The sequence below is a fragment of the Protopterus annectens genome, chromosome 3.part1 (assembly GCF_019279795.1).
Source record: "Protopterus annectens isolate FY-2018-M chromosome 3.part1, PAN1.0, whole genome shotgun sequence".
Taxonomy (NCBI): Eukaryota; Metazoa; Chordata; order Ceratodontiformes; family Protopteridae; genus Protopterus; species Protopterus annectens.
The window spans coordinates 291,386,317-291,458,405 of NC_056732.1; positions in this window are offsets into that span (position 1 = coordinate 291,386,317).

Here is a 72,089-nt window from a genome sequence, read left to right on the forward strand (position 1 = left end):
GTTGTGAAAGCAGTCTGAAAAGTATGAAGTGTGATCATTGCACCATTAGCAGATTATTAAGAACTACTCAAGGAGTACCTCAGTAAAAACTGGCTTTGTTTTTGTTCTACCCTAAACAACTCCTAAGTTTCCTACCTTTCTTTCTTCCCAATCTACACTCCATTCACTTTATGTCCAACTCACATAAAATAAATCTTCTGATGCCCATTGCTTCCCCCTTTCAAATTACCTAGCTTAAACCTACCTTTTCACTCTTCTACCTGCAAATACTACTATCATCCACTCTCTCCTCCCTCATCTTCTCAATCTACCCACCTTTTCTTTCCTTGCTCCCTATCCCTATATATACTTCTACTAAATAAACTAAATCCTACTCTCTCTTCCTAGTCCTGGAAATATTCTTTACTCTTATCCACCTGTGTCAGTTGCTATTCTGCACTTTAGATCATTCCAATGTAAACCTATTTATATGCTCTGTTCATCAATGTAAACATTACAAGATTTGCATGCTTAAGCCTGTATATTAACATACAAGATGCTTTGATTCCTCACTATGTAAAATAATCTGTTCTTTAACCATTGTGAAATCATGAGTTATAATTTATGTCCTTTCGATGAACATTTCCCAATGTAAATTCTTCTGTAATTTTACTATTGCTGTAATCTCTTGTATATTTTGTAAACTTTGTGTTGTTGTATTCTTGCATCATTGTTGTATTCTTGATTCATTGTTAGTTGTTGATTATTCTGGAGCTTTTCTCCCTGGGCCTTCTCTGAAAATGGGCTCTGGTAAACAAATGTTAAATATGTAAAATAAAATAAATAAATAATTGAGCCATTTGCATTTAGCACTTCAGTGCAAAAATATTTAAGGTATTGAGACCCTGCCTTTTGTGATAGTAAATTATAAAAGCTAATTTAAGTATACTTTTCTCTGCACTTATTTAAGATTAGAAATTTGTAGATAATTGTTATATATAATATAATACAGGGAGATAATACTCCGTGTCCCTAGCTGCAGTTAGTTGCCTGAAGTGTGAAAAAGTGTAGCCATCTGGATACAATGAAAGTTGTTAGACTGCTTTTGAAATTCTGTGCTACTTTGCCTGGGGGTGTTTTGCTTGCATTATAATCTGTGCTGGTCACATTTTTTAATCATTCTGCTAATCTTCCGAGTGGTTGGCTGCTGAGATTCACCTGCATAAATCAACTGACAAAAGCTGATTTAAGTATACTATTATCTGCACTTATTTAAGATTAGGAATTTGTAGATAATTGTTATAAATAATATAATACAGGGAGATAATACTCCCTGTCTCTAGCTGCAGTTAGTCTCCCACCCCCTCCCTGTTCTTGTTGTGGTATTAATCTTGGTGGCTATGGAATTACCCACCCCTGCTGTAAATCTGTTTTTGGACACTCCTACTGGGCCCATCTCATTTGCTCACTCACCTGAGTACAGTGAGATCATATTTTGATTTCAGACACCCCTTTCAGTCCCATCTCCTCTGCTGTGTACAGAGAGAGCACTTGGGAAGGACATCCCATATAGCACTCTAATCTGCTCTGTTCCCTCCCTCTCCACAAAAAAAAAAAGAGTTTCTTGAGCTGCTCTTACATAACTGTCTTCTACCTTAATTTGCTGTTCTGTGTGGTTTTAAGTGTTCAAGTACTCTTATTTGATTTTTCATAAACTTGTTTTTATCATTTTTAACTTATCTGCATTTATTTAAACTGTATTTGCCTTAATATTGCTACACACTTAAGTATGCAACTTGTACTGCATTTAAAGTGTTTTTGCTACTGTCATTAGCTCATTCTTTATATCTATATGTATATACACACATATATATATATATATATATATATATATATGTGTGTGTGTGTGTGTGTGTGTATATATATATATATAAAAATTCCAAGCTTGTTTTCTGCCTTTCCTGTAATTAGTCTAATCCACATACAGATTTGCTGTATCCAGGACTGTTTGTAAGCTTCTGTGCCCCAAGCCTTTCTGTGTTAGAGGGAAGCCTTCCAGCTTATCAGTGGGAGTGGTAAGCACTAGGTAACCTATCTACCACAAGAGTCGTTTCTGGCCCAGAAATTGAAGTTTATTGGCCATTTGGGCAGTTTTTCTATCTCTTTCAACTTTCTGGTTTAAAAGCCTGCATTTGCACTTGTTTCCCTCCTTCCCTGTAACTAGTTTAGTCCAGATACAGATTTTCTGTATCCAGGACTGTTTATAAGCTTCTGTGCCCTCAAGCCTTTATGTGTTGGAGGGAAGCCTTCTAGCTTATCAGTGGGAGTGGTAAGCACTAGGTAGCCTATCTACAACAAGATGCAGATACATATTCTTAGTTTTAGCACTTGAATTTGCTTATCCATGCTCAGCACTTGTTCAGAACTTGTTGGAAGCACTAAATAAACTACAAATTACTACATCACTCACCCTTCCTCATTACCCAGAGGAAAACAGCTTTGGTAATTACTTTCCTCACTTGCTTAGAGAAAAACAGCTCTTGTACTCACTTTCCTCACTTGTCTAGAGGAAAATATTTTTTTATTCAGGCATGTTTAAGGGTCAGCTCCCAGTGTTCTCTCCTGTCTATCTGATGAATCTGGACATCTTGGGGCAATGTAGCAATTGCCTCATGTACACAGACAACCCTCTCTTCCTACCACCCAACACTACAGACTGTGAGAGATGCACTTATCTAGCCAAACTGGAGGTAAAGCTCTCTCCAACCAAGACTGAACTTGATAGTCAAGAGGACAAGGTAAACACTTGCACCACACCACACTCATCACATAGTCCCACTAAACCTACACCACCAAAATTCACACATAGAAACACAACTATAGGGTTAAGATCTCAGCCGAGTGGTGAAGCCTAGACCTCCAGCACCCTCTTTGCTGTATTAAGCACCAGGCTATTTAGGAGTGGCATGTACAGTGTCACCAAATAGATATGCAAGTACTCTATTAAATACCTCTAAAAAGACCAGCCACAGTTAAAAGGATTAAATATATTTAATAATAAATAATACAAAAACAAGAAAATACTCAATAACATTAACAGAGACTCTCAATAATAATCTGCTCAAGCAACAGAGACCTCCAAAGCAGAAATACAAGCAACCTCCCACCACCAACACAACCCAAATGACACATAGCCCACAGACTCAGTGTGCCACTCAACCAAAGCCCATAAGGCAAAACAATGTACCCAATACACTAGTCATAGGTGACTCTATAGTCAGGCACACTGATGTCCTACTCACCAGGCTAAACAAGGAGAAGGTCACTGTCAGCTGCCTGTCAGGTGCCAGGATCCGCCACATAACCCACGCACTCAGGTCACTCCACAACAGTTACAAATATGACTCTGTGATTGTCCATGTTGGTGTGAATGACCTGAGATGTACCTCCCTGGACTACATGAAAAGAGACATGGAAGAACTCTCCAATCTTGTAGCCCAGGCAGGTATGACCCTAGCCCTGAGTAGCATCCTGCCATCACCCAGAATGATACCGCAGTACAAGGACAAAATGATTGACTTCAACAATTGGTTAAGCTTCTGGTGTCATTCTAAGGGGATACAGTATCTGTCTGCTTGGGACGACATGGTCGCCAGTCCACGATGCTTTGCTAGAGATGGCCTGCACCTGTCACCCCTGGGATTCCAGATACTGGCAAAGGCTTTTGCCTCCCCTATAGTGCCTTTTTTAGGCAAGGTTCAAATGACAATTTCACCACCATAACAGGAACAGGCAAGCAAAAACTGAAGGTAATGCTACTCAATGCTAGAAGCCTAAATCTCAAAATGCCACTCACTCGAGGCACTCTTTAAAATGGAGAACACTGATGTCTGTGCAGTGATTGAGAGCTGGTTCAAGGGTCCAGAGAGCACCCCTGTATTCCCAGGCTATAACTCATGCCACACTTTTCAGCCATATAACCTGAACCAGAACACCAAAGGCAGAGGTGTGTCCATATTCATTAAGGATATCCACACCTCCAGGCTAGATGCTCAGCATAATGCAGCCGAGGTTATTCAAGTGCAACTAACTCTGGGTAAAACTGCAATCCAAATTGTAGCTTGCTACAGATGCCCCACCATGCCCCAGGATTCCCACTCCTCTTTTCTTGATATACTGAAAAATATTAGGGTTCAACCAAACACCCTAATATTGGGTGATTTCAACTACTCCACCATTAACTGAGAAACCTACTCATGTACCAACTCCTTTGCTCAGCGTTTTCTGGAATTCATAAATTCCAATGCCCTGGATCAACTTATCCACACCCCCACCAGGGGCAACAATATCCTAGACCTAGTCATTTCCACACCAGAAGTCAACTCCTCGTTGGTCAGATCCGACCATAACCTAATCACCCTAGATATCCACATCTTGCCCCTACCCCCCATTAAGGAAACCACAGTAAACATTTCTCCAAAGCCAATTTCATGCTTCTTAAGACAGAAGTGGTGAACTTCATGACACCCATGCAGATGGACAATACAGTTACGATTGCTGAATCCTATCCAAATGCACTCTATAAGCACTTACATGAGTGCATGGATCGTGCTATCCCAAACAGAACCAAGATGTTATCCTCCTAAAAAAGGAAGTTAATCTGGTTGTCCCCTGCCATAAACAAACTCTACAACAGAAGGAAGAAATTATTGCAAAAGAGAGTAAAATCCCATGAGTGGAGGAGCTCCCTGGTCAGCCTCAGCAAGAAGCTGAGATCCCTTATAAGATCCTCCAAAGCTAGATATGAAAACAAGATTGCCACTGATTCTAAGGACAACCACAAAGCAGTCTATAGCTATGTCATGAATCTCAATGGCAACACCCAGATCTGCTCTGAGTTACAGCACAATGGCGCAAAGATTACAGAACCAATTGATATTGCCAACATCCTGGCAGATAGGTTCAGTGCTAACTTTACTCCTATCTCATGCCCTAAAGGGCCCATATATATACAGGAAGAATGCAGAGTCCCTGTAATCTCAACTATGCAGGTAAAAGCAGCACTCTCTAAAGCCAAAAACACAGCATCCATGGGACTGGACAACATCTCAGGCTGTGTTTTACATGAACTTCAGAACGAACTGGCTCCCCACCTAAGCACCATGTTCAATCATAGCCTCACATCAGGCTTTGTGCCCACTAAATGGCACACAGCAACAGTTATCCCACTCCACAGAGGGGGACCCACCACTGATTCTTGGAACTATCGCCCTATTAGCCTGATGAACCTGGTCTGCAAGACCATGGAATGTATCATCATGGAATTCATAAACAAAGACATTGGTAACCTCCAAACTCTGAACCCCACCCAGTTCAGGTTTGTGAAAGGCAGATCTTGCCTCCTGAACCTAGTTGACTTCTTTGAGGCAGTCACCAAAGCCGTAGATGAGGGTAAGGTGGTTCACACAGCCTATCTTGACCTCTCTAAGGCTTTTGATACCATTCCACATTCTGGAATTATAGCTAAGCTCAGTATACTAAGTATAAATCCCTATGTCACAAGATGGGTTGCCAACTGGCTCACTGACAGAACCTACACTGTAAAAGTTGCAAACTCCAAATCTGACTTCAAATCACTGACAAATGGAGTACCACAGGGTTCAGTCCTGGGACCTCTCCTGTTTAGTATCTACTTCTCTGAAGTACAGACTAACACAGAAAACCTCTGGCTAATGAAGTTCACAGATGACTGCAAACTTGGAGCTATATTCGAGTCCCCAAATGATGTGGACATCCTACAGAGAGGCCTCACTGAGACAGATGCCTGGTGTCAGAGCCATGGCCTCAAGTTCAATGCAAAAAAGTGCATTGTTATCCCCTTTGGTAAAAACTCTGTACCCATGAACTACCACATAGGCAGCAGTCTTCTTAACACAAAATGTGTGATAAGAGACCTTGGTACTCAGGTAGACAGTAGTCTCTCCTTTGATAATCACATTGCCACAGTAGTCAGGAAATCCTTCTACATAGCACACCTCATCACAAAAGGGTTCTCATCTAGGACAAAAGAGGTCATTGTTCCCCTCTACTCGACACTCATTAGACCCATTACAGAGTACAACGCCCCTTTTGGAATGTACCTCACAAGACATCTGCAGCAGCTGGAAAGGCCACAGAAGTACCTCACAAAGAGATTTACTGGCCTCAAACAGATTCTCTACACTGATCATCTGAAAAAACTCCAGCTTTACTCTGTAGCATATCACCTACTCCGAAGTGATCTCTGCCTAACATTTAAAGCTATGTCAAACCCAGAGCTGTTGGACATACTCCACTTAAAGAAATCCCAATTCCTCCGCGCTACATGCTCTAGGGACCTAATCCTTGTCACTGCAATAAACAGGACTTGCTGGAGGGATAGATTCCTGTCCCAGAGACTTCCCATACTCTAGAACAAGCTACCCATCTATGTCAAGCAAAGTTCCTCATTAACATTCTTCGAGAAAAATCTTGATGAGTTGATGGGAAATAGGAAATACACCCCGGGGATCACTTCTGTGGCTCTGCTCAACAGGCACACAGGAAATTATCTTTCTTGGGTTGGCGTAAGCCAGGGAACTTTGTTGGCTGGGCTTACATAGGCCCTTGGGCCGATAGCCTAGTACCTATCTATGAACCTATGTAACTTTCAAAGTGTATTTGTTGCATTAAGTAAAATATATCCTTAGTTATCGGTCAAGAATATACCCTATGTTTACATACCTAAATCTGTGAGAAAATATAAATGACACATTCAATAAATAGGGTATTAATGTTATTTGCCCTATTTTCATGTTCATCTCCCAATATGATAATCACTGACTTCTGTGTATCTCCTAAGTATAAATTATTTAGCAAATACATTAATTATATCAGTGGGGCAGTTTATTATTGGTTGCTAATGTTATTACGTAACAGTTAATTTAAGCAGTCATTAAATACAAATGTTTTAATAAGGAAATATGTTCAGAATAAAATAAAAAAGTACATATTTATATATCAGATGGGATGAGTCAAGTAATGGTGCATGCTTTGTGGATCTCTACTGTATTTGTACCTCTTGCAGTTTAAGAGCTGCAGCAAACAGGTTGTCCATTTATAAAAATGGCCAGACAGTTAATTGGTTCTTCCAGCCAACATAAAGCTATATGATCATGCATTGTGGCTGTATTCCCTCTGTGCAATGGGATGCTAATTGAGTCTGTGCATTTACACTGCAGCCGGTTCTTCATGTTGAACAAGACCACTGGTTCACTATTGTTAAAGTAAGGACATTTCATTGTCAGTAGCTGTAACTCTAGAAATCATATTGGCTATTATTGCAGTACTTCCTTACAGTCACAGGTACTTTTTATGCTTTTATACACAAGCAGAATTAAATCAGGATTTAAATGCAGAGCATTGGAGTGAAAGGGGAGTAGGACACTAGTAAATATAGTGATGAATGCAAGTTGTGTTGAAAGTGTCATCCAGAATGAAATGTCATATTCTATGAAATTCTTTGCTTTTACTAGTACCAGATATTCGAGTTTCTAGAATTTCACTGGGTTTTTCTGCAGAAGTGTGAAAAAGAGGGACAAATAGTATGAATTCAGGAAATAATGCACTACCTGAGTAGACAGTTTAAATTTGTTTGTAATAGCCTGATTGACTGACCATGTATTAAAGACATTTAGTCACAAGTAGTACAAAGAACTGAGGAGCATGAAACCTCCAGATAACCACTATAATGTTACGGAGGAGGGTCACACCATGGAAGAAGCAGAAAACAAATTATGTTTATTTAAGAATTGTTGTGCCACAAAATATGAACTATGAAAATACTGTATCATTATTACTAGGGAGCAGTTAGTTACTAGTTTACACTATTAAACCAAAACTGATTATTTTTGTTGTAAAAATTGGTCGAATACCAAGCAAGTGATTGAGTGTAAGCTGCAGTGTGCTACATGCATCATATAACCAGCTAATCAGTTTCAGATCAAGGGAGCAATAGAAGAAAGTACATGTAAATATGTTTATAATTAAAATGTCCAACTGGAATGTATTGTGTTTGGGCTGATGAGTGGAGTACTGGAAGAAAGACCCTCTGAATGGAGAAGGAAGAGTTTCTGGTCCATGTGAAAGGTCATCTGTATAAATCATACAAGTTCCTAAGTCCCATGTTCTAACAGTTTTTCTGTGTAGTCAGAATGCTCAAATAATTTGCAGAGACAAGGTGTAACATATTGCAAAACATACCTTTATTTCAGCACGTTTTAGTGAAGTTTTAACTTGTTATTATAGTTACTTGATACAATACTATATTTTAGTCAGATGCTTTAATCAACTTTTTACTGTAAAAGACTGGTGTGTCAGTTCAGCTCTGAAATCATGTCTAGTTTAAAGGTACAGGCAACCTTCATATACAACATTTTAAGCCAGATTTTGGAGTTTGCTAAGATGTTAAACCAGTTCAGGTTAAATTAGGAACAGTTTACAAAGCTGCAGTCATCCTGGTAGTTTTATAGAATGAAGATCCAAGGCTGGAAAGTTGTATTAAAGCATCACTAATATATCCAATGACTCTCTGAAAAGTGGAATGCTCTCAACAGGTGAGAGGAGATTAGGTACTTTGGGAGGAGGAGTTTAAGTATCTTGAGTTCTTGTTTACAAGTGAGGGAAGAGAGGATTGAAAGGCTGATTAGCAGACAGGTGCAGCAGTGGTACTACTGTAGATATTGTCTTAGATTGTGGTGGGGAAGAAAAGACCTTGTCAGAGGATGACACTCTCATTTTACCCATCAGTCATTGCACCCCTCCTCATTTATGGTCATGTGCGTCCTGTGATCGAAAGAATGAGTTCAAGGGAGAAGGACATAGAAATGAAGATGCTTCTCAGGGTAGCCAGGTCTCACTTTCTGTGACAAAGAGAGGATGTCTGCTCCACCAGGAGGACCTCATGGAACAGCCACTGCTCTTTCTTGCTGAGTTATCATTGATGTGGTTTGACTGGTGGAGGTATGTATGACAGAGAAACCAGGTTACTAATATACTTTTGGTTAGAAAAGCGGGTCATTTGGAGTCATAGAAAAGAACACGCAATATAAGCCAAGTGGTGGGAGCACTTGTGGGTACCTTAGGGCATATATAGGATATTTTGTCAGGATTATATCACTCAACTTACCTGGGTATGCCTGAAAATCACACAAGCTGAGCTCAAGACTGTCACTGGGAATATGGATGTCTGGTCTACACTACTCAGTTTGCTTTTATTATAGCAATCACAGGGTAAATGATCCAGAGAATGGTAGCAATGATGATTGTGAGGATGATGACATTATTTTAAAATAACAAATACTGGTGCAAGTCTAGAATGAAACAACACAGTGACCTCTTTTAAACTCATCCCAGTAATACTGTCTGGGTAAATGATTTTCTTAGTTTCCCACAACAGTCACAAGGAGGCTGAGGAACTCAAACCTTAGGCTACAAGACATAGATCATAGCCATAATCCATTGCAGTAACAAGAATGTAAAAGTCTATTACAGTTTCCAATGAATCTGTTTTTGCTCTGTATTCACAGAAAAAGAAGAAGGAGAGAAACCACAGTATGATGACAAGATCAGCATAGAAAATAATAGATAAATTCTTCAGTGATGGTTTGCCTTTCTTTAGTTTTTCAGTCAGCGTTACTAAATCCATCAAAGTGACTGCAGGATCTACCACTGCTAAGGGGGGTATGGGGAGAAATGGTCTCCGCCCACCACACAATGTCTGTAGAAATGGTCCCCACCCTCCACACAATGTCTGTTGTTATGTATCTGTAATGAAAAGTCTGCATTAAGTGTGAATCAATGAAACATAACAACTAATTCCTGCTTAGATTAGCTGTCTCATCACCAAGAAGTGTTGGTCAGTATCAGAATGGATGCCTGACAATCTGTCATTTCACCTGACAGAGGCAACAGTCAGGGAATTGTATTAATTTGTGAACATACCTCTCAATCTGCAAGAAGTCTGGACAAAGCATGACAAAATCGGGAGGAGAAATGCACAAAAGTCAGGACAGATTTTAAATATTGCTCTTATAAATATAGAAAGTTGATAGAGTAACAGGATTTGTGTTAACATAAATATTTTGAAGGATTTGAAGTCTGAAACTCAAATGTATGTCATTATTTAATGACTTCAATCCTGAGATAATGATTTGCCGAAACCCACAAACTTTATGAAGAACAGACCAAAAATATGAAGCAAAAATCTAGACATTTGAGAGGTTTGTTTGTGAATCATTAGAAGAGTGAAGCTGTGCATTATATTCAGTTAAGAAAATGGTGTAGCTGGCAGATATAGTAATTAAGGGATAAGTTCCGGATTCTCAGTGAAAAATTTCAGGATTTCAGCTGAGTAGACAATGTGATGTTATATCTTGTTTTTATTTTTTAAATATATATATGTGTGTGTGTATGTATGTATGTATGTATATGTATGTATATATCTATATATATATATATATCTATATATATATATATATATAGCCTAAACATATATATTTTTTGCACAAATAAACTGAGTAGTGATTATTACTTCCCCTGTTTGACAGATTTGATAGCTGTGGTTTCAGTATATGAATTTTCACAAAATAAAATAATATGCTGTTCTACAATATTTTTCTTTGTTTCCGATCTGAACGTTTGAAGAATGCTGGCTTGCTTACTGCTAATATTCTGAAGAGGAGACTGCTTGTTACTGTGGTAAAGGTGTCTGATACTGTCATTGTAGTAGGGAAATGTGAAAGTTTAGTGGGAAACAGAGTGAATTTTAGTTGTATTCACGTGTACATGGCTCTACACTAATTTACTGTTCGATGAATCTCTGTTTTATATTTCTCATTTCTACAATCACAATTTATTGAAATAGCACATCACCAAGCAAAACAAATTGCTGTTTTCAGAGGAGGACACATTCTCATTACCCACATGCAAAGGGCAAGTTCTTACTCCATCTCTACTATATTCATCACTCCAGGCTACCACATCACAGGTAAAAAATGCTGTGTCCTTGATTAGGGCAATGTGAAGAAATGCACTTTATAGCACGGTAAACTATTTATTTATACTACTTCCTTCTGTGGTACCATTTTTCAGTAATGCAACATTAGCTTTTTTTGCATCAAAGCTATGGCCAGTTTACAGCACTGACAACACTATTGCCAAAATCATGAGCCCCTTAACTGCAGTCCTCTGAAATGCAGAACTTTACATGTGAATTAAGAAGATTAAATAATAATTGCAAAACTGTGGTACTTTGGAGTATTCTCCCTTCTTTGAGATACTGTGATCTTAGAGTTTTATATATATATATATATATATATATATATATATATATATATATATATACACACACACACACACACACACACACACACACACACACACACACACACACACCAGGGGTGTGGGGATGCAGCCCCAGATCAGGGTGGGTGCATTGGGGTTTTGCTCCTTCACAAAAATGCTTTAATCATGTAACATCGACTTTTAACATTCACTATTGTTTGATGGAGCTGCAGTTTACATTTTGGAGTGATAGGACTCACAAGTTTGGGTACTGCATTTTAATTACGGAGCCACTAAGCACACCAGGTGGTTTACCATGAATGGGCATTCTATTGCATAGGACACTCATTTGCTTCTTATGCAGTTATCAAAGATAATGCACACTGCATCTGTAACATTATTTGAGGAAGCTGCTCTTTGTCTTTTACACAATGTATATTTGTTGAGAGTTGCATGGAGAAACCCACTTGCTATAAAATGTTATTTAGTTTCCGCTGTCACAGTATGGTATTGCATAATGGCGCTTCTGTCAGCTCTGCCTGATACTAGTCTGGAATGTAGAGAAGCAAACCAGCAATCCATCATTCAATGTCATTGTACATGTACAATGCAGTGATGCTAGGTTTCTAGAGGACACCCTCACAGTGCTACAGGTACACGAATGTCAAGAACCTAGCCAATACATGATCCTCATGCCATAAAAAAAATGTATTTTGTTGCCTAAGAGAACATGGGCTGAATGTAAGATTGCCAAATGGAGAATGAGTTCTCTACAGCATGGCAGGTTGGAAACCGCTCAAAAAGAGTGCACCAGGATTAAAAAAAAAAAAAAACAGTACTGTAGACTGAAAACATAAAGTATCTTGCAGTTTAGTGCAAAGAATTTATACTATGATCTGCTGACATCAAATTCTGCTCCTGGATTTTATTCTTTCAGGCTCTGTTTACCTACCTTGTGACTCTATATAATAAGTTACTGCTGTGTCGAACTTTGCAATGCAAATAGGTTTCAGACCAGCTAGACTTCCTAGTTAACAAAATACATCAATAAAAATGAATCAGTTAATGTAAAACTTCAAATTATTGATAAGGTAAAAGAAAAATAAAACAGTTATGATAGCTATTTATAGATCATCAATAATGTGATGCAGTGCTGACTATTATCTTTTCAAACTGTTCCATCTGTCAAACTGGAGACAGGTAGTGCATACATACATACTATATACAACTGATTTGTTACAATGGCCATTCCTAGGTGTGGCTGTATTATATATAGTGAAATGACCTAGCTGTAAGACTTTGCTGTCCAATTTGTGCTTGCATTTTAATGTGTAAGAACGTATTTTTATACTTATAAAATGGAATATTTTATTATTTTAAATAGCTTGCACTTTATTATTTATTTATTTTATATATACATTTTTGCTATCTTAACATGAAGTATTTCCATGGTGAAAAGATAAATATGCATTGAAATGTTTCAAAACAAAACTTTGTATGGGTTTTAACATGTTTGATATGGATTTCATGATATTGCCCTGCCCCCAAACTGACTGCATGGGTAACATGCCAGCAAAGGGACATGGTGCCTTCAAATTCTGCCCAATATTGCCCCAGATGATAGAGAGTTAGTTGATTAAGTGGAGGTATGAATGATTTATCATGATTGCATCCTCTTGAGGGGTTGAGGACAGGGAAGGGAAATTCTCAGGGCATCTTCATTGTTGCAATTGTTAACATAGAATGGCAGTGTGACAGAGGTCACAGACACTTAGGTACACATTCATATAAAAACAAGCTATTGTGTAGAAATGAAAGCTATCCCCATGTAGAAACTCCACAGCATATTAAGGCTAAGAATGCCATAAATTCACAGTTGATGAGCTGGCAGTTAGAACCGAGTGAGGAATAAAGTTCTGAGCTGTTAATGAGCTGCTTCCTATACCCTGGTGTCCACTGTTTGATTCCTGTCACTGTCATTTACTTATGTGTGGCTCTAAGTATAACACTTAACCAGACAGTGCTTCTGGTCACCCCTAGAAATGGATACTTCTGCCCAATGGGTTTACCTGGTCAATAGTTATTTTGTGTGCGTGCACGTGCGCGTGTGTGAACGTTACGCAAAATGTTCTATGCTAACTTTAGCAATTTTTATCAATATATTGTTAGAGTTTAAACATAGTTATGAGGGCTGAAAAGAGGGACAGAACTTCTACTTGCTAGTAGTGCTTCTTCTAGATGGAACATATGCTAAAAGACAGTGCCATTTATGATTTGCATCTGTCAATTAAATCTGTTATTCCTTCCTGGTAGCAGTAGTGTTATTGCACCATGGTGATCTAAGATAATGAGCAGCAATGTATTTTCCACAACCCTACTACTTCCTTATGTTAGATTCTAGTGCAGTGGGTCTACCCCAGTGTACACACATGTTACCGAGGATTGGATGAATACTGTCTGACATCTGTGCCACTCCCTGATGGTGTCATAATATGTCAGTGTTACCTCATGCTGGTGTGATGTAGTACTCCTTCACTGATGGTGTCATACCATGACTGGCCTACCTTATGAAAGTGCCATATAGTTCTTCTCTTAATACAATGTCATAGATGACAGATAGATAGAGAGACAGAGAGAAAGAAGAGCATCTATATGATGTCTACTAAGCCTTGATATTAACACATAGTATTCTGATGACACTCTTGCCAAAAGTAATGACAGATGCTGACTGATGGATGCACTTAGAAACTTCCCATCAGTGAGATAGGGCATATCACCTAGCAGATGTGTGTGCTGCTTCCTCATGGTGACATGAGGTGCTGATGGATCATTCTTTCATCCTTACTATACAGCTCAGCAGTCTGATACTTACGTTACTCTGTGATAGTGACAGCATGTTGCTGCATTTTGCCTGATGACAGTGTGACAGCTGGGAGTCAAAGCATTAGACAGATAGCTTTATTTTATCTGTGCCATAGCATGTGATGCACTTCCATCTTTACAACCTTCAGTGATGTGACTGCTGAGAGGAAAAACATGTTCTTGGCAGTTGTGCCAATAGTTATACTAGCACTCCAATGCTCTGGCCCACTTTGACCTATGACTATGGATGAAGGGCAATTTATCTGTCTGATAGCTTTGCTGCCATGGAATGGCAACATGCAATGATGTAGCTCCATTTCTATTTATAGTAGGGAAGACCTCTCAACTGTCTCTAATTTGGAGGAACATTCCTATTTTTAGGCTTGATTTAGGATGTCCATTTTTTTAGCATATGCCCCTGTTTTTTGTCTTGATTTACCCCTTGTTACAATTTTCTTAATGCTGCTCATCACATTTGATTTTTGTAGCACTCTAGTACACACTGTACTTCATGGCCAACACACTAGTGGCATCAATAATTTAAAGAAAGATTACACAGGTTTTAAGACTACATTTTTCTGAAATAAAATAAATGACCTGGTGTGGCAACATTTTAGAATACAGTTAGTTAAAGTCTACAGATTTCGCAATGTCTCTGATAATGTGCTCATATTTGGCATCATTTTTGTCACTCTTTGTTTTTTAAATGTGTTTCTGAGTCGTATCCCAAATTTTGTGCTATTAGATGTTCAGATGTTTAGCTGGATATTTTTATTTTTCTAGGGACTTTACTCCTGTTTTCAAGTCTGCAGTTTCAAAAGTATGCAGTAGGGTTATCAAATGGATACTAGAGTAAACAAGGGAGTTCCAGAAAAAAACATTTACTTCGACTTAATTGATTGCAATGCAGCGTTTAACTGTGTAAACTATAGCAAACTGTGGCAAAATGTTAAAGAAGAGGGTTTCCTCAGTCATCTTATTTACCCCCAGAGCGCTGTGTATGCAGAACAAGAAGCAGCATCTGGATCTATATATAGAATAACTGACCGGTTCAAGACTGGGAGATGAGTTTAACAAGACTGTATATTGTCATTCCTCATTTTATTTATATGCTCAATATAAAATTTAAACCAGTGTGTTAGAGGAATCAGATGCTGGAATCAAAATGGCTGAACCTCTAATATGCAGATGATACAAATCTTATGGCTAAAAGTAAAGAATTGATTAGCCTGTTACTGAAGGTGAAAAGGGAAAGAACAAAAGCTTTGTGTTGCACAGCATCAAAAAACTAAAATTACGTCATTTTCTCCAATCAATTCTTTAAATAAATGGAGAACAAGCAAAGGCAGTCCCATATTTTATGAAAATTAAGACCTTTGTTTTTTGGAAGGAGAGCTATGGCAAATCTGGATGAGATTTTAAAGAGCAAAGACATGGCATTTTCAACAACGATCCTTATAGTCAATGATATACTGTCCCCATTTATAGAATATGGAACCCAGCCACTGGGGATGCACAAGCCAGTGCATTTCTTTGTGCCGGTCCCAAGCCCGGATAAATGGGAAGGGTTGTGTCAGGAAGGGCATCAGGTGTAAAACTTTGCCAAATAATTAATGTGGACACCAATAATTATTTCCATACCAGATCGGTTGAAGCCCAGGTTAACAACATCTGCCACCAGTACTGTTAGCTAACAAGGTGCTGGCGGAAATTGGGCTACTGTTGGCCGAAGGAGGAGAAGAGGTGGAAGGCATGGCCAAAAGCAGGAAGAGAAGAGAAAGGCTAGGACTGTGGTAGTGAGGGTCAGAACTTTGAATGTTGGCAGTATGACTGGTATAGGGAGAGAGCTAGCTGATATGATGGACAGAAGGAAGGTTGATATATTGTGTGTGTAAGAAACCAGATGGAAGGGAAGTAAGGCTAGGTGTATCGGAGGTGGGTTCAACTTGTTTTATCATGGTGTGGATGGGAGGAGAAATGGCGTAGGAGTTATCCTGAAATAACAGTATGCTAAGAGTGTTTTGGAGGTGAAAAGAGTGTCAGATAGAGTGATGTTTATGAAGCTGGAAATTGATGGTGTATTGATGAATGTTGTTAGTGCATATGCTCCACAAGTTGGGTGTGTGATGGATGAGAAATAAAAATTTTGGAGTGAGTTGGATGAAGTGGTGATGACTGTACCCAAGGGTGAGAGAGTGGTGATTGGAGCAGATTTCAATGGGCATGTTGGTGAAGGGAACAGAGGGAATGAGAAAGTGATGGGTACGTATGGTGTTAAACAAAAGAATGCAGAAGGTCAGATGGTAGTGGATTTTGCAAAAAGGATGGACATGGCTGTGGTGAATACATATTTTAACAAGAGGTAGGAGCATAGGGTGACATACAAGAGTGGAGGAAGATGCACACAGGTGGATTATATCTTATGTAGGAGATAGAAGGAGTTTGAAGGAGACTGGAGACTGTAAAGTGGTGGCAGGGGAAAGTGTAGTTAGGCAGCATAGGATGGTGGTTTGTACGATGACGTTGGTGATCAAGAAGAGAAGGAGGAGTGTGAGGGCAGCACCAAGGATCAATTGGTGGAAATTGAAAAAGGGTAATTGTGAGGTGGAGTTCAGGGATGAGTTAAGACAGGCACTGGGTGGCAGTGAAGAGTTACCAAATAGCTGGGTAACTACAGCAGAGCTAGTAAGGGAGACGGCTAGAAAGGTGCTTGGTATGACGTCTGGACAGAGGAAGGATGACAAGGAGACATGTTGGTGGAATGAGGAAGTACAGGAGAGTATACAGAGAAAGAGGTTGGCAAAGAAGAAGTGGGATTGTCAGAGAGATGAATAAAGTAGACAGGAGTATAAGGAGATGAGGTGCATGGCAAAGAGAGAGATGAGGAAGGCTAAGGGTAAGGCATATGAAGAGTTGTATGAAAGGTTGGACACTAAGGAGGGAGAAAAGAACCTGTACCAATTGGCTAGACAGAGGGAGCGAGCAAGGAAAGATGTGCAGCAGGTAAAGGTGATAAAGGATAATGAGGGAAACATACTCACAAGCAAGGAGAGTGTGTTGAGGAGATGGAAAGGGTACTTTTAGGGGTTGATGAATGAAGAGAATGAGAGGGAGAGAAGGTTGGATGATGTGGGGATAGTGAATCATGAAATACAATGGATTAGCAAGGAGGAAGTAAGGATAGCTATGAAGAGGATGAAGAATGGATGAAGAATGGAAAGGCTGTTGGTCCAGATGACATACCTGTGGAAGCATTGAGGTGTTTAGGTGAAATGGCAGTGAAGTTTTTAAACAGATTGTTTAATGAAATCTTGGAAAGTGAGAGAATGCCTGAGAAATCGAGGAAAAAGTGTTTTGGTACCAAGTTTTAAGAATAAGGGTGATGTGCAGAACTGTAGTAACTATAGAGGGATTAAATTGATCAGTCACAGCATGATGTTATGGGAAAGAGTAGTGGAAGCTAGGTTAAGAAGGGACGTGATGATTAGTGATCAGCAGTATGGTTTCATGCAGGGAAAGAGCACTAAAAATGCAATGTTTGCTATGAGAGTGTTGATGGAGAAGTACAGACAAGGTCAGAAGGAGTTGCATTATGTTTTTGTAGACTTAGAGAAAGCATATGACAGGGTGCCTAGAGAGGAGTTGTGGTATTGTATGAGGAAGTCGGGAGTGTCAGAGAAGTATGTAAAAGTGGTACAAGATATGTACGAGGGTAGTATGACAGCGGTGAGGTCTGCGGTGGGAGTGATGGATGCGTTTAAGGTTGAGGTGGGGTTACATCAAGGATCTGCTCTTAGCCCTTTCTTATTTGCAATGGTGATGGACAGGTTGACAGACGAGATCAGACAGGAGTCCCTGTGGACTATGATGTTTTCAAATGACATTATGATCTGTAGTGAGAGTAGGGAACAGGTGGAGGAGACCCTGGAGAGATGGAGATATGCTCTAGAGAAAAGAGGAATGAAGGTCAGCAGGACCAAGACAGAATATATGTGTGTGAATGAGAGGGAGGATAGAGGAATGGTGAGGATGCAAGGAGTAGAGGTGATGAAGGTAGATGAGTTTAAATGCTTGGGATCAATGGTTCACAGTAACGGTGAGTGTGGAAGAGAGGTGAAGAAGAGAGTACAGGCAGGATGAAGTGGGTGGAGAAGAGTGTCAGGAGTGATTTGTGGCAGACAAGTACCAGTAAGAGTGAAAGGGAAGGTATAAAAGAGGGTAGTGAGACCAGCTATGTTATATGGGTTAGAAACAATGGCAGTGACAAAAAGGCAGGAGTTAGAGCTGGATGTGGCAGAGTTAAAGATGTTAAGATTTGCACTGGGTGTGACGAGGGTGGACAGGATTAGGAATAAGTATATTAGAGGGTCAGCCCAGGTTGGAAGGTTTGGAGACAAAGCCAGAGAGGCAAGATTATGTTGGTTTGGACATGTTCTGAGGAGGGCTGCTAAGTATATTGGGAAAAAGATGCTAAGGATGCAGCTACCAGGTAACAGGGAAAGGGGAAGGCCTAAGAAAAGGTTTATGGATGTGGTGAGAGAGGACATGCAGGTGGTTGGTGTGACAGAGCAAGATGCAGAGGACAGGAAGAAATGGAAACAGATGATCTGCTGTGGCGACCCCTAACGGGAACAGCTGAAAGAAGATGATGATGATCAGGAGTGGCCTTAGGTCAACTGGCACCCGAGGCAAAAGAGCTCCATGGTGCCCCCCACCACACTACCCGGTGCCCCCATTCTGGTCTACCTACACCTAATAAGTACTGGAAAAGTTCCCCTGCTAGAGCAATGCCCTAGGCAGCCGCCTAGTTGGCCTATGCCTAAGGCCGGCTATGATGATGATGATGCTGTGAGCATTGGTCTAACAGTAGAGCTGTGGACCATAAAATCAGACTTTGAACTGTGGTGCTTGAAAGACATTTGGGAATTCCATGGTCTGCAAGAAGATGAAATCAGTCAATAATTGATGAAATAAACCCACACTGCTCAGTGGAAGGTTTTGCAGGCTAAACTGCTTTGATTCATAATGTGACGACAGGATTCACTCGATAAGATACTGATGGTGGGTAGGATGAAAGGCAAAAGATGAAGGAGGTAGCAGATTCTATAATGGATGCACAACATTACTGAAATAATGAATATGAGTTTGTAAGAACTTAAAAGAAAGCAGTTGTTGATAGACAGCACTGGCCTTTGAAAATCCTGAAATAGCCTCACTCTTTAATACATACTTTATCAACATCATCACAGAGCTAACTACCGCCTTCCTACCCATTAATACAGACCCACTAGCAACACCATCAGTACATATCTCCACAAACCCTTTACCTATTTTCTCACTATCACCCATTCCGACATATACCATCCAGAAACTTCTTCATAAACTAAAACCATGTACCAATGCCTCAGATATCCTACCTGCAGAATGCTTACAACTAGCTGACTCCTCCATTGCATATCCTGTCAGCATCCTCCTAAAGAGGTCCATTCAAGAGTCATACATACCTGATATCTGGGAAAAAGCATTTGTCCTCCCACTTCATAAAGGCGGCAACAATTCAGAAATTTCAAATTTTCATCCTATCGCTATTCTTTCCCCATCTCCAAAATACTAGAGAAGTGTGTTCATACTCAGCTACTAAGTCATCTGGTAAAATCCAAATACTCCCTCCTACCCAACATGGCTTTAGGCCTGGAGATAGCACTAACACTGCTCTAATCTCCTTCTTAGACACAGTAAATAGAGCCTGTGATGCTGGCTCCATAGTCTCTGCACTCTTTCTTGATTTATCAAAGGCATTTGACACTATTTCCCACTCACTTCTGATTAACAAACTCTCTAATCTCAGCCTATCTCCCCCTACCGTACAATGGCTTACATGCTATCTTAGCAATAGGCAGCAATCTACTAAATGGCAGCACTCTTCTTCCACTTTCATCATTACAAACACGTGTCCCCCAAGGTTCAATTCTGGGACCCTTCTATTCAGTATATTTGTTAATGACTTTCACAGCACTCTTACCCACAGTACTGTTATATAACATGCTGATGACTCTACTATCATCTGCTCTTCTAAATCTCCTACTGTATTACAGCATCTTACCCAAGAAGCTTTTACTTCTACTAAAACCTGAATGCCCCAGAACCATCTTGCCCTTAACCCGAATAAAACTAAACTCTTAGTATTTACCCCCACAAAATCTACCCCTATTGACAAATCACTTTTCTCTGTTCATTCCCAAAACAACACCACCATTGAAGTTGTTCCTAGTACCAAACTGTTAAGTGTCATCATTGATGACAAGTTAACTTTTGACCTTCACATCTACAGCAACATTTAAGAAATCATCAAAAGCTAGGTGCCCTTTATAGGCACAACTACTTTCTTAGCCACTCTGCTAAAATAGCCCTGGCTTCATCCTTCCTGCTTCCAATTCTTTTATATGGTGCTCCTATCCTCACCAATTTACAGTACTGCTTAAAATCAAAACTAGTCTCCTGTTACAACAAAGTCACTAAATTTGCCACAAATGCAAAATTTTCATTCCACCACTGCTCCTCTTTGCATCAACTAAATTGGCTAGAATTCCCCAACCATCTCACTTACCTACAATTAACTACAGCTCACAAAATCTACAGATCTGAAACCTGCTCTTCCCTGTCCTCCATACTGACCATGTACCATCCTAATCACTACTTCAGTTCTGAAAACAAAATGCTACTGTCAGTCAATAAACCCAGGCTCTCAGCCAGCCAAATATTGTACCCATACCATATCTAAATTATGGAATAATCTCCCCCGTTCACTCAGAACTATCAGCAATCCTGCCTCCTTTAAGAAATCCCTCAAACTACATCTCTCTTCTTACTAGCTGTGTTCCTGCACCCTTACAACGTACCTCAACACCTGATTTCTCTCTGTCTGGAGTCTCAACTTTGACCTTTCAACTTCAAACAACCTCCACTCCCTTTCTCTACCTTATTTACTCCTCACTGTCACTTTAGCTTGACTCTTCCTCCTCTAGCCCTTCTCTCTCCTCCTTTATTCCCCTAAGGCTGCTAAGTATTCTGCAGATATATTTATACTCATGTTATTTGAATGTATGCCATCTGTACCTTAAATTTATTCCTTGATTGTAAACTTAATCACTGTTGTTGCTTTTATTTTTTCTTTGAATGTGAAAACACTGCTCATTATACTTGGCTCTGTGTATGAACATTTTGATTTGTATATAATTAATGTGAAGCTTTTCTCCCTGGGCCTTCACTGAAAATGGGCTCTTTCTAGGCCCAGTGGACTTTCCCAGTTAACAAATACAATAACTAACTAAATAAATAAATAAATACTTGATGTGACAAAGAGCCAGACTAGACTAAACAACAGCATCATCAAGTCCAGGCATTACTTCTGATGGACATTCTATCTATATATGGTACAATTGTGTGATTTATATGAAGATTACATACTACATTGTCCTTATTCTGCCCCACAACAGCATCTAGATTGAAGGGCCAAGTGTCTTTCAGACAGCTGTCATTCATCTTGACACACTATGTCATGGGGTAACACTGATTTGACTTACATCATTGTCACTAATGAGGCAGCAGCACATATGCATTATAGGTATGCTACCCCCTGACTGATATGCTGATGCGCAGATGAGGGGCACAACATCTCTTTTTTGCAAGTGTTTTGGTCTTTTTCAATAGCAGTTAGTATTACAGCATTATATTCTACTCTGGGGAATGCTTTGCTTGAGGAAGCAGGTAACATTTATGGCAGCTGTGGAACTCCATGCTTCCTGATGATAACATGCAGTACTTCTGCATCATTCTAAATGAAGGCAGTGGCACAGTAATATCACAACTGCGCATTTGCAAGTCAGATAATCTGCTCCTGTGTATCAGAATACTATCCACAATCTAAATGCTTTATGGATGCTGTTTTGTAGGAGTAACAGCTCACTCATGTTAGAATTCCAGGTTATTTATGCAATGACTAAAAAGCTATAAGTTCATAAATATAAATTTCCAAAAATTCAAAATCAGTTAAAACTGAAACTAGCACACCAGAAGTGTGTGAAAGACTTTACTCCATGCTTTCTCTTTTGATCTGCATAAATGTGGTAGATGGAACAGGGTTCCAGGAAACAGCGAATCACCATTAATTTACTAACTCTATAAACTAGAAGACTGTACTGGCCCTTGCAGCAAAACTAATTTCTCTAGCCATTAGTGCCTTCATTTGAGCACTGTAATTTTACTTTAGTGTTTGTGGTGTCACAATGCTTGATTCACTGATTTAGTTTCCAGTTGGAGTGCCCACTGTATGGAGTTTGCATATCCTCTCATTGTTGACATGCATGTTTTGCATGGTCCTTGGTTTTCTGCAATCTTCCAGTGGCATGAGGAGAGGTGAACTTGCAATGTTTCTAACTGCCTCTTGGTATGTACGAGTGTGTGTGTGTGTGTGTGTGTGTGTGTGTGTGTGTGTGTGTGTGTGTGTGTGTGTGTGTGTGTGTGTGTGTGTGTGTGTGTGTGTGTGTGTGTGTGTGTGTCTATGGATGTATATTCACATCGTATGGAACGACTGCTATCCCGTGAAGGATTACTTCTTGCTTTCTGAACTGAGTTAAGTAGCTATTATCAAATGGATGGATGGATGGATGGATGTATGGACAGAGAGAGGTTTGGATGAAAGTCATCCAGTGACTTGGGAGATGATATGTCTTAATACTTCTAGTAAATATAAAGTAGAATAGAAAAATCCATGATGGAAGGTGTGACGATTGGGGAGAGATGGGCGAAGGCTGCCAGCCTAATCAAATAGAATTTGATACATAATTCTATTAACTGTATAAATGAATGTAAAATACAGGCTTGTGTTTTTAAATGTAAGAAAACACTGTAAAATGTGAACTTCAAGATTGTTGCAACATTGCCATCTGCTGTAAGGAAAACCAAGCCAAGTATTTCAAATGTGTCTTTCTAAGTTGAAAAGTTCTTATGAATCTCTTTAATGTTTTACAATTCGGCTCCAGTGTGGCTGGATGAAGGTTTCATGTCCATTGTTTTAAGGCTAAAGTTTATGACCAGAATTTAGATGTGGAAGATGGGCATTGCTCTAGTTTCTGTTAGAATATACATGTGAAATGTCTTCTATTGTTGTCAGTTTCTGTGCAGGTGTTAGATTGCTAAATAATGCAGTTTGTTTGCCTGGGAAAATCTAAGTGTCAACAATGATGTAATTTGGAGAGGGACGCAGCAAACATGTTTGTTAGTAATGTTTAAATACTATTTCTCACAAGAGACTGAAAGCATTTTGACTTCGGACATCTAACTTATCAGCACTCTGCCTTGTGCTCACATGTAAGTTTTAGCACTGTGATTTCTTGTAGGAATAGTTAAAGCTAGTAAAGATTAATTAGGTATTTTTCTTTGAAGTCAGACCTGTCCTTCTGTATTATTTTAAGTTTCTGTGTGATCTCTGAACTCTTAGATATCTCTATGGTGTAGTAGTTTTATCTTGTGTTTTAATTATTTATTATTAAATATTTTTAAAACCTTCTACCTGTGGCTGTTTTGTGTATAGATAAGCTCTAGAGTACATTGCATATTTATAGAGGTTATTGTAATAGGCCACTCTGAAGTAAGCCTTGACTGTTAGTCATACTACCATTGGATAATAATATTGCACAGTAATAATTGGACACCCTTTTAAGGGACTTTTAGTAGCTGATATTATTAACTGGGTGGTGGCAATAATTTCTACCGTATAGTCTGGGTAAAGGGGCACAGTTGGAGAATCTGTGTCAGCCTTTCCCAGGAGTGTCTGTGAAGTTGCATAAAGACATCTCAAAGTGTGTGTGTGTGTGTGTTGTGTCAGCTACTTGGCAGGGACATGAAGCACTGGTTGGACAGAGAGGTTACTGGAGGTTTTAGCTTGCCCAGTTAGGCTGAGACCTGGACCCTATAGCTGTGTCAGTGGGGAGTCTTATTGGAGACCTGGTGAGCAAAGGAGCAACCAGCCCCAGACTGACTGTGATCTCTGTGTGCACTTAAGGGAAACTATACTTTACTGTGTGTATTAGTTATCCATTTCTTTTCCAGGAGACAACCTCCCTGGTGTTAGTGGTGAGGATTAAGGCTCTTTGATTGCTGGGCCAGGGCACGGTCATCACAAGTGTTTGGCAGTGGTGGGATCTACTTCACATACTAATTGGCTTGTAGTGGTGTGGGGTAGAGTGAATTCCTGTAGCTTATGTACAGTGATCTCTAAAAGTGTTTTGTACTCTAAAACAGCCACGCAGTGTATACTCAGAGTTCAGATCACAATTGTTTTATTTCTTTTGTTAGCTTAATGTTAGTCAGGGTGAGCAGGCAGCATGTCAGCAGAAGAGTATGGAAAGCTGACAAGGAGCCAGCTGGCAGAGATGTGTCAGGCTAGGGGACTGGTGCATGGAAACCTGACTAAAGCAGACCCGATTGCAGCCTTGGTTACAGCTGCATAAGAAAACAGTAGCCTGGAGGACAATCAGACTGACATTGAAGATACAATATCCTCAGTGAATGGACAGCTCAACCTTTCTGCAGTGGACTTAAAAGTACAGCTGGGGAGCTAAAAAGACTAGAGTTTGAGGCCAGGCATATTGAACTAGAAGCAGCTGAGAAAATGAGGAGTCTAAAAGCTGAGGAAAATGAACGGCAGAGGAGGCATGAGAGGGAAATGCTGACTCTTTGCCAGAGTTATGGAGGTAATGGGGAAGGGAGTAACTGGACCCCAGAAGCACAAAAGGTCAGTAAATTTCTTCCACAGTTTATAGAGGGGGATAAGTTTGATAGCTTAATTCATATGTTTGAGTGAGTGGGTATGCAAGCAGTATGAAGTTGACCAAAGGCTCTGGGTATGGTTCCTGACTCCCTTACTCCATGGTAAAGCTGTAACTTCTTTAGCAAAAATGCATGACACTGACTTTTTTGATTATACTGCTGTAAAAAGACATTTATTAGAATGTTTTAAGCTAACACCTGAAATGTATAGGAAGAAGTTTCGTGAGCATAGACGCAAGGCAGAGGAAAATGTATGTGAATATGTTGTTGAACTGAGCACTTATTTTCATAGCTGGGTGAGTGGATGTCAGGTCACCACTTTTGAAGGGCTGGCAGACCTTTTGGTAAGGGAACAAGCCCTTAACACTTTGCCTGAGGACATGAGGATCTGGTTAGCTGATAAAGAGTGTGCTACTTCTGAGGAGTTGGGGAAGAAGGGAGACCTATACCTAGCAAGCAGGGCAGCCCTGCACAGGAAAGGGAACCCCAGTACTGCTCATGGGACTAAAAGAACCCATGGTGGGCAGCACAGACTGCCCCAACAGAATCCACCAGTAGCAGGGGAAGCCACTAGTCCAGGTACACATCCAGGAGCTAGGGTTAAATGTTTTGAATGCAACCAGTGGGGTCATGTGGCATACAGATGTCCACGGAGGCAAGGTGAGGAACCAAAGGTGAGGAAGCCAGTAAGTGGGAAAGGCAAAATGCCAACAGTAGGTTGTCTTGAAACAACAGGGGTATGGAACTACCATTCTGCAGATGTCCTGAGAGGGAAGGAATTGGATGAGGCAGTACTATATGTTTATGTAGTTACATGCAGTGAGGCTAGGAGACAAGCATGTGGGTCTGGTAGCCTGGGGGAGACCCAGACAGACTGCATACTTGCAGCCAGGACTGCTGAGGTGGAGACTTCAGGAGTGAGCTATGCTGTAGCGGTGAGACTGAATGTGAGCCACAGCTGCTAGTGGGTACTGATGTTCCCTTGGACAAGGTAACTGCAAAGGTAGAGGTGAGTAGTAGTACCCAGGCTGACAGTGAGGCACCACTGTCTGACGATGCCAGACTTCCTGTGGAAGTGGAGCTGGGAAGGGTTACAAGGAGATACTTGAGACAGGCTCAGCTCTCAGACCCTACATTGCAAGGCCTGAGGCAGGCAGCTAGGGAGGCATCTGATACTCAAGGGAAGGGGGAATCTGTATACTGGAACAAAGGGTTACTGTACAGAGAGTGGACCCCTGAGGGAGGGCTAGAAGGTGAGAGAGTACAGCAGTTGGTAGTGTCTAGAGCTTACCATCTGGTGCTTCTAGCCATAGCCATGATATTCCCTTTGCAGGTCATATGGGCATAAAACGTACAAAGAGGCATGTTATGCAAAAATTCTATTGGCCTGGAATTTCCAGAGATGTAACAGGGTACTGCAGGACCTGTGAGCAGTGCCAAAAGGTAGGTAAGGCAGGAGACAAGGTGAGAGCTCCTTTGATGCCTTTGCCTGTGATTGAGGAGCCATTTCAGAGGGTAGCTATGGATATTGTAGGTCCTCTGAGTACCCCAAGTTCCACAGGGAAAAAGTATATCCTAGTGATGGTAGATTATGCTACACGATACCCTGAGGCAGTGGCTTTGTCCTTCATTGAGGCAGAGAAGGTGGCAAATGCTTTGCTAGAGATTTTCAGCAGGGTAGGTTTCCCAAAGGAAATACTGTCTGACAGAGGTGCCAATTTTATGTCAGACCTGCTGGCTTGTCTGTGGAAGTTCTGCGGGGTAAAGCACAGGAGGACCACCCCCTACCATCCCCAGACTAATGGTCTTGTTTAGAGGTTAAACTCTACAATCAAGATCATGCTACGGGCATTTGCAGATCAGTTTAAGAGGGAGTAGAACAAATATTTACCCCATCTGTTGTTTGATTACAGAGAGGTTCCCCAGGAATCCACATTTTTTTTCACCCTTTGAGTTGCTGTATGGGCATAGGGTGAGGGGACCTCTAGATTTAATTCAAGATGAGTGGGAAGATGAGTGTGAGCCTCACAAGGAGTCTGTTGTGACATATGTCCTGAACCTCAGGACAAGGCTCAGGGAACTCATGGGCCTGGCCCAGGAGAACCTGGCAGAAGCCCAACAACAGAAAAAGGTGTGGTATGACAGGAATGCTCTAGCTAGAGAATATGCTGTAGGGCAGCAAGTGATGGTTCTCATTCCTGTCAGACACAACAAGTTGCAGGTAGCTTGGGATGGACCCTACAAGGTGGTAAGAAAGGTAAGTGGTGTTAACTACATGGTGGAAATGCTAGGCAGATGGCAGGGGCACAAATTGTACCATGTTAACATGATGAAACCTTACCATGATAGGGAGGCTCTTGTGCTGAGCATTTGCAGTGGATTGCAGGAGGAGTCTGAGGGAGATCTGGGGACTGATCTCCTTAGTGAGGCTCAGGCTGACACCTCGGTGGAAGGGGTAGCAATGTCCCAGCAGCTATCTCCTACCCAGGTTCGAGAAATCCGAGCAGTGTTGCAGGAGTTTGGGGGCATGTTCACCAGGAAACCAGGAATCACCCACCTGGTGCAGCACCAGGTGGATACAGGACCCCAAAGACCTATCAGGCAGGCCCCTTATAGGGTGCCTGAGAGAGTCAAACAGACTCTGAAGGAAGAGGTACAGGAGCTGTTGGAACTAGGGGTGATTCAAGAGTCCAACAGTCCCTGAGCCTCACCAGTGGTACTGGTGCCAAAGAAGGATGGCAGCACCAGGTTCTGTGTGGATTACATGAAATTAAATATTCACACAGAGGCAGATGCTTACCCCATGCCTAGAACAGATGTGGCCCTAAAACAGCTTGGTGGGGCTAAGTATTTTACAACCATTGATCTTACCAAGGGTTACTGGCAGGTGCCCTTGACTCCCAGTGCTAGAGAGAAGTCAGCCTTTGTGACTCCTTTTGGCTTGTATGAGTTCACAAAGATGCCCTTTTGGATAAAGAATGCCCTAGTGACTTTCCAGAGGCTGGCAGATCATATCTTAGCAGTAGCAAGAGGGTTTGTCCTTGCTACATGGATGATATTGCTATCTACAGCCATTCCTGGCAAGAACACCTTCAGCATGTCAGGGAGGTGCTGGGCAGACTACAGAGGGCATGGTTGACCATTAAGCCGAGCAAATGTCAGGTGGGTATGGCAGAGGTCTCCTACCTAGGACATAGAGTGGGGAGTGGTAAAATAAGGCCAGAACCTGCCAAAGTGGAAGCTATTCAGGCATGGCCTGCACCTGTTACCAAAAAGCAGGTGAGGGCATTCTTGGGGACAGCAGGGTACTACAGAAAGTTTGTTCCCAATTATAGTACCATAGCTGCTCCCCTCACAGACCTGACAAGGAAGAACAGGCCAGATAAGGTAGTGTGGACCCCAGCATGTGAGCAGGCATTTCAGAAGCTTAAGGAAGCTTTGGGAGGACCCCCTGTGTTAGCCAGTCCAGACTGTAGCAAAGAATTTGTTGTGCAGGTGGATGCTTCAAACTATGGGGTAGGGGCTGTACTTAGTAGTCAGATTTCTTCAGAGGGAGAAGAGCACCCAGTGGTTTATCTCAGTTGTAGGCTCCAACCCAGGGAGGAATGCTATGCAGTGGTAGAAAAGGAATATCTAGCCATAGTGTGGGCACTACAAAAACTTCAGCCTTATCTGAATGGAAGAAAATTCACTGTGATGTCAGATCACAACCCTCTAATATGGTTAAACAGAGCCAGTCAGCAAAATGCCAAATTGCTAAGATGGAGTCTGGGGTTGCAAGCATATGATATGTCAGTGCAGCACCGCAATGGGAGTAGCAATGCCAATGCAGATGGTCTCTCAAAACAGGGAATGGGTGAGGTACACCCAGATAGACCTGACACTCTCAAGCGATGTTTCTCAAGGGGCACTTGAAAAACTTGCTTGAGTTCCCTGGGGGGAAGAGATGGAAGGATTGGGGAGAGATGGGCGAAGGCTGCCAGCCTAGTCAAACAGAATTTGATACATAATTCTATCAACTGTATAAATAAATGTGAAATATAGGCTTATGTTTTTAAATGTAAGAAAACACTGTAAAATGTGAACTTCAAGATTGTTGCAACATTGCCATCTGCTGTAAGGAAAACCAAGCCAAGTATTTCAAATGTGTCTTTCTAAGTTGAAAAGATCTTATGAATCTCTTTAATGTTTTACAATCCAGCTCCAGTGCGGCTGGAGGAAGGTTTCATGCCCATTGTTTTAAGGCTAAAAGTTTATGACCAGTATTTAGATGTGGAAGGTGCTTTATTGCTCTAATTTCTGTTAGAATATACATGCAAAATGTCTTCTATTGTTGTAAGTTTCTGTGCAGGTGTTAGCTTGCTAAATAATGCAGTTTGTTTGCCTGGGAAAACCTAAGTGTCAAAAATGATGTAATTTGGGGAGGGACGCAGCAAACATGTTTGTTAGTAATGTTTAAATACTATTTCTCACAACAGACTGAAAGCATTTTGACTTTGGACATCTAACTTATCAGCACTCTGCCTTGTGCTCACATGTAAGTTTTAACACTGTGATTTCTTGTAGGAATAGTTAAAGCTAGTAAAGATTAATTAGGTATTTTTCTTTGAAGTCAGACCTGTCCTACTGTATTATTTTAAGTTTCTGTGTGATCTCTGAACTCTTAGATATCTCTGTTGTGTAGTAGTTTTATCTTGTGTTTTAATTATTTATTATTAAATATTTTTAAAACCTTCTACCTCTGGCTGTTTTGTGTATAGATAAGCTCTAGAGTACATTACATATTTATAGAGCCAAAACGATGCTGCAAAAATATCTATTCACAGTTAAGATTAGTTTTTCAGCTTGGGCAAAGGCCTTTTTGCCCCCCCTGGACTTACTGGTGTGGTGACATATTTATAGAGGTTATTGTAATAGGCCACTCTGAAGTAAGCCTTGACTGTTTGTCATACTACCATTGGATAATAATATTGCACAGTAATAATTGGACACCCTTTTAAGGGCCTTTTAGCAGCTGATATTATTAACTGGGTTGTGGCAGCAATTACTACTGTATAGTCTGGGTAAAGGGGCACAGTTGGACAATCTGTGATAGCCTTTCCCAGGAGTGTCTGTGAAGTTGTATAAATACTTATCTCAGAGTGTGTGTGGTGTGTCAGCTACTTGGCAGGGACACGAAGCACTGGTTGGACAGAGAGGGTACTGGAGGTTTTAGCTTGCCCAGTTAGGCTGAGACCTGGACCCTATAGCTGTGTCAGTGGGGAGTCTTATTGGGGACCTGGTGAGCAAAGAAGCAACCAGCCCCAGACTGACTGTGATCTCTGTGTGCAATTAAGGGAATTTGTACTTTACTGTGTGTATTAGTTATCCTTTTCTCTTCTAGGAGATGACCTCCCTGGTGTTAGTGGTGAGGATTGAGGCTCCTTGATTGCTGGGCCTGGGCACGGTCGTCACAGAAAGCATGACTCTCGATCACATAACCTGCTTGACATAGAGCAGCACTACAGAGAACTTTAAGGAGAAAAATGCCACTCTGGTCTTCAGCATTAATTAATACAGACTGTATTAAAAAAGTTATACTTAATGCAGCCTAGTTACTCTTGCTGTGAAGCTTCTGAAAGTCCATCAGCATTTCTTATGAATATTCTGTAAATCAATTCCTTCATTAGTAGGTGAAAACTGGGATATCCCAGCACCTTTGTGTATGCATAGAGGTGGCTCCTTGTTTCAAAAATTTAGTGTTTAAGTCAGTGAAGTTTGTTATGCCACTGCAGTAAGACATGCTTCTGCTATCTTTAGTGGTTTAATGGGAAAAATGCTATTGATGTAATCAAATTTTCTTTATCTTTGTAAGAATGGCTGCTGTCAGTTCAGCACAAAGGAAAAGGAAACTGAGATCTGACTTGTTCTAGCCATTACGACCTGCTAAAATTATCAGCACATCCTGCATTCCGTGAGATCTAAACTAACAGATTTCTCTACCTCAGTTTTATGAAAACAGGAGGAAACTATGAAAATTAATAATTCTAAATGTACCATGAGGTGATATGAAATTTCTTCAGGGTTGTTTGTATGTACAGCTAAGGAAACAAAAATCAGCTGTTTTGCCTAGGATAGGTTTAAGTATGTGTGGAATCCTGCCTTGGGTGGGTAAGGGGGTTAATAATTACCTTTAAATCTGCTGTTTGAGGGATGGACCAGGCCAAAGGATACGTCAACAGTTTTTTTGTTTGCCGAGTTCTTCAAGAGTATGCAATAGGCAGCTACACAGAAAACCAGCTGTGCATCTAGCAGCCTATCTCCAGTTTTTCTTAGTCATCACATAAATATGCAATACGTCACTTTAATTAGCTCAAGTCATTAAAAGATATTGCACCAGTCTAATTTATCTGAGTCATTAAATAAATAAAAGCTGTCCTCCATAATTCTGAAAAATGCATATAACAAAGACTTCTGTGATATATGACTGAATTATATGCCAAGTACACAACTAAAGAACAATGTAGAACAACAGTAGAAAACAAACCTGTATTCACTGTCGTACACACATGTTTACATTTTGTCTCTATGTTTGAAAGGTAAGAGTTGCATGTATTATGGTATTTGCATGTGTGGGTATGCGCGCGTGTGTGTGTGTGGCTGTGTGCATGGCCTGAACAACACTTTATGATTACATTAGATGGACAAGATGACATTTTCTGTTATTTCTTTTTTCATTCAGTATTTCTACCTTTAGGCAACCATTCTAAGAAGTTAGTAATTCCATATAATACACAAGACTTTATTTTAAATAAATGCTGCTTTGTTTCTCTCTACTTTATGAGCTCTGACTATGAGATCTAAGCACCAAGCTGCCATTATCTCACTTCTGCCTCAGGCCTTTTTCAAAAATCCCAGGCTTGACCATCTCTCTATTGACAGATACAGTGGAGGTGCTTCAACAAAGTATTAGTTTAAGGGTGTGCACACTTATGCATCCAGCTTATTGTATGTTTTTTATTTTTTTATATTTTTCCCCTAACAGATTTCTTGTTTTTTCAATTGAATGGTACAGGTTATAGGTCACATTAAAGGTGGGAAAACTTTTGCAATGATTTATTATGGTCTCATTATATATTACAAAAACTTGGCATTTTAACAAACGTATACATACATACACATATACATGCATGCACACACATTTGCAGGAGGGAGTAAAAAAAAAAAAGTTCAGTTGTTTCAATATATATATGACTCTGCAGTACAGCAAGAGGAGGATGTTGTGTGTGTTGTCCTTCGGATGAGATGTTATACCAAGGTTCCATCTGTTTGAGTTAGTGGTATCTCAGATGGATGTAAAAGATCCCATGGCACCTATCAAAAAGATTTCTCCTACTAGTATAAATATAAACAGCACCTCAGGTCTCCCCTGAAAAGAGGCCATGAGCCTAGAAGAACTAACCTGATCAACAAAAGGGTAAAAAAAAAATAAATAAATAACAAATTAACCCCCCCCCCCCCGAGGCTGAGACAAAACTATATATTGGTGGGCACCTCAGATTTCATAAACAATCAGTTCCATTTTGAAATTAAGATAAATATTGGATACAAAGTAAAAATATCATAAAAATGAAAAATGACTATTTCTGAAACAATAACTAATTAGTAAAAATGCACACACACACACACACACACACACACACACACACACACACACACACACACACACACACACACACACACACACACACACACACACACACACACAAAAAGGAAATTCAAGTGTCAGCAGAAATACATTATCCAGACTTGTGATTCAAACTCATTCCACTATTTCTGGTCTCCAAGTTCCTGAAAGAAATAATCAGAGCATTCCTATCAATGTCCACATATTTTTCATAACTTCGTACCACTTTCAGTCTTGCAGCTGGCACACACATAACAGTAGCTAACTGTATGCGCCTTTCTTAGTTTAACTGCAGTTACTGGAAACAACCTGACTGTGCCTATCTTAAGTGTTTGCAGGCACTGCCAGCAAAACTGACATGCCAGAATACATTGCACAGTACATGCTAACTTTAGCAGCAGATGAAGCCTGCCATCTGCTCTGCATAAGAAATAGCACAAATGTTGACATATCACAGAGCTATGTCTGGCTATATTTGGTATCAAAAAGAGACAGCCAGGCAAAGGAAACATGAAGTATATAGTAGACATTTTACTAATCAAATTAGTTATCAATAAGAGCAGAAAAAAAATGAAAGAAAGAATCTAGTAAATCACTATAAACCATCGGTCTATCATCCATTTCAGATGCTTCTTGACAAGCTATACAAATGAACCAGTGACAATACACACACACACACACACACACACACACACACACACACACACACACACACACACACACACACACATGTATATTGGTGCCATTTAGTTTGCTGAGTAGTCAGGTTATCAAGTATTTTTTGGTGTGTTGAATGTGATCCTTAATGTAATAGCATGTGAAAGTTAGCAAGTATGATGTTTTCACCTACATTGTGTTATGGTGGTTGGTATATATGTGAAGTTGGCTATGTACACATGGTAGTGTTGGTGTTTGTTAAGTATGTGATTTGGGGTATATTTAGGTAGCTGCAGAGTGTGTACTGGGTATATCAATGAGTGAATATGTATATGTATGTGTGTGTGTGTGTGTGTGTGTGTGTGTGTGTGTGTGTGTGTGTGTGTGTATGTGCGTATGTGCATGTGTAGGTGTATATGTATTGTGTATTTGTATTTTTCTGTGTATATGTGTATGTATATGTCAGCATATTTGTTTAAGTGTATGTATGTGTACGTGTATGTCAGCAAATTTTTTATGTGTATGTGCATGTCAGCATATTTACTGCAAGCACTTGTAGTAAGGTAGTGCTTTTGCCCTATAAGGGTATATGATCTTTACCGTACTGTGGGACCATGGAAATATATACTAAGTTATGAGTATGTGGAGAGCTTTGGGGATGCAAGTGAGGTTTCTTCTCTTTACAATGTCTGTGTGAACACAATGCTTGTTTATGTGTGGTGTTTGATGTTATGGTTTGTAGTTTGTGTATATGTGCTTAGTAGTTTGCAGTGTGCATGTTTGAATGGACATTGAGAGTGCCATGTTTTGTATTTGATTGTATGTGTTACAAAGAATGCATTTTGTGTGTGTGTGTGTGTGTGTGTGTGTGTGTGTGTGTATATATATATATATATATATATATATGTATGTATGTATAAACAGAGAGAAAAGAGAGAGCAAGAGAGAGAAAGAGAGAAAAGAGTATATAGACACAGGTGCGCACACAAATTTACACACACACACACACACACACACACACACACACACACACACACACACACACACACACACACACACACACACACACACACACACACACACACACACACACACACACACACACACACACACACACTTTTCTAGGAAGAACTAATTATAATCTTTCCAGTCACAGGACATCTAAATTAGAGTAACGTGAGTTGGATGCTGAGAAAAAGAGATCAGCTAAATGTGGTTGGTGGCTGCTGGATCGTCTCTGGAAATATCTATGAGGATGAGAATAGGTTTTGTCTGAAAGTGACAATGAGCATAATAGCAATGAATGAGAAGAATCTCATTTATTGAAAAGTTAGACTGACTGATATTAGAAGATATATAATTTTGATGCTAATTTTAAAAGTGGTATCGACTTGAATAAAGTTACAGATTTCTGGAAATAGATCTTTGTTTCAACAGAAGAACTCTGGTGTGTTAATTTAATATAACAGAAAAAAAAGGTTTGAATTTTAACAAGAATTGAAACAGTGCTAGAGTCAAATGTGGCATTATTCCTAAAAGAGTATACTGAATATGTTGCGGAAAAAAAAAGTTAGACATAAGACTGGACTATGGAGTAGAAGTTGTGGAAGTAAAGGCTATATTGAGGTAAGCAAAAACAACATTTTACCTATAAATAATGTGCTGTATACTATCAAACAATATATATTATAGAAAATACAGGTCCGATTTTTATCAGAAAATATTTGACATATTCAAATTTGCCCCATTTAAGCCATGTGACATAAGTTTGAAGAATGAAGTATAATATAAGCAAGTAAATTACAAAGTGTTACAATTGTGGTAAAATTATTCATTTGTAAAGGAGTATGGCTAGCCACCCAGCTCTAGGTAATGGTGGCTGTTGATTCAACACCCAAATCTCATGTACAAAATGGAAAAAGGAGGTTGATGTCAATGGATCAAATAAAGGGGAGAATAAGTACATTTCAAATGGAAGAGAGAAATGAAATGAAATAAAGACGTTAACATTAAGAACATGAATGAAGAGAGGTCAAGTTAGCAGAGAGGGTAGAAGAAACGTTTGGAATAGTGAAAGGTAAGTTTAAGAAACTCAAGATGAAGAAGGAGGGTATATTATGGAAGAGATGAAATATTAGCTACAGAATCCGAACATACTGAGTAAGGACAACAGAGAGATGAAAGTATAAGAAGAAAGTACAAAAGAATTGGCAAAGGGTGATTAAAAAATTAAGAAAATACATATAAAATGGACTGGACTTAAATAAGAGTCAATGCAAACAGTACCAATACTAAATAGAGAAGAAGAGGGACTTTGGTATGGTTAGATAAGGAATAGGAGATGTCATATGTTTGCCAAAGTATATCATTTTTGAAAGCAAAAGAAACAAATAGCAGATTTATATGGGGAGAACATTGTATTTGGTCAGTGGGAAGAAAAATAATATTCAGGACTGGCATTATTAACTGGAGAAGAGTTTGAACCTCAGCAGTATATAAAGTTTTATAGTTCCATGGACTCTATTAACAGTAGATTTGCTGTTGTAGGGGGAAATATAAATGCTGTGTATATGTATGCTTCTGTAAATAGAGTAAGGAGGCAAAAAATATTTTAGGAAGTTGGATTTATATTTTTGTTCTGTATGTGGTAGTACTGGGATATTAAATGTGACTTAATATGGAGGTGGACAAATAGGGATCAGGAGGTAGATTTGGTAAAGCAGTTATTTAATCAGTCAGAAATGAGACGCTAACAGGCCTGAACGGTAGCTATGCCTTAAATGCAACCCTTTGCCCTGTAGTGTATTTCCTCCTCACAGAATAATCCCCATACTTTCACTTACTTTAAAAGCATTGCAGTATTTTATTTCCCTCTGGGGTAGTTCTACATCAGCCTTCTTCCTATATGCACACCATATTGAGGCTGAACAAAATCTCATGATACTTTCCTCTGGAATGTGTCTCCTTCCCTCTTTCATCATTTTATCTATCACATTTGAAAGCTTCTTGCCAATGCATATGCACATATCTACGCACCTGTAGTTCTTTTTTTTATTATTTCATACCCACTGGGTTGAAAATGTTATTCAGACTAAAACTTCACTGCTTTTATTCTGATTGTGTCATTTACAGCTGCACTCATTCCATCCCTTAGGGTTTGGAAAAAATAAAATTATTAATAAGTAGTTATTGTGTTGTCAATGACAATAAAAGGCACAAACCAGCTGTACTGAACTAGAAAAAATAAATAAATAACTGAATGAACAAATAAATATATAACTGAATGAATGGGTAAATACATAAATAAATAACAAATAAAAAAGCCGGCCATCTTTGCCAAAGCTTTATTAAAACAACAGTTAAATGCTTTTGCTCAAACCTGCAAGCAGTTTGAGACTGTGCTGATCTTTGTCACAAAATTAATAAATGTTACTTTTTCAGATCCTTCTATTAGTGGACATTTAAGTGAGACGTAAGCTGGAAACTGTGATAGATTTTTTCAAGACCATGTGGCATTGTGTGCTAAGTTGGTGAGAAATAGGATACATGATAGGTACTGGGCTGTTTATGATGGAAAAGGATCGGACAAAATGAAGACTAGAAATTAGGCTGGAGTTCTTTTGTAGACTAATTCTGGATATACAGCACTTGTTATATTATTGGCTGAGTTTATAAAGAAAAACATTAAATAAATGCATGGGAATATATGCAGCAAGGGACAGAAAATAGAAGATATAAAGAAATAATAGATGGCTATCTTGCATTGCTTGTTAAGGAAAGAAAGGAAGAGATATATATATTTAAAAGAACGTTATTTAAGGTAAGAAAGGGAACTTAAAGACAGCAGGTAAAGAAATAACATTTTTAAAAATGCAAGTAGAAAAGAGAATGCATCACTTTTGCTAAGAGAAACTTAGAAAATGAAGCAGTTGTGGGCCTATATTACATGTGATAAGTAAGAACTGATGAAAGAAAAGGAAGGTTTGATCTAAAAGAAGAAGATGAAAAATATGTAATGTTACATTGGGGGAGGGGTGAGGAAGTGGTTGCAGGAGAGAAAAAAATGTAAACACTGTTGGTCAGACAAAGAGTAAGAAATAAATTAGTAGACCAAGAGTGTTAAAGGATGCATGACACATCCAGCATGGATTGGGTAGGGTATAGGTATTACGGAGGACTGGAGAAATTTCAGATGGACAGTGTAGCTAAAGTTTGGCTGAATGATTACATAATGTCTATGACATTAATAAAGAATTGTAGAAGGGATAGTTAAGATATTGTATAAGGAGAGCAGGTAATGTTAAAAGTTTTGAGGGAATTAATGATGTGAAATGTAAATTATGTGATTTTAGCTAGAATAGTGCAGTAAACATTTGTTGTATGTTGTATCTTTTGGCTTTTCCTGGTTTGGGGTCGCCACAGCGGAACTCTGGTCCGCTAATGATTGGCAGTAGATTTTTTACGTACCGAGTTGCCGGCCCTGACGCATAACCTTCAACGAAGGTACGCCCATTCATGCATGTCTCCACACAGAAGACGCTTTAGCTGAGAATCGAACAGGACAACGTCTTACAGTGAGGCGACAACGCTACCGCAGCACCACCACTGCAGGGATTAATAAAGAATGCTGTGTATGTAGACACTGAGGAAGTATTATAAGTGAAAAAATAATTAACAAAAGGAATTTGTTGATAGCAAACACAGGAAAAAGTGAATATTCTGATGGCATTAGATGCAGATAAAGAGACTATTAAAGTGTCAGGAGTTTGTTCAACTTGAGAGTTTATAATTCAATTTGATACAGGAGGCATACTCCTTAATTAAACTTACAGCTAATGGCAGGGTGGGATGCAGGATACCACTGAAAAAAGGAATTTGATAAGGTTAGCTGATGATCTCAGTGTTATCTGGTATATGCATAAATAAGGAGAACAGGAAGGTAAACTAGGATAATATAGAGGGAAGATTGGTTTGATAGAGGATTACATATGCAACAAATGCAACAATAAATATCAATGCAGATGGTGTAGCACTGTTAGAAAGTAATGTTAGAAAAGTAGAGGGATTGCATAGCTGTGATCCTACTGAGTTAGGTAAGGTAGGTTTGGTTACAAGTAAAAAAACTCTAGGGTATGGAAGATGTTAGAAATACAGTAGAAAGTATTGCATTTGGAATGAGAATTTAGGAAACATTTTTGGTAAAATAGAGTGTGGAAAGCTGGAGAAATTTAACAGATAGATTGCTCGATGAAAAAAGTTGACTTTTTCTAATACTAAATGGTTTATTAAGTAAAATCAATCTGTTATACTCAGATTAAGATATAGGAAGAGTGTATATTACACTAAGAAAGTTGAAAAATAAATTATGAACTTATTTTTATTTATTAAATAGGGTCATTAACTTAGACACTTATAAAAGGAATGCATAGAAAATAGGTAGATGGGAATATTTATTGATTCCCAGGAAGTTTTAATTTTTTTTGTCAAAATGAATGTTCTCTATGAGATATGTTAAGATGTGAAGAAGAAGGAATTGTACAAAAAAGTTGCTGAAGAATGTCATTCTGATGACAGTCAGATAAGTAAAAGGAAGATAAGGTGGTCTTTACTGGAAATAATCAAAAATAAGATAAAGTTGATAAAAATGCCATTTTATTTGAGGAAAGGCTGGCTCACTAAATGATTTTTTTTTTTTTTTTTGTGAAGCAGTTATTGAAATACAAAATGAGAGGAAAGAAGACACTGGTGTATCAGTGTCTGTAAAGAGGCATGCAAATTAGTTCAGGATAAAGAAGACAGTGGAAAGCAAATGCCATTGTTAGAAAGGAAATTAGGAATTAAAGATATGAGTAGAATAAGAAAGTAACAGAGTTTATGGATTGTATAAGTATAGAAAAAACAGATTTTGGCATAAGATTAAAATATTAGGGAAGGCATGGGTAGAAAAGTGTGCTTAGGTTTTACACAATGAGAAATGTGAAAGTAAAGAGAGTGTGAAATAAATGAAATGATACAACATGGGACAATGAAAGAGCAATGTGAAAGAATAGTGTGAATGTTTTGTCCAGAATGGGTATACTGAGGGTCATAGGTTTATGGGTAGGTACCAGGCTATCGGCACAAGGGCCTAAGTAAGCTTAGCCAACAAGGTTCCCTGGCTTACACCACCCAAGAAAGTTATTTTCCTGTGCCCCTGTCGAGCAGAGCCACAGAAGTGATCCCCAGGGAGTATTTCCTATTTCCCATCCACTCATCAAGAATTTTCTTGAAGAGTGCTAATGAGGAACTTTGCTTAACATAGATGGGTTAGCTTGTTCCAGAGTATGGGAAGTCTCTGGTACAGGAATCTATCCCTCCAGCATGCCCTGTTTATTGTGGTGACAATGTTTAGGTCCCTTGAGCATGTAGCTTGGAGGGACTGGGATTTCTTTAGGTGTCGCATGGCCAACAGCTCTGGGTTTGACATAGCTTTATATGTTAGGCAGAGATCACCTCAGAGTAGGCGATATGCTATGGAGTAAAGCTGGAGTTTGTTGAGACGGTCAGTGTAGGGCATTTGTTTGAGGCCAGTAATGCTCTTTGTGAGGTACTTCTGTGGCCTTTCCAGCTGCTGCAGATTTCTTGTGAGGTACATTCCAAAAGGGACTTTGTACTCTATAATGGGTCTAATGAGTGTCGAGTAGAGGGGAACAATTACCTCTTTTTTCCTGGATTAGAACCCTTTTGTGATGAGGTGTGCCATGTAGAAGGATATCCTGACTACTGTGGTGATGTGATTATCAAAGGAGAGACTACTGTCCACCTGTGTTCCAAGGTCTGTTATCACACATTCAGTGTGAAGTAGACTGCTGGCTATGTGACAGTTCATGGGTACAGAGTTTTTACCAAAGGAGATGTCAATGCACTTTTTGGCATTGAGCTTGAGGCCATGGCTCTGACACCAGGCATCTGTCTCAGTGAGGCCCTTCTGCAGGATGTCCAGATCATTTGAGGACTATACTGTGGCTCCTAGTTTGCAGTCATCTGCGAACTTCACTAGCCAAAGGCCTTCTGTGTTAGCCTGTACTTCAGAGAAGTAGATACCAAACAGGAGAGGTCCCAGGACTGAACCCTGTGGTACTCCACTTGTCACTGGTTTGAAGTCAGATTTGGAGTCTGCAACTTTTACATTATGGGTTCTGTCAGTAAGCCATTTGGCAACCCATCTTATGACATAGGGATTTATTCCTAGTTTAGTGAGTTTAGCTATAATTCCAGAATGGGGGATGGTGTCGAAAGCCTTGGTGAGGTCAAGATAGGCTGTGTGAACCATCTTACCCTCTTCTACAGCTTTGGTGATCTGTCTTTCATAAACCCGAACTGGGTGGGGTCCAGAGTTTGGAGGTTACCAATGTCTTTGTTTATGAGTTCCATGATGATATGTTCCATGGCCTTACAGACCAGGCTCGTCAGACTAATGAGGCGATAGTTCCTGGGATCAGTGGTGGCTCCCCCTTTGTGGAGTCAGATAATTGTTGCTATCTGCCATTCAGTGGGCACAAATCCAGATGTGTAACTATGATTGAACATGGTGCTTAGGTGGGGAGCCAGTTCTTTCTGAAGTTCATGTAAAATGCAGCCGGGGATGTTATCCGGTCCCATGGATGCTGTGTTTTTGGCTTTAGAGAGTGCAGCTTTTACCTGTGTAGTTGTGTTTACACTGGCTCTGCATTCTTTCTGTACAGATTTGGGCCCTTTAGGGAGTAAGAGGGGGTAAAATTAGCATTGAACCTATCTGCCAGGATGTTGGCAATATCAGTTGGTTCTGTAATTTTCATGCCATTGTGCTGTAACTCAGAGCAGATCTGGGTGTTGCCATTGAGATTCTTGACATAGCTATAGAATGCTTTGTGGTTGTCCCTAGAATCAGTGGCAATTTTGTTTTCATAGCTAGCTTTGGAAGATCTTATACAGGACCTCAGCTTCTTACTGAGACTGACCAGGGAGCTCCTCCACTCATGGGATTTTACTCTCTTTTGCAACAATTTCTTACTTCTGTTGTAAAGTTTGTTTATGGCAATGGACCACCAGATTGGCTTCCTTTTTTTGGAGGATAGCATCTTGGTTCTGTTTGGGATAGCACAATCCATGCACTCGTGCAAGTACAAGTGCTAATAGAGTGCATTTGTGTAGCATTCAGCAGTCGTTATTGTATTGTCCATCTGCATGGGTGTCATGAAGTTCGCCACTTCTGTCTTAAGAAGCATGAAGTTGGCTTTGGAGAAATTTTTACTGTGGTTTCCTTAATGGGGGCTGGGGCGGGATGTGGATATCTAGTGTAATTAGCTTATGGTCGGATCTGACCAATGAGGAGTTAACTTCAGGTGTGGAACACTAGTCACTCATGTTGGAAATGACTAGATCTAGGATATTGTTGCCCCTGGTGGGGGTGTGGATAAGTTGATATAGGGCATTGGAATTTATGAATTCCAGAAAGCTTTGAGTGAAGGTTTTGGTACATGAGTAGTTTTCTCAGTTAAAGGTGGGGTAGTTGAAATCGCCCATTATTACGGTCTTTGTTTGAATCCTAATAATTTCCAGTATATCAAAAAAAGAGGAGTGGGGATCTTGGGGCATGGTGGGGGATCTGTAGCAAGCTACAATTTGGATTGCAGTTTTGCTCAGAGTTAGTTGCACTTGGATAACCTTGGATGCATTATGCTGAGCAACTAGCCTGGAGGTGTGGGTATCCTTAATGAATATGGACACACCTCCACCTTTGGTGTTCCGGTCCAGGTTAGATGGCCGAAAAGTGTGGTATGAGTTATAGCCTGGTAATGCAGGGGTGCTCTCTGGAGCCTTGAACCAGGTCTTAGTCACTGCACAGATATCGATGGTCTCCATTTTAAGGAGTGCCTAGAGGGAGTGCATTTTGAAATTTAGACCTCTAGCATTGAGTAGCATTACCCTCAGTTGTTGGTTGCCTGTTCCTGTTATGGTGGTGAATTTGTCATTTGAACATTGCCTAAAAAAGGCACTATAGGGGAGGGAAGTGCCTTAGCCAGTATCCGGAATCCCAGGGGTGACAAGTGCAGGCCATCTCTGGCAAAGCATCGTGGTCTGTTGACCATGTCGTCCCATGCAAACAGATACTGGATCCCCTTAGAATGACACCAGAAGCTTAGCAAATTTTTGAAGTCAATAATTTTGTCCTTGTAGTGCGGTATCATTATGGGTGACAGCAGGTTGCCACTTAGGGCTAGGGTCATACCTGCCTGGGATACAAAATCGGAGAGCTCTTCCATGTCTCTTTTCATGTAGTCCAGGGAGGTACATCTCAGGTCATTCACACCAACATGGACAATGACAAAGTCATATTTGTATTTTTTGTCGAGTGACCTGAGTGCGTGGGTTATGTGGTGGATCCTGGCACCCGACAGCCAGCTGACAGTAACCTTCTCCTGGTTTAGACTGATGATTAGGACATCAGTGTGCCTGTCTATAATGTCACCTATGACTAGTGCGTTGGGTGTGTTGTTTTGCCTTATGGGCTGTGGTTGAGTGGCACACTGACACTGTGGGCTATGTGTCATTTGGGTGTTTTGGGGGGTGGAGGTTGCTTGCTACTCTTGTTTGGAGGTCTCTGTTGCTTGAGCAGATTATTATTGAGAGCCTCCATGAATGTTTTTGTGTTTCTATGTGTGGATTTTGGTGGTGTAGGTTTAGTAGGACTATGTGATGAGTGTGGTGTGGTGCAAGTGTTTACCTTCTCCTCTTGACTGTCAAGTTCAGTCTTGGTTGGAGAGAACTTTACCTCCAGTTCGGCTAGATAAGTGCATCTCTCACAAGTTGTAGTGTTGGGTGGTAGGAGGAGAGGGATGTCTGTGTACATGAGGCAATTGCTACATTGCCCCAAGATGCCCAGATTCATCAGATAGACAGGGAGAACACTGGGAGCTGACCCTTCGACATGCCTGAATAAAAAACTATCTTCCTCTAGGCAAGTGAGGAAAGTGAGTACAAGAGCTGTTTTTCTCTAAGCAAGTGAGGAAAGTAAGTACAAAAACTGTTTTCCTCTAGATAATGAGGAAGGTTGAGTGCTGTAGTAATTTGTAGCTTATTTAGTGCTTACAGCAAATTCTGAACAAGTCCTAAGCACGAATAAGCAAATTCAAGTGCTAAAACTAAGAATCTGTATCTGAATTAGACTAGTTACAGGAAAGAAACAAGTGCAAATGCAGGCTTTTAACTTGAGAGAGATGGAAAAATTGCCCAAATGGCCAATAACTACAATTTTGGGGCCAGAAACCACTTCTTGTGTGGTAGATAGGTTACTTAGTGCTTACCACTCCCACTGATAAGCTAGCAGGCTTCCCTCCAACATAGAAAGGCCTGGGGGCCTCAGGAGCTTACAAACAGTCCTGGATACAGCAAATCTGTATCAGGACTAGACTAGTTACAGGAAAGGGGGGAAACAAGTGCAGATGTGTTTTTTTAAATCAGAAAGTTGAGAGAGATGGAAAAACTGCCCAAATGGCCAAAAACTACAATTTCTGAGCCAGAACAACGTCTTATGTAGCAGATAGGTTACCTAGTGCTTACCACTCCCACTGATAAGCTAGAATGCTTCCCCTCAACACAGACAGGCACGAGGGGCTCAGAAGCTTACAAATAGTCCTGGATATAGCAAATCTGTATCTGGACTAGACTAGTTACAGTTAAGCAGAACACAGGGAGATTCTAGCAAAATTTTTTTTTTGTAAAGGAAAGGGAGAGAAGAGAAGCAGAAGATAATTCAAGGTTAGGAAACTAAGTGGGTTGGCCTTCTCAAATGTTCCCTCTGTATTAGGTAGAATGAGCTAATGACACTAGACTGGGAGGAGTGTTTCTGATCAAATTTACAGTAGGGGTGGGTAACTGCAAAGCCACCAAGTATAACAGCAAGACACCAACGGGGAGAGAGGGTGGAGACATTAAACACTACAGAAATGTTTATCAAAGCAGATGAACAACAGTGAGCCACAAAATTAAAGTTTTTTTAAAAGATAAAGGAGCAATGGGATTCTACAGAATGCTTTTAACTGCAAACAAATCATTTATATGATTCACTCCGTGGCAGGAAATCAGAACAAACAAACAGGTGCTTAACAAGTAGAGAAAATGTCCTGTTAATACCTTTCACACAGTGAAACTAGCTAGAAAGCTTTACAAACATGTGACAGTAAAAACCTTATTTATCAGGCCCTGTAAGGCAGACAATTTTAGTTTAACCATGCAGATTAGTTAATAGCAATAAAATACAGTAATAAGTATGCAGCATGCAATACAAAGTGCTATATATAAATTGATAGAAGCAAAAAAAAAAAAATAGGATACTTATTGTTATATATCTCAGATCAGAGCTGTAGTCAATGCCCCTCCTCCACTCGGCTCTGTGTATAGACAGAAATCCTCTCAAAGTTAGGGCTTAAATACCAGAAGATACAACCTTAAACCACTTTTTTTTAAAAAAAGTTGAAAAGAACCAATGTGTGCTTACTCCAAGCCCTAGACCATCCAACCTCCATCAGTCAGCAGCCAATCAACACAATCCTGCCACGAAGGTAAAGAAAGGCTTCTGCTAATTCAAGATGGCCTGGCCATGTGCTCAGAACAACCACTGCAAAAACAAACAGGCCCAGTGACAGCAAATCTGAATTGGGACAATACTACAGCTACTAGCCTACACTTTTTTAGACAGTAAACACTACAGAAATGTTTATCACAGCCGAAGAACAGCAGTGAGCCACAAAATGAAAGTTTTTAAACATATAAAGGAGCAAGGAGACTCTACAGAATGTTTTTAACTGCAAACAAATCAGTTATATGATACACTCCTTGGCAGGAAATCAGAACAAACAAACAGGTGCTTAACAAGTAAAGAAAATTTCCTGTTAATACATTTCACACAGTGAAACTAGCTAAAAAGCTTTACAAACAGTGTGTCAGTAAAAACTTTATTTATCAGGCCCTGTAAGGCAGACAATTTTAGTTTAACCATGCAGATTAGTTAATAGCAATAAAATACAGTAAAAAGCATGCAGCAGGCAATAAAAAGTGCTATATATAAATTGCTAGAAGCAATAACTAGTAAAAGTTGAAAAATTAATTTTCAAGGTGCTAAACCAGGGTGCTGTTACTCTGATGCTTACTGTGATATATCTGAAGTCTTCTTAAGACTCTAGGTCTTGCTGGCTGGATTATGCAGAAATCAAAGTCTAGTTATCACAGTCTTTTGCCCACAGAAACTTGCAGAGTGTACATTGATGCAGCACCAAAACTCTGAGCAGTAACCAATAAATAACTTTTTATAAACAAACTACACATACTACTGTTGCAGCTTTAGTTACTGTTCTACTTTACTTCTCAAACAGCATGGATGATATGAGAGCTACAATACAAAACATATCTCTAACACTGTTATCTGCTATAGTCTCTTTATACTGTTCTAGTCACACAGTTCAAATCCTGTTTTTCTCTTGGTATTCTATTTTGGACTTTGTATGAGAATATCTGTTTGCTGGTGTTTGCAGAAAAATATGTTTTCATTCTGTACTGATATTGTTTTTTAAGGAAACACCTTGTAGTAAAACACATACAAATGCTGACTTGATCATTCAAACTTCCTTGCTTAACAATGTCATATGATAGAAACATGCACATATTGTTTTCCTATTGTCCACTCTTTACAGAAGCAGGTTAACTTTCATCCTGTTTTTCACATTCTTGCTAAGTCTGTAAGAGGTCAGCTTTCTTGCTGACAGTTTGAAATGCATACTGATTCTGTAGGAAAACATGTCCATTAAGCAAATTCCTTATTTTCCAGGCCACAGTCATTTTAGTATGGATGTTAATCACACATTGCTAAACTCTATTTCTAAATTTAAGCAAGCTTTATTGCATTCCTTATTCCTTATTTATTTTGCATATTTGTAACAGAATTACTTTCAACCTTTATTCACTGTTAAATGCACTCTAACAATTCCCTCTTTTTATTTTTTGGCAAAAACACATTAAGAAACAAAACCTTTAGTCTTCTTTTGATACAATTCAAAATGCAATTTTACATAGTTAATACAATGATATCAAGTATTACTACGAAAACTGAATGTATCTAACAACTTTTTCTTTTACAGACCATTCTTTGAAAATATTTTATCAGTTATGAGCTGTGTTTGCTTTAATTTTATTTTTAACTTGATTAATTTATTATTTTTCAATCCATAATTTCATTCATGACTTAGAACTTTTGTAGTAACTCTTTGCAACTGTTGAATTAACTATTTACTTTTATTTAGAATTTTATACCAAAAGATTAGAAATAGACTAATATCTATATGAGACAAAACTATGTGCTACTGCAAGCATTTATACACTGCTGAAAATATACAGTTTCAATGTTATTTAACCATAACATTGTGGTCATATTTCTGAACTGCCCATTAACACCTAGGTTGACAGTGAAGTGAGCATATTAAACACCTTGGTAAAGTACTGAACTGGGCTTGGATAATAAATATTTGAATGTAATTATTTCAGTATATTTAATACTTGATGTGACTGTGTTTTTTTTTTTACTTTTAAAATTTACTTGCAAACAGATTATCAGTAACATATATTTACAATTGTGATGCTTTATTATAATTACCAAATAGTGTTGCATGTGAACATTTTAATAATTATGTTTTGATAACAATAATGCTTTAGAAAAAAGCAAGCCACTTGTCTGGCAATCAGGCTTGATTTTTACCTTATCTTCTCAATATTTCCTGTAACTATTCATCCAGTTTAGGAAGGTCTGAGCTCACATTTTAGACTTTGGGCTGGATTCACGAAGGCTTGCACGGAGTCTAAGAGTAGAGTAAGACTCCATGTGACCAATATGTCTGCCGAGCGATCCAGGAACAGCCGGTAGGGGCATGCAACAGAGCTCCTTAAATGACTCTTACACGGACAGGGCTAGGATATGCAAATTACCTCAATTTCATGTGAAAGCTATGCAAATGAGGTAAATTTGCGATCCAGGAAACCCGAATCTGTCCGAGTAAGAGTAGTGTTATTTGCAGAAATGTACTCCGTTGACAACTGAGTACGGTTCTGCAAATAGCAAAATGGAGCCGTGACAGCTCCAAAAAAAGGATGCATGCAGTTGAGGAAGCATGCCAATGGCCAACAATACGGCCATTGGCAATGTTCACCAATGCAAAATAAAAATAAAATAATTTTTTTATCCCAATCGCCGATGTTTAAGCATAGCGCAGCACCGCGCAAATGAGCTGTGCTGAAAAAAACAGAAAACCAATCATTAAAATCCACAAATGTGAATTTTATTGTAATGCATAATATCCATTGCAAGGGAATGGCAGTCCAAAGACAACATGGCTACCGAGTAGAGGTTGCTAAGGGGGGGAAGCTCAGTCTAAGAGATGTAACCTAGCATTAGTAGGCAATCCTATGCAAATGAGGGTAAGGATAGTGAATCCCAAGTTTACCTAGCAAAAGAGCACAGTCAGTGGAGTGTAGGAGTAGGATAAGGGGAGTATCAGAGTAGAAGATAGGTGACATCACAAGGGGGTATGTATGAAAGAAGTGAAGCTCATTGGAGCAAAGTGGCATGTGTTTGCTGTCAGTTACTCATCACTGGAAGAGGTGTGTCAACAGGTACCCTAGCTAAAGGGACTAAATTGAAGGTGTATGCCGTGGATAACACCAAAGTTTCTTGTAGAAGTGCTTGCAACGTGTTTGCGTGCGGGTGCATGCCCATACATCCAAGTGAGACTGTGTGCACATGTGTGCGCCTGTGTGTGCGCGTTTAAGCCAGAGTAAGTATGTGTAAGGTAGTTTAAAGTTGTGTAAATGCATTTTCACCTGTGTGCGTGCATTTCAGCAAGAATACACCAGTTTTAGTCCGTGTAAGCATGTGTGTGCGCGTGTGAGCTGGTGTGCGCGTGTTTGCGCTTGTGTGCGCGGTGCTGCCCCCTGAGGAAACTGAAAGGGAAAAGGAAGCACAACAAATAGTAAGAAGTTAACCAGGGAATACTAGCAGAGCTAGCAGGTGAAAACAATCAGAATCAGGCAATTACACAGGCAGTACGCTAGCCCAGCCCAGCCCAGAACTTAAAACTCAGCAAACAACTTTCCACTATGTTTTTCTCAGAAACACTGCAACACTGCAGTAAGCTACTAGAAGTGAAAACTGACAAAGCTTTACTGAGACAAAGAAATGTTAGGGGCTGCCATTGCTGTTATAAGGCGACATATGCAACATGCTGAGGGTGGTGACAATGTGAATGTTGCTGAGCAACCCACAGTGAGGAGATGGAGAAGAGTGTACAGGCCCAGGGTAACCTACCAGTGGATAGATGAGCTGGATATAGTGGAGCACTATAGAGTGGACAGAGACCTCATGCAGCAAATTGTTGAGCTGTGCAGGCCACGCCTCACACACAGAACCAACAGAGGGGAACCTATACCAGTGGAAACCAAGGTATGTGTTGGCCTAAGAATACTAGCAGCAGGTACCTTCCAGAGACCAACTGGTGATATGATGGGGATTTCACAGGTATCAGCATCAAGGGTACTGCACCAGTTCCTGAATCCCATGTCAGCACATGTCGGTGATCATGCATATTTCCCCAATTTCTGTGAGGTATTGGCCAGCAATATGCGTCTTTTCCAGCAAATAGTGGAATACCCTGAGGTAGTGGGTGCAATAGACTGCACGCACATACGCATCAAAGCACCAGCTGGTGAGCGGGGTAGGGTCTACTATAACCGCAAGGGTTTCCCCTCCATCAACTGCCAGGTTGTGTGTGATGCCCAGGGCATAATAATGTGTGTGCTGGCTGCCCTGGAAGCTACCATGATTCCCATATCTGGCATCTGACACAGCTGTACCAGACATTTGCCAATGGGGACATCCCTCATGGTCACCTAGTGGGGGATGCTGGTTATGCACTCGAGCCGTGGCTGATGACACCCATCAGAAATGCACACACACCTGAACAGGAATGCCATAATGAGGCACATGCACAAACACAAAATGTAATCGAGCATGTGTTTGGGCTGCTCAAGTCATGGTTCCATTGCCTGGACACATCTGGTGGAGCCTTGCAGTACTCATCAAATACATGTACACAAATAGTCATGGTATGTGCTATGCTACATAATATGATCCTGCAAAAACAGCTGCAGCAGGAGCAGCATAGGGCTGGGCCAAACAGCCCCCCACCATTGCCAAGGCCATCACAGGCAGAGCGTGGCTCAGAGGAGGAACAACCTGTGCCTGCCCCAGTAGGCAGAAGGAGACGTGCCCAGTATGCTTTGGCCTTGCAAAGAGGCAACGCATAGCATATACACTGGCTCAGTAGGAACCCTGGAAATGATACCTCTCTCTGACTCGCACATATAGTAAAAGGGACGCCTAACCTGACACTACCTGTCAACAAACATGTATAGGGAGTGTAATATGTGCATCCAACATAGGCAGCCCTGCAGCACCACCTGAGGCATGATTGCCATGTGTTAAGCAATATAAAGCAGTGCTAAACAGCTTTCACCACTATTTAGTATATGTAAACAAAATTGCACACACCAAGTAGCAAAACTGTGGGCAATGCTGAGCAATATTGGGCAGCGTTCAGCAATGTTGGTTAACGTTGAGCAATGTTGTTCAGTTTGGTCAAAGTTAGGCATAGTTGAGCAAAAGCAGGTAAACATGGTCATATTTGCTTTACTGTTCATTAAGCCAGTCTGGTCTGCCCAGTATGAAAATATGAAGCAGTGACAGTTCTCAAACCCAGGATACTGTGCACTATAGTCATAGTACTGCACCACTAAACCATGACAGTATTTCAGTGGTCAGCCTGTATGAAGAAATGTTGATAAGTCTATGCAAGGTATCTCATGGAAACCCTGCAGGCACAGCATAATCCCTGTCGAGGTATGACACAAAGGTGAGCCCTGCAGTAAGAATATAACCTGATTTTCAACACACATATAGTATAAATGTTGATATTGGTCATGTTCACATACATCAACAAATGTAGTGGACCTCAGACAGCAACATACTGAAAGTTCACACTGGGCATGCTCACACACTTGAATAAATGATACAAATGTCAGGCAACAAAACACTGAAAGGACAAACTGGGCATCCTCACACACTTAGGACATGTCTGAGTACAGCAGTGAGCCACACATATCAGCAGTTGCATGTGTTAACCCAGGAAACTCTCACTATTCACCAGTCCACCTTGTGCACACAGTTATATGACGACACATATATAATATAGTGGAACCCTGTCATAATCAAATATGTTCTGCAGATACTTAGGTTGTTCATAGAAAGTGGGAAAGCAAAGAAGAAACAAAACCTGCAATCAGTATCATCAATAAACAATGTGCATCCTGAGCATTATCATAGGTACAGAGGTTGATACTAGACTATCTGCCCTAGGGCATGTATAAGCATAGCCAGAGTGTGTTTGGCTTTCGCAACCCTGTTAGATTAGTAGACTGTGCCTGTGAATAGTAGGTCACACAAGATAGCCCATTTACATTTAGTTTATTGTGCTTCTGTCTAGCAGGGACCCAGAAGATATCCCAGGGTAAACATACGATCACCCATGCACTTGTCAAGATGTCTCCTGTAGGTGGTCAGTGGGAGGCTCTGCGTATGCGGGACTGGGATCTCATCCCAGAGTAGGTGGAGCCTCTGGGATAGGAATCTGTCCCTCCAGCATGTCCTATCAATATCTGTGCTGAGGTTTAAGTCCCTGGAGCATGTAGCTCTAAGGGATTTGGATATCCTGAGGTGGAGCATGTCCACTAATTCTGCTTTGGACATGGCTTTAAACAACAGGCACAGATCGCATCCGAGTAGATGGTAAGTGACTGAGTAGAGCTGGAGTTACTTTAGCCAAACTGCGCAGGGCATCTGTGTGAGTCCCTAGATCTACTTGGTGAGGTACTTTTGGAGCCATTACAGTTGCTGCAGGTGTTGGGTAAGGTACATCCCAAATGGGGCATTGTATCCAAGCCTGGGCCTGATGAGTATAGGGGCACAATTACCTCACTTGATCTAGATGTGAAACCTTATGGGATAATGTGGGCTATATAGAAGGTCTGTCTAACCCCTTTGGCAACGTGATTGTCAAAGGGGAGAGTACTAACCACTCGTGTCCCCAAATCCCTAATAACACCTACCATACGTAATGGATTACCACCTATGTGGTAATGTGTGGGCACGTTGTTATTCCCAAAGGGGATGACTATGCATCTAATGGCATTTAGCTGTAGGCCATGGCTCTGGCACCAGTTATCCATCTCTGTGAGACCCTTTTTGAGGATGCTTGTGCCAGCTGGAGAGTTGACTATGGCACCCAGTTTGCAGTCATCTGTGAACATGGTCAGCCATATTCCTCCTGTGATAGCCTGTACATCAGAGAAATATATACTGAACAAGAGAGGTCCCAGGACTGAGCCTTGTGGGATGCCACGTGTAACTGGTGTATAGTCAGACATGGCACCTGCAATACTGACCATGTGGGTGCTATCCCTGATCCAGTTAGCAATCCATCTTGTGACATATGTGTCGATATTGAAGCTGGTGAGCTTATGTATAATGGCCGAGTGGTGTATTGTGTTGAAGTGTTTAGCGAGGTCCAGGTAGGCTGTGTGGACAACCCTTTCACTGTCTATGGACCTGGTAACTGTTTAAAGAAGTCGAACAGGTTCAAGAGGCAAGATCTGCCCACAACAAAGCCGAATTGTGTAGGATCCAGTGTCTGTAGGTTCCCGATGTCTATGTGTATGAGTTCCATGATGATACACTCCATAGCTTTGCAGACCAGGCTAGTTAGGCCTATAGGGCGATATTGTCCAGGGTCCATTGTGGCACCACCTCTGTGGAGTGGGACCACTCTTGCTGTATGCCATTCCTTGGTTACATATCCTGTAGTAACTATGATATTGAACAATGACTTAATGTGAGGGTTACGTTCGTCATGAAGCTCATGTAAGACGCAGGCCGGGACACTGTCCAGTCCCATTGATGCTGTGTTGTCTGCTTTGGAGAGGGCAGCACTCACTTGTTCATTTGTGGTGTCAGGGAGGCTACACTCTGTTGGAATGGACATTTGCTCATTAGGGGGGATGGGGGGAGACATTTGCACTGAACCTGTTTTCCAGGATGTTGGCAATGTCTGTGGGTTCAGTGTATGTTTTGTCATTATGCAGTAACTCACAGCATATCTGGGAGTTTCCACCCAGGTCCCTGACATAACTAAAGAAGGCCTTGTGATTGTCCTTAGTGTCTGGTGCAAGTTTCCGTTAGAAGCCGGCCTTAGATGAATTCATGAGTGATCATAGCTTTTTGCTAGTACTGATCAGAGATGCCTTCCCTTCATGGGATTGTGCTCTATCATGTAGTAGCCTCCTCCTTCTGTTGTATAGCTTATTAATGGCTGGGGTCCACCAGAAAGGTCCCCTGCCTTTGGAGGAGTGAGTCCTGTTGTTATTTGGGATAGCACGATCCATGCATTCCAGTAGGTGTCCAAACAATGCGTTTGTAAAGGATTCAGTGGTCTGGGCCATAATTACCACTGTCCCAGGGTCTTTGAAGGATACCACCTTGGTTTGGAGAAGTGTGACATTTGCTTTTGAGCAGTTCTTCACCAAGATTACCTAGGATGGTGGTGGGGACGGGATATGGATGTCCAGTGAGATAAATGTATGGTCTGACCTAACCAATGAGGGGTATACCTCTGGTGTGGAACATAGAGTCCCCATGTTGGTGATGATCATATCCAATATGTTTTCCCCTCTTGTGGGTGTGGTGACCAGTTGTGCCATAGCATTTGAGTTTATAAATTCTAGCAACTTTTGTGCAAGGGTGTTGGGGCTTGAGTAGTATTCACAGTCAATGTTTGGGTAGTTTAAGTCACACAATATAATGGTGTTTGGAGATACCTTCATATTCTCCAGTGTTCCCAGGAATACCGAGTGGTGTTCCTGAGTTCGGGAGAGTGGTCAGTAGCAGGCTACAAACTGAAAGGTAGTTTTGCCCACTGTTAGTTGCACATGTATGGTCTCCAATGCTTTGTGCAGTGCTACTAACCTGGAGGTGTGTGTATCTGTGATGTATATGGATACTCCCCCTATTTTTGGTGGCCAGTGTGAGTCTTGTGGCCAAAAAGCATGGTATGAAGTATAACCTGGTAGTGCTGGTGTGCTTTCGGGAGCCTGAACCAGGTGTCTGTTACTGCACAGATATTGACATTCTCCATACTGAGGAGAGTCCTGAGTGCATGCATTCTGAGGGTTAGACATCTGGTGTTGAGCAGCATTACCCTTAGTTTCTTTTACCTTGTAACGTCTATGGAGGTGGGTTTGTCTATTGAGCCTCACTTAAAAAAGCCACTATGGGGGTGGCAAGAGCCTTAGCCAGTATTCAAAAGTCTAGGGGTGACAGGTGCAAGCTGTCCATAGCGAATTTATGTGGCATGTCGAGCATGTCATCCCAGGCTGACAGACACTGGATCCCCTTTGAATGACACCAATATGTTAGCCAATTGTTAAAAGTGATCAGTTTGTCTGTATACTGTGACATCATTCTTGGTGAGGTATGAGTATACTGTATACTGTGACATCATTCTTGGTGAGGGTAAGATGCTACACAAGGTCAGGGTCATACTGGCCTGGGCTACATGATCAGAGAGCTCCTCTAGATCTCTTGTCATGTAGTCCAGGGAGGAACGTCTGAGGTTATTCACACCAGCATGGACAATGATGGAGCCATATTTGTACTTGCTTTGGAGTGACCTGAGTGCATGTGTTATGTGGGGTATCCTGGCACCGGACAGACAGCTCAAAGTGACCTTCTCCTTGTTCAGCCTGGTGAGTGGGACATCAGTGTGTCTGACAATAAGAGTCACCTATTACAAGTGTACTAGGTGTGTTGTTTAGCCCTAAGGGCAGTGACTGTGTGGCACACTGACTTTGTGAATTATGTGATATGTGGGTATTGTTGTGGGGTAGCATTTGTTTTGAGTGTCTGCTTTGGATGTCTCTGCTGCTTTGGCAGAGTTTATTTAGAGCCTCCGAGTATGCTTTTGTATGTTAATGTATTTTGTTTGCTGTCGCTATAGGTCTATGTGAGACTGGATATGTGGTGTGTGTGTTTACCTTCACCACCTGATAGACTGTGCCAGTCTCAGGTCGAGAGAGCTCAGCCTCCTGTTTGTCCATATAGTCACATCTCTCACATACATCTGAGTTTGTTGGGAGGAGGAGAGTGTTGTCTGTGTACATAAGGCAGTTGTACCATAGCATCAAAACTCCTATATTCACCAGCTGGACTGGCGAGTACACACAAAACCGACCTTTGGACATGCCAGGATATTATGATGACTGACCACAAAGGATCAGTAGGGTGTTAAGTGTGTAAAAGAGTATAACAGGGGTTTAGTGGTCAGGTTTGTCGGAGTTTTGGAAAGATTATCTGCGAAGGAGTCCAGACAGAACCATGACACCTCCTCCAGCTATGTCATAAATAGCAATGTACAGTCATATATGTCCTGAGTCAGGGCCAACTGTTCCTGACTGACAATGCTGACATCCTGTCAGACAGGCCCATATATACATACCCACCTCCCACTGACAAAAGGCCCTATCATCATACCAGGAGATATCACATGTAGAATGGGTAAACAGCTCCTTCCAAAGCTGAAAACATGGCATCAATTGGATTACATTGTTTTCCTATATGTGTCATAAGTGAACTGCAGAACAAACAGACCCTGCACCTGAACAGTCTGTTGAGCCTCACCCTCTCTACAGATATGAAACTGTTGAATGTGTTACAGCAACATATGGCACACCCGACAAGTGTTGGTGCACAACAGACCATGGGAACTATAGTCCTATAAGCCTATGAAGTCTGAGCTGCAAGGCCATGGAGTCCATCATGATTGAAGTCATAAACAGAGCTATTGGAAGCCAACAAACACACAATCCTACCAACTGTGGTATGTTCATGGGCAGAACATGTTTCCCAAACCTGCCAGACTGTTTGCAAGGCAGCCACCCAGGACATACATCACTGAAAGGAGCTACACACGTCCCACATAGACTTTGCATAGCCCTTTATCAACATCCCAGACACATGTTGTATCCACAAAATCAACAATCTGTGCATTAATATGTATTGTCATATGAAATAATGGCAATCTGTCCACAGATAGATCACACAAGCTAAGAATTGTGGAATCCTGTTCAAGCTGTTAACACCTGCTGACCCACATGGTTCATTCCTGGGACTGCATAAAACAAAGTGCACACACATTACCATGTCCAGTCTGATGATGTCAGTATCCCACAAATACAGCAGTGGAAATGAAAACTCCCAGTAAAGCATATAGTGCGTCGTGTTAATGCGTATCTGTCTAATATCATAGCATAGTTAGGTAGGGGTTTGAATCCTGCAATTGCTGAGTGTGTGTTTGTGTGTGGGGGGTGTATGTGTGTGTGCGATTTTCTTTGAGAGGAGTGGCCTTTTTGGAGACTCTGAAAACACATTAAAAGAGGTAAATCCCTCTTTGGCTAGTCTGATGATGTCAGTATCCCACAAATACAGCAGTGGAAATAAAAACACTCAGTAAAGCATATAGCATGGCGTGTTAATGCATATCTGTCTAGTATCATAATCAAGTTAGGTAGGGGTTTAAATCCTGCAACTTCTGAGTGTGTGTGGGGGGAGTGTATGTGTGTGTGCCACTTTCTATGAGAAGAGTGGCCTTTTTGGAGACTGTGAAAACATATTAAAAGAGGTATATTCCTCTTTGCCAGGTCTGATGATGTCAGTATCCCACAAATACAGCAGTGGAAATGAAAACTTCCAGTAAAGCATATAGTGCATTGTGTAAATGCATATCTCTCTAGTATCATAACATAGTTAGGTAGGGGTTTGAATCCTGCAATTTCTGAGTGTGTGTGTGTGTCATTTCCTATGAGAGGAGTGGCCTTTTTGGAGACTGTGAAAACACATTAAAAGATGTAAATTCCTCTTTGCCAGGTCTGATGATGTCAGTATCCCACAAATACAGCAGTGGAAACAAAAACTCCCAGTAAAGCATATAGCACATCGTGCAAATGCGTATCTCTCTAGTATCATAACCTAGTTAGGTAGGGGTTTGAATACTGCAATTGCTAAGTGTTTGTGTGTGATACTGTTGATCAATGTGTTGTGGGTTTTGCTTTTACTACTGTATGACATGTCAGTAAAACAACAGTATGTGCATTGCACACTTCAGGTATCTGTGTGGCAAATACACAAATGTACATGTGACCGCAATTGGTAACTGTGTGGCAAAGACATATACATGCTACTGCTGCCACATATGCATGTTTCAGAGTATGTACAGTACTATTCATAGACATCTACTACTTGCCGGTAGCTACAAATCTGTTACATACCTGTTTATCCCTTTCAGGTCCGTCTGTGTATGCTTTGACAAATTTTTTTTTTTATTAAGTAAAGTTTTTTACTTAAGTTTTTTTTGGGGGTTAGTTCTACAGTTGCTAAAACATGCAATGTAATGAATGAACGTGGGGATAGCAAGTACAATCTGCTTTTATAGGTATCTGCACATGTGCATGTGATGCCCTCTGCACCAATTGGTGCCCAGCATTTGGTAAATGCATACAGCCTGCTGTGTGGTAATTGCAGTACTCACTGTCATAGCAACCCAATGCTATAAATTGCTAAGGTATGTAGGTGTAGTCCTTTCAGATTTCCAGGGTGGTGCCCATGCTTGTTTGCTGTGGACACTGTTGTGTAAGTCAGAAGGTTGGTATAAGTCTTATTAATAAAGCTAGAGGTGTAGACAGTGATGTGCATGTTGTACTCAGACCTGACTTTTGCCACTTCCAGTACAGAGCTATCAGTGTAGAGTTTAACTCACCCCTACAAATGCTTACACAACATTTATGTGACTATGCAGTTTCTTTTGTACTCATATAATTAACTGCCATACAAATGTAGTTATTGAGAAGTATTCTTTTGGCACATGAACTGTTTGTGAACTGTTATACTGTGAATATTAATATACTCACTTCTGCAGGGTTTGTGTTTTTTATTGTTGACATTAGCACAAGGTTGTCAGGACAACTGGACAATTCCAGTACTGAGTATGCCTACCTACACCCTTGGTAGACCCTAAACACACAAGTATATTTTAATTGTGGGGAGGGGATGCTTACATACAGAGAGCATTATGTATTACTGTGTGAATATTATCTTACTGGACTTAAAGGATTGGTGTGTACCTGTTAGTTTATCAAGGCAGGTGGTCTGTCTGCATAGTTCCCAACTGTGAACCTATCCAGATGGTAGCCAGAAGTTACACTGTTATTCTTTGTCTGTGCAACTCACAGGTGTTTTCAGGACTGGTACAATGGCATTGTTACAGGCAGTTGCTACCAGTACATGGCTACATCCTTTGGCATTTCTGTGTTGTACTCCTACATAAGGGTATGCTTGTGGAGGTCCTACCAAAGCTATTTGCAGAGTGTGTAACAGCAGAAAAGCTTATATGCCTGTGTGTTTGTGCCTCTGCCAGGCCTATTAAACACTCAGATACATCTTTGCATGGAGTCAGGGTTAGGTAGTTAAAAGTGAGGGACACCTTACACATAATAGGGACAGTAAGTGTAGACTTGAGTGAAGCAGTGCATATGGATTAGTACTGCTTTTATGAAGTACGAGCAGTGTCTACTGTTATTATTGTCAGTATTCATTGTGTAATACCCCACCTTTCTGACTGACATCAGTACTTTTCAGAGGGATTCAGAGGGACACAGCTAAAATATGTTTCACAATCAGGGACATCCCTGAAAAGTAGTCACAGTTAGTAAGTATGGCCTCTGCCCTAATCAGATATGCCACTGCTATGATACTGTGTGGGGGTTGTAAAGTGCCTCTGTAACATTATTTGCTGCTTGAATGGCTGCTTCTCACATCACACTCATGTAATGCAATTCCACAACTATTGCTGGTAAAGATCCACAAAACAAGCTTTGTGTTATGGCCTTCCTATTTTTCCTTTACATTCACTCATTGTAGTGCATGATATATTTATTTCAGCACCAAGGTAATGTATATCTGCTGTGGCTAAGTGGTACTTGATGCAGTCTAGTTTGTCCAAGGTCTGGGGTTCAAGACTGACAGAGGTGTTTTATTTTGCTGCTGAGCAGAACAAGGGCCCTGACATAGAGTGACTAAGGCACTTTTAAGCAGTTGTAAGCAGCTTTGCGTGGGTTTGTGCGACGCTTAGCAATGCTAAGCTTAGCACACACGTGCACACTCGCTTAAACCCACTTACTACTGCTTAAAAGTGCTTACTCCCACTAGCCCCCGCGCTAATTTCTTTGAAAGAAAAGAAAATGGGGAGATAGGAAAGTGGTGAAAAAGGGGACACAAAGAGGGAAAGACAGTAGGCAAACAAGCTCAGGATGTGCAGGATGGGTGTATGGAAGGTCCATAGCTGCCCATTTCTTTAACAGCAACAGATGTGCATATGCAATGAATTTTGAGGGAAATTTGAATCCTTCCACTGCTGGGAGAGGGGTGACGACAACAAAGTATGTTGTACTGCCAATTATAATTATCAGTTTACATGTTCAGCAGACATGTGTGCAAAATGGGCAGCTATGTATGGGGTGTACTTTTTTTGTGGGTACAGATTGCCCTTTTTTTTTCAGGTGAGAGTGGAAAATGAGGTAGAGGAAGTAGGTATATTTGGGGAGTTAGGTTGGGGTGGTAAATAGACAAGACAAACAAGATGCATACAGGGTGGAGTATGACACATGGGGTGGGTGAACACAATTGACGGGGACGGATGTTTGGAAATCGCAAGCCCATGAGCCCACAGATGGTAACAGTGGGACTGAGATCCCCACCCATGGCAGTCACCACTGAACCTTCACAGACCCGAGGGTCACTGTGCTGGGGGCTGCATAGGAGGGGCAGGCTCACCTGTGAGTCGCACCACTCTCACCTCAAGCTGGCATAGGGGATCAATGACTAAACGCTGGATCTCCCTACACACCACAACCCGGACCCTTCTGAGGGTGACAGGTGGCCCTTCTCCACCCACGCTTGCAGGGGGGATGAGCCCCATCCCCTGCAGCACTTCCACCCAAAGGTGGCACAGGACCAATGGAGAAGGGTAGCCCGGGCTAGGCACTGGACATGCTGGTGCCAGGAGCAATCACCAGCTGAGGAGGGACAGGTGGGTCCGCTGGGACCGGCCTTCCCATATGTTCTGTGATTAGGTGTGTTTAATTACAACATAGATGACAGCATTCCAAATTAGTTGTAACAGCATGCAGTAATATTCCCATTAACCCAATGCACCAGGGTTACAGCAGTTGAACAGCAATCATAACACATGCATATATTGAACAACAGTGGACATTACAACAGCATGCAGAGATGACTGGTGGCAACAGGCCACCAATATTGTGGTGTTTGAACAGGGCACATGCATCAAAGAAAAATCAGATTTTTATTGAACAATAGGACATATGTCCCAACAAATGTTATGAGATTACACATACCCATTGAAGTGTGGAATTGCATTGTTTATGCACATGGAGTAGGGGGTAAAAAGAAACATCTATTAACATCTTATTAGTACTTTTACTCTACACTACATTCCTATTGACTGCAGGTGTATATCCCCTACATGTATTATTACACTAGGCAACATGCATTAGATTGTGTAATGGGTTTGGCTAGTTGATTATATACATGACCTATATCTGACATAGTAACTGTCCAAGCTGCAGATGTTACTGCTACATACTTGTATTTTATTTATATATTGATGTATCTACACATCTGGATGTGTTCACGTGACATTTTCACTTAATTTTCTACAGAACCCTACATTTCATGTAGCACACTCACATTTCTGGTGAACACCTTGTCAAGCTACTTGTGTGCCAGATTTACCTATGCATGACAGCCATTTAACAACTGTTGAGGACTGTTATATGCTTCAAAGCTACTGGCACTTCCTTCATCCACTTTATATGAGACTGCACAACTGTGGGTTGACAGCACTTAATACAACAGTACTATTTATTGAATGCAAGGGTACACCAACATTTCTAAGTAACTGACACAGACACACTCCAAGTATTAGACCTTTATTATTCACATTAAACACTCTTTTCTACAGGCTCTCTCCTTAATTTGATATTACAGTGCATACAGAAGACCTATTCAGGACATATTATACCTTTATTGATAGGTTACAACACTCTTTTTCAGGTTTGCTCACTTATTTCATATGACAGTACATGCAGAGATAGTATTCCAGACTTATTTTACCTTTATTAATGGGTTACTACACTCTATTCCTGGCTCTCTGACTTATGTTATATAACAGTACATGCAGAGAATTTATTCAGGGAATTAATGTTATATGCTTCACAGCTACTGGCACTTCATTCATCAACTTCATATGGGACTGCACAACTGTGGGTTGACAGCACCTAATACAACAGTACTATTTATTTAATGCAAGGGTACAACAACATTTCAAAGCAAGTGACACAGACACACTCCAAGTATTATACCTTTATTAATTACATTGAACACTCTTTTCTACAGGCTCTCTCCTTTATTTGATATTACAGTGCATACGGGAGACCTATTCAGGACATATTATACCTTTATTGATAGGTTACAACACTCTTTTTCAGGTTTGCTCACTTATATTATATGACAGCACATGCAGAGATAGCATTCCAGACTTATTTTACCTTTATTGCTGGGTTAGTACACTCTATTTCTGGCTCTCTGACTTATGTTATATAACAATACATGCAGAGAATTTATTCAGGGCATTTTATAGCTGTATTATTGGGATACAAAACTTTTGTCATGCTCTCTCACATATATTATAAAACAATACATGCAGAATAATTACTAACATGCCTGGTGGCGCAGCCTTAGCAGCCTATCTGCATAGACTTGCTGATTCATAGCACAGACACCTGCAGCTGTGAAGTAAATGAAGGGATATTGAGACATACCTATCCATTATTTAGACTATATTAGCATGTCTTACATACTGTATTCCATGGCTACCTACTTAGTAGTGGGGCATCTTGCATATGACAGGCCTCCTGAATCCATTGGTTCAGAAGGTCATGCTTCGATCTCTTCAGGTCTGCATGGTGGTGATGGACCTGCTCACCAGTCCGAGGGACTCCTGTGGCACTGGTGAGTTCATGAGCCAACCTGTTCCAAGCCTCTGCCTTATACTCTGTCCCTTGGAACTGGCCCTGCAGGAGTCAAGACTCATGACGATGGACTAGGAGCCAGACCATGTATTTTGACTCCTCGATACCCCAGCGTTGTGTTCTAAAGTGAGTACCCTCTCCAGCACCAGACATTCTAACTGCAGATGGGAGCTACAGTGATTATTCCCGCCTATGGAGCTTAAATATGCTGACTTTCCCGTACTTTTATGGGATTGGCCATTTTTAAACATTCTCAGCTGACTGCAGACATGCTATTTATACGTATATATATATATATATATATATATATATATATATATATATATATATATATATATATGTATATATATATATATATATGTTAACAGTGGATGTTTATCCTAAGCTGTCATGGCTTAGTGGTTCAGTACTTTGATTATAGTGCACAGTGTCCTGGGTTCGAACCCTGTCATTGCTTTTTATTTTACTACTGTCCAGACAGGTTAGGAGGTGTGGCTGTGTTTAAGCAACTTTGCTCTATGTTGCTCCATGTTGCCCGATGCTACGCTGGTTGGCACGACGCGCACCTCCGCACAAACCAGTTATGCTGGGTAAAGCACTATTTAGCTATGGGCAACTATATTGCACTGGCCAAAGCACTACTTAACTATGGGCAACTATATTGCGCTGGGCAAAGCGCTGCTTAACTGCAGGCAATTATATTGCGCTGGGTAAAGCATAGCTTAACTGCGGACATTTATATGTCTGGTTCCTTTAAAAATATACATTTTGTTCACTGATACATAGGCCATTTCAATGCTTTTTAGTAAACGTTTAATCATATATGTCAGGAATTATTTCATATACTCATTTTGAACATAAAATAGGAAAGGTAGTGGTGGGACTCAAACCATGAATGCCTCCTCTTCGTGCGAACGCTCTACCACTACGCTATTACTATTTTGTGTAAGTTGCATACACATTACTTATTATGCTCTTCCATGTCCAGATTGCTAACTGCAGCTAAGCAATGGGCACACCCGCACACACACGCGCAAATATAGGCAGCTATATCGGGAATTAGAAAAAAAAAAACATTAATGTTTTACTTTTATAACTGTGCTGGGAGTTTACAATGTCAGGGAGTGTGGTGTTGGGTACATGGACATTTGAGCGGACTGTCTTGTGTGTTGACATTTTGCATTTCACACACTTGCAGGGGTGTGGACCTTTAGACTGCTCGGCAGTTGGACACACCCCCTTCTTGCCTGCTCGGTCCGTGTTAGACTTGGGGTAGAGTCAGCATGCCCTCATGAATATTCATAGCACTCTGACATCATACCATTCAACTGCAGCCTCCAAGTAAGACTTATTTAGTCTTACACGGAGGATTTGTGAATCTGGGGGTTTGTAAACCATAGTTAACCCTTTTAGCATTTTTCCTTTAATCATCTGTTAATACACTTGCAATTTAATAGTAAAATGCAGTTATAAAACATTTAGTATTATATTTGTGATTTGCATAACTATGCATTTATACTACATAAACAAACATTATTTTCCAATTAGCTTATATATCTTTTGTAACTTGAATTTCAGTATTTTTTTATTTATTTAACTGCTCTGCCATTCATTTTACAAAGACTGTTTTGACTAATACCATTTGTGATTTTATTTCTTTTTAAATTCAGAACTTTAACTGTTTGGTGTGGTGCTACTATACAATTATAACAACATTGTAAAAAACAGATATTATCTTAACTAACACATTTATATTTATATTATTTATAGTTGATGTTGTCTGCCTTTCATTCTTGTGCATTTTAACAGATGTACTTTATATGAAAAGAAAATACATGCATGTCAGTCTTGTGACTTTACATCTTTACTGTTATTAACTATTTTTATTTGATTTTTATACACTGCAACAGTTTTGTTTACCTTTTGACTATGCTATGAGAATGGCAGTCATACACTCTGCTTTACTGTAGCACTGATAAATATCTTGCTTTAATTGAATGAAAGTAAAACATTTGGGAATGATTTATTTATACATCAGATCCTGCTATGTATGCTTCACCATTTTCAAAATATATTTTAACATATATCTTTTTTGTACAGATCAGCTGTAGTTCCCTGCACTTTTGTAATGTTTTCTTAAGCTCAGCTGCTATATGCAGAAAGTCAGTCTCTGTCAGTTCAGCTAATTTTCTTTATCCTGCAACTGCTGTTTAAGAGTTTCCTCGTGGTCTGCCTGATATGCCTCAGGAACCTGTTCTGCTGAATCTGAAACTCCTATGCACTTTTACAAAAATGTTTTTATAATTTGTCTAAGCATCCTGAACTCATTGTGACTGTCTTTTAGAAGTTTATTACATTCTTTTGTAACAAAATGTACTAGAGGTTCTGTCAGTAACTGATTTGACTGTTGTTGCAAGTCTGAAATAAATCTTTTGCATGTGGTGACAGGACATAACTGTTCAACATCTGAATATAATGGAAACACTTTAACCTTAGTTAATTTTTTATCATGAAAAGGTCTGTCTTCACAGACATTTTTTACCAGTATCATGCAATACTTTTTTTATGACATTGTACACAAAATGCAGTTTCTGTTGAATCACACAATAAACATTTGTCATACCCCACATGGTTTTCTTTGAGTTATCAATCAAATATTGTAATACATTTGCATAATGCCTTACTATCAACTTCCCCTGATAAGGTTTTACATTTACTAATGTGCTGTGTATACAAACATTGAATTTTACCCCATATTTTAAGAGTAAAGCTTGGCTTACACCTGCTTGTATTATGTCTAATAGAGTCCATATTAAAAATGTGACACAGAAAAAGGACTTACCAGTTAGCATGAAAACAGATGATCAGGCTGTTGTTGCTGATGGCTGGAAATTTTTCAGAGTCACTCAAGAAGCTGGTAAAACACAACAGGCAGCGAAATGTTGTGAAAGTAGATGCCCACCTTTTCTTGAAGAATTAATGGCACTGAGACTTTCCTGGACTTCAGGTTCAATCTGAATTCAGAAGTCTAAAAAACTTTACTACTACAAGCTGCATAAAATGGAGTACCTCTGTTTAGGATTTACACATATGCACAAATGTTAGTTACTGCAATATGACTGAAGTGACCCTCTGGAGGGCTTACCACTCCCTCTGTGTTTGAATGCCGGTAGGCTCACCGTGCTGTTATTCTGATGCTTACTGTGATGGATCCGAAGTCTTCTTAAGACACTAGGTCTTGCTGGCTAGATTCTGCTGAAATCAAAGTCTAGTTATCACAGTCTGTTGCCCACAGAAATTTTCAGAGTGTACACTGATACAGCACCAAATCTCTGAGCAGTAACCAATAAATAACTTTTTATAAACAAACTACACATACTACTGTCGCAGCTTTAGTTACTGTTCTGCTTTACTTCTCAAACAGCATGGATGATGTGAGAGATACAATACAAAAAATATCTCTAGCGATATTATCTGTTATAGTCTCTTTATACTGTTCTAGTCATGCAGTTCAAATCCTGTTTTTCTCTTGGTATTCTATTTTGGACTTTGTATGAGAACATCTGTTTGCTGGTGTTTGCAGAAAAATATGTTTTCATCCTGTACTGGTATTGTTTTTTAAGGAAACACCTTGTAGTAAAACACATACAAATGCTGACCTGATCATTCAAACTTCCTTGCTTAACAATGTCATTTGATAGAAACATGCACAGATTGTTTTCCTGTTGTCCACTCTTTACAGAAGCAGGTTAACTTTCATCCTGTTTTTCACATTCTTGCCAAGTCTGTAAGAGGTCAGCTTTCTTGCTGACAGTGTGAAATGCATACTGATTCTGTAGGAAAATGTGTCCATTAAGCAAATTCCTTATTTTCCAGGCCACAGTCATTTTAGTATGGATGCTAATCACACATTGCTAAACTCTATTTCTACATTTAAGCAGGCTTTATTTTATTCTGTATTTATTTTGCATATTTGTAACAGAATTACTTTCAACCTTTATTCACTGTTAAATACACTCTAACAAAAATAAGCAAAAAAAAAAAAAAAACAGGATACTTATTGTTATATATCTCAGATCAGAGTTGTAGTCAATGCCACTCCTCCACGAGGCTCAGTGTGTATAGACAGAAATCCTCTCAAAGTTAGGGCTTAAATACGAGAAGATACAACATTAAACAATTTTTTTTAAAAAAAGCTCAAAAGAACCAATGAGTGCTTTCTCCAAGCCCTAGACCATCCAACCTCCACCAGCCAGCAGCAAATCAACACAATTTTGCCATGAAGGTAAAGAAAGGCTTCTGCTAATTCAAGAGGGCCTGGCCATGTGCTCAGAACAACCACTGCAAGAACAAACAGGCCCAGAGACAACAAATCTGAACTGGGACAATATTACAGCTACTAGCCTACACTCTTTTAGACAGTAAACACTACAGAAATGTTTATCACAGCAGAAGAACAGCAGTGAGCCACAAAATGAAAGTTTTTAAACAGATAAAGGCAGGAAATCAGAACAAACAAACAGGTGCTTAACAAGTAGAGAACATTTCCCATTAATACATTTCACACATTGAAACTAGCTAAAAAGCTTTACAAACAGTGTGACAGTAAAAACCTTATTTATCAGGCCCTGTAAGGAAGACAATTTTAGTTTAACCATGCAGATTAGTTAATAGCAATAAAATACAGTAAAAAGTATGCAGCAGGCAATAAAAAGTGCTATATATAAATTGCTAGAAGCAATAACTAGTAAAAATAAGCAAAAAAAAAAAAAAACAGGATGCTTATTGTTATATAGCTCAGATCAGAGTTGTAGTCAATGCCCCTCCTCCACTCAGCTCAGATTCTGTGGAAACTAGATGTATGTTGATTGAAGAGTTGAAATATGACCTGCTAATTGTAAGTGTTTTAATAAAAGAATACGTTTAGAAAACAAATTATGAGATCAAAACATATACTTTCTTTTTAAATGATAATTAAACATTTTCCATTTTTGACATATGCTTTTGATATTCTCAAGGAATGAACATAGTTCTTCTAATATGGCTGACATAGTTAAAGCAAATAATAAGTTACAACTGTCTCATGTACACGGACAACCCTCTCCTCCTCCAAACACATTCAAATATATGTGAGAGATGCAACTATTTAGCCAAACTGGAGGCTGAGCTCTCTCATCTCAAAATCGGTGTAACCAGTCAGGAGGAGAAGGTAACCTCACACAACACAATTCCAGTATCACATAGTCCCACCACATCAGCAAACCAAACACATAAATACACAAAAACATACTCGGAAACTCTAAATAAAAATCTACCTAAGCAACAGAGACCTCCAAAGCAGACATCCAAGCAAATGCTACCTCAAAACAAAACACACACAACACATAACCCACAAAGTCAGTGTGCCAAGCAGCCACAGCCCTTAAGGCTGAATAACACACCTGATACTCTTGTTATAGGTGACTCTATTGTCAGACACACTGACGTCCTGCTCACCAGGCTGAATAAAGAGAAGGTCACAGTGAGCTGCCTGTCGGGTGCTAGGATCCGACACATAACGGAAGCACTCAGGTCACTCCAAAGCAAATAAAAATATGACTCAGTCATTGTACATGCTGGTGTGAATGACCTGAGATGTACCTCCCTGGACTACATGAAAAGAGACATAGAGGAGCTCTCTGATCATGTAGCCCAGGCTGGTATGACCCTGACCTTGAGCAGCATCTTACCCTCACCTAGAATGATGCCACAGTACAAAGACAAAATGATCGATTTTAACAATTGGCTAAAATTTTGGTGTCATTCAAATGGGATCCAGTGTCTGTCAGCCTGGGATGACATGCTCGACAAGCCACGTTGCTTCGCTAGGGATGGCTTGCACCTGTCACCACTGGGCTTTCAGATATTGGCAAAGGCTCTTGCCACCCCCATAGTGCCTTTTTTAGGCAAGGCTCAAAAGTCAAACCCACCCCCATAGACAGTACAAGGAACAAGAAACTAAGGGTAATGCTGCTAAACGCCAGAAGTCTTAACCTCAAGATGCATGCACTCGAAGCTCTCCTCAGTATGGAGAACATCGATATCTGTGCAGTGACAGAAACCTGGTTCAAGGCTCCAGAGAGCACCCCAGCACTACCAGGCTATACTTCATATCATGCTTTTTGGACCCAAAACCTGGACTGAACCACAAAAGGAGTGGGGGTTTCCATATTTATCAAGGATATCCACACCTCCAGGTTAGTGTATCGGAGACCATCCATGTGCAACTAACAGTGGGCAAGACTGCTTTTCAGTTTATAGCATCCTACAGACCTCCCTCTCAAAGTCAGGAATCCCATTCGGCTTTCCTGAAAACATTGTAGAACATTAAGATCTCTCCGAACACCATTATATTGGGCGACTTCAACTACCCAAACATTGACTGGAAGCACTACTCAAGCCCCAGCACCTTAACCCAAAGATTCCTGGAAATTATAAACTCAAATGCTATGGAACAACTAGTCACCACTCCCACAAGAGGAGACAACATACTAGACCTGATCATTACCAACATGGGGACTCTATGCTCCACACCAGAAGTATATCCCTCATTGGTAAGATCAGACCATAAATTAATTTCACTGGATGTCCACATCCCGACCCCACCCCCAGCCCAGAAAACCACAGTGAAAAACTTCTCAAAGCGAACTTCTCACTTCTCAAAACCAAAGTGGAATCCTTCAAGGCCCCAGGGCCAGTGGAAACTACAGCCCAAACTGCAGAATCCTATATAAATGCATTCTACGGACATCTCCAGGAATGCATGGATCATGCTATCCCAAACAAAACCAAGACCCAATCATCCAAAGGCAGGTGTCCATTCTGGTGGACCCCTGCCATAAATAAACTGTACAACAGAAGGAGGAAGCTACTACATGATAGAGCAAAATCCCTAATAGGGAAGGCATCTCTGATCAGTACTAGCAAAAAATTACGATCCCTCATAAAATCCTCCAAGGCCAGCTTCGAGAGAAAAATTGCACAGGACACCAAAGACAATCATAAGGCTTTTTTCAGTTATGTTAGAAACCTGGGATGCAACTCCCAGACTTGTTCTGAGTTGATTCTAAATGACAAAAAATACACTGAACCCACAGACATCACCAATATCCTGGCAGACAGGTTCAGTGCAAACTTCTCCACCCCCTCCCCCCCAAAAGAGCAAGTATCTATCCCGGCAGAGGGCTGCCTCCCAAACATCTCAGATGCTCAGGTGAAGGCTGCCCTCTCCAAAGCAAAAAACACTGCTTCCATGGGACCAGATGGCATCCCAGGTTGCGTCCTACATGAACTACAAGAGGAACTAATCCCTCAAATAAAACAGCTATACAATCTCAGCCTCACTACAGGATATGTGCCCACAGAATGGCGTACAGCAACAGTGGTCCCACTCCACAAAGGTGGAGCCTCTACGGACCCTGGAAACTATTGCCCCATAAGCCTGACTAGCTTAGTCTGCAAGGCTATGGAGAGGATCATCATGGAGCTCATAAACAAAGACATTGGGGACCTACAGACACTAGATCCTACCCAGTTCGGCTTTGTCAAGGGCAAATCCTGCCTTTTGAACCTGGTTGACTTCTTTGAAACAGTCACCAAAGCCATAGATGAAGGGAAGGTAGTCCACACAGCCTATCTGGACCTTGCAAAGACATTTGACACAATACCCCACTCGGGCATCATAGATAAGCTATCCAGCTTAAATATAAACCCCTATGTCACAAGATGGGTCGCAAACTGGCTCAAAGACAGAACCCACAGAGTGAGAGTTGCTGGAGCCATGTCAGATTCGAAACCGGTCACAAGTGGCATCCCACAGGGTTCTGTCCTGGGACCACTCTTGTTTGGTATATACTTTTCCGAGGTACATGCAAATGTGGGAGGACTATGGCTCACCAAGTTCACAGACGACTGCAAACTGGGTGCCATAATCAACTCTCCAGCTGACACAAACATCCTTCAAAAGGTCTCACAGAGACAGATAACTGGTGCCAGCGCCATGGTTTAAAGCTAAATGCCAAAAATGTATAGTCATACCCTTTGGCAAAACAATGTGCCCACAAATTACCACATAGGCGGAAACCCATTAAGTACAGAGAAAGTTATTAGGGACCTGGGGACCCAAGTTGATAGCAATCTCTCCTTTGAAAACCACATTGCCAAAGTGGTTAGAAAGACCTTCTACATAGCCCACCTCATCATGAAGGGTTTCACATCTAGATCAAGAAAGGTAATCATGCCCCTTTATTCATCCCTCATCAGGCCCATCATAGAATACAATGCCCCTTTTGGGATGTACCTTACCCGACACCTGCAGCAATTAGAAAGACCCCAAAAGTATCTCACCAAGATGATCAAGGGTCTCAAACAGATGCCATATGCTGCTCGGTTACAAAACTCCAGCTCTACTCAGTTGCATACCGCCTACTTCGAGGCAATCTATGCCTGACATACAAAGCTATGTCAAATCCAGAATTAATGGACATGCTCCACCTCAGTAAATCTAAATCCTTTAGAGCCACACGCTCGAGGGACTTGAACCTCAGCACAGAAATAAATAGAACTTGCTGGAGGGACAGGTTCATAACCCAGAGGCTCCCTTCACTCTGGAATACAATTCCGGTTCATGTGAGGCAGAGCACCTCGCTGATTCTCTTCAAGAAGAATCTCGATAAGTGGATGGGGGATCGAAGGTTTGTCCCAGGGATTACTCCCGTGTCACTATTAGACAGAGGCACAGTTACCTAAACCTTAAAAAGGGCACAGTATACTCAAATCAAGGGGTGGCGTAAGCCATACAGAATCGGGCTAGGCTTATAATTGCCCCAGGGCAGATAGCCTAGTATGAACCTATGAACCCATGAACCTATGAATACCACTGCTATTGCACAATGATGTCATTTCCAGATTTTATTTCCAATACAGTTACTTCTTGCTGATGGAATGGTATACCTATAATACTTGATAAAGAACCAAAACCTTTGTATTTATCTTGATCAAATAATAAAAAAAAGACAACACCTCTTGCTTAAGCTTCTGACTGATCTCCACAAACACATTATTAAGCCAAAAATTCTGAATTAAATGAAAGACATAGATCATTTACATAAGATAAACACAGGGGAAAAATCCTGATCACTTGGGATCATGGCCATTACATAATGACTGGTAAGTTCTTCTAATATGGCTGACATAGTTAAAGCAAATAATAAGCTGTTTAACGGCATCCTTGCTTCACTTTCCTTCCAAAACCACTCATTTACTAACAGATAAATCCATGAATTACTATGAATACTATAAATTGCATGTGTAATAATAGGACAAATGTTACGCAAGCAATAATGCCCAACAGGGTGCGTGTTACTTTGTAAATAATGCATGCCCAGAGGTGTTATAAGGCTCGGCACTGCAGGTGGAGGACCTCTACACCCTTGGAAGGGTGTTATTTACACAGTAACATATGACCCCTGGATGGCATTATTGCACTTGGAGAATGGGCTGTCTATAAAATTGGTGTATTTTAATTACTTATTTATTACTATGTTATCTTTTTATTTTTATTTATTTATCTCTCTCTCTCTCTCTCTATATATATATATATATATATATATATATATATATATATATATATATTAATATATTTTGGATATAAAATTATTCCTTTGGGGTGCTAGCAGTAGATGCATATATACAAATAATTTATAACATCTATTAGCATCCTACCTTGTAAACCTTTACCTATCTTCATATCAAACATCCTAAATCAAGGTTTATACAATAGAGGAATGCCACAACATACATCTGAGACAAAAGACCAAGTTATATTCCAGCATGTATTCCATCTGTTGCTCTTTCCACCTATCTTGCTTTTGAATATCAGTTAGGTATATAAAATAAGCTTTTATACTCCTGTACCAATCTAACATCAAAATCTGATGCTCATCATTAATTAAACTGTTAACATTTGAATAGTAAAACAGAAAGTTGCCCCTTCCCTTTTATGGTAGTTTTTTATGCGTTGTTTAGTTTCTCTATTCTAACCCTTTCTCTTGTTGAACTTGTTTTTTCTTCCCTTCCTTCTATTGTATCAGCCTCTATTTATTCACTTATAACAGTATAGATGGTATCAGCCTCATCCTCAATGTTAATTTTATGTGTAGTCATATCCTCTACTGTATCACAATGTTGGGGTCTATATCACTTCAACAAAATGGCAGAAGTTCGAACACCATATGTTCGAAGTGCAAAACCCTCGAAGGCTTAGAACAGCGATTTTTTGTCCCAGAAAAAAAATTGCTGTTCCAAGAAACACACACACAACATAAGCACACCAAAAAACAGCAATTCACACACATACACTTAA